The following is a 72,089-nucleotide window of genomic DNA, read 5'->3' as shown; positions in this document are numbered from 1 at the left end:
CCCGATAGACTGTCCCACAGCACAGCACTCAGATGGGTGCTGGATAATTACCACCGCTTCTCACAACTGCCTGCAGCTCCAGAAGGGAGCAAGAGGCATGTAGACCAACTTAGGTCTAACTCAGGAAGAAGGCCCCACCATCCAAGTGGGGATGGTGATGATGAGGATGGTGGTGAGGGTGGCTCATCCTGGCCCAACCCACCATTCCTTGACCCATTTGGCACCGAGATAAAATGGGAGCCTTCATCCAATTTTCCAAACCACTCGTCTGTACAACCCGGTTTGTTTGACTCAACCATGCATTCATACGCAGCACCTGTGGCACGAATAGTGCCTGATACATCTGAGTTCATGGCTCAGCTTCTTGAATCTGCATGCCGAAGTGTAGAAGCTCGAATCCTGCAGCCACTGCCTGCAGATGTCCATCCAGAACTGCTCAAAAAGATGCAGGGACTAACTCTGACCATTAAATGGTCTGGAGAAAATAACTCAAAGATATTTCACAACTGGCTGCACTCCTGGCTAGCCTACATGTCATCGTGTGGGTGGAAGGGTGAAGCTTACAATGAGTTTCATGTCCACACTTTCACAACCACCGTTGAAGGCAAGGTTGTCAGGGGACGACTCCCGGGTCCCCATGACCCTCCCCTATGGCCCACAGCCTCAGGTCTGGCCAGCCCTATCCAGGGCACAATCTACTGTGGGTAAGAAGATGAGAAGGAAGCTAACTTCTCATCTTCCCACAGTGGCCACAATATCAGCAAAACTTCCGGGGATACCCGGAAGTCACATGAAGGGGTAGGAAGCGGGTCCAGAGCATGCAGCGCACGGAGCATGCGCGCGTGCGGGAAGTGCAGCGGGTGGAAGCGGGTCCGGAAGCGGGTCCGGGTCCGGGCTAGTCAGGGTGTGTGCCCTGACAAAGGTGCAAGACCTCCTAATGCACTATATACACATTGGAGTGCAGAACAGGGTAACTCCCCATTCTGGGATCTACTAGAGATCCTTATCTGCACCTTCATCAAGAAGTCTGCAGCAGTAGCGTCCACAAAAGCATTCAAAACACTTTCATACGATTCCATGAAGGGAATCAAACACTTCTATAATCAGCTGTATCATGCAGCTGAGGAGATGATCACGCCTCCTGACCAGGCAACGTTCAATGAACGTTTCCTGAACGCCATCCCTGGAAAAATGCATCAGGAGATGGTTATGTGCCACGAAATTTCCGTGGATTACACAATGAAAGACGAGTTGTGGACCGCCATGCTCTGCCTGGACCATGCATACGATTCTATTAAGGTGATCTCTGCATATCGTAATGACTCACAGGCACCAACGGTGTCGAAAACGACGCAAAAACAAAATACCAATACTGCAGCAGCACCCAAAAAGGCTGCTGATTCCTCGTCTGCCAAGAAAGTGTACAAAAACACATTCGGGGGAACACGTCAACTCAGAAGAGTGGGCAACGCTCGACCTTCCGTGCGAGCTATTCGCCAGCTCCAAAAACAGTAAAGTCAACATTGTCTACAACGATGAAATTGACACCATCCTTGGATAAGGATGGGAAACCACATTGTTATAAATGCGGGAAAGTAGGGTATCAACGTGATTGCCCAAATCATGACAAGCCCAAACCACGCATGTACAACATAGCGGTCGAGTCTGATGAGCGAGACTTACAGGACTCGGAGCCTGTAGAAGAACCGGAAGGTGTTGAAGATCCTGCAGAGGTGCAGGACTATATGGCCGACAATGAGGCTTTCGATGATAAACTTGTGGATGACCTGTACGACCCCAACCTCCTCCCTGAGGTGGAGGAGTACGTAGAGGTGGATGCCAACATGTTCGTTGGTGCTATGACATTCGTGGACCCCACGGACGAAAATTTCTCCATTAAATTAGCGTCTGCTCGGCAAGCGGACAAACTGCCATCTGATGAACAGATAGTGGCTGAGCTTGTCAATGACACAGTAAAATCTTACAAAAGGGACAGCATAGTACCGGTCCCTAAATCTTCATCCAACAAACTGTCAATGCAAAGTGTGATGAGTTCTTCAGTGCCTAACAAGCTTCTGAAGAAAATCCTGCCAATATTCAACACAAAGTTTAGAATCTCGCAAGAGGCGGGTAAATACCCTGAAAACTGCAGTGCCGACTTGAGGCAGATGCTCACTGGCGAGGTTAACATTGCCAGGGTAAACGCTTTTGTCCTATTTGATAGTGGTGCTGAAACAGATGCCCTATCTCCAGATTTTGTCCGAGCAGTGCACATTCCACTGCTCAAGTTGCCAAACCCCTTGGTTCTCCAGATGGGGACCAAAAACAGTCGTTTGTGCATAATGTACAGCACAAATGCTCCCATAACCATTCATGGGGTTACAACTACTCACTACTTTGACGTTGTCAACATTGACCACTATGATGCCATTCTCAGAGCTCCTTGGCTGAATGCCAACGGAGCGTCCCTCAATTTCGAAACCCACACTGTCCACATAAAGACAGGCAACATCAAAACATTTGATGTCCTAATGGAACGGGGTGTTAGAATGTGCGGATTCAGACAACTCCGGAGTGGAATCGGAGACTTAGCATGGAAGGACCTCGGCCTCAGCGACTCAGGCGGAGCGCTGTGCCATTGCTGGTTGTCCTAGGGGTCCCTAATTTCGGATCTAGCAGAGGGAAAGTCTCTTGGGGGGAATTCATGTCGATTTCGGACTGAGGTTACAAGTTACTAGGTACATTGTATATAAGGAGGGGTCCGGAATCAAAAGGAACAAGGGTAGGACAAAAGGAGACAAAGGGAGATGGAAAGAGGAACAACACCGAGGGTCAAGAGTTTGACTCAATGGTGTTTCCCAAAGGAGGAATGAAGGGCCAAGGCCCAAGAAGGAAGGAAGGAGGATGGGAGTCGGGAATGGCTAGCTGACTGAATGGAAAGGAAGCAGCAGCCCAAATAGGAATGAGGGAGAATAGCGGAATTGAAATGGACAATGCAATAGTTGCAAGGTCCGGAGTAAGTCCGGAAAGTCCGAACTCGGAGGTTAAACTCCGGAATATTGGCAAAGGTAATTAAATGGAATGGGCTAACCAATACAATGGGTATAAGCGGAGGTGGGGTCAAAGTCCGAAGTCGGAGCTAAGACCGGAGGTTCCGGAGACGAGACGTGAACGGGATACCGGAGCGGAGGCCCGGAGTTGGGAGCATAGGTTTTGCGTACTCATCTGGAAGGTGTCGAGGTTGGGGTCAGACCCGGAATGTTCCGGAGTCGGACCGAAGGTGGTGTCCAAGCCGGAGGTGGGATAACATCTTGGGAGTCGGCAAGGAGAAGGTGATGGAAGGGAAGTAGGGCTCCGGAAGTCGGAGTTCGGAGTTCCGGGAGCCCGGAGTGGAGGTCGGGATTGCATGGATATGACACGGGGTAAAACTTCCATGGGGGCTGCTGCATGCAGTCACCCCAAACTTCCCCATGCACCGAGATCCGAACTGCCATCTAAACAGACAGCATGATGCAATATGGTGAAGGCTGTAAACCCTTCACCACGCATACTTGCCATGTCCGCTCAAAAAGATGCAGACACCCCTGAGTGGCCCAATCACTGGCCAAGCCCGAGGTCGAAAGACCTCAGGCTTCCTGACTGTTCCCATTTAGAAGGGCTGCCAATGACAGACCCCGAATTCGTGCCACTCAGGAATTGGTGGCATGAACATTTCAAGGACATCATGGCACCAGCCCCTGAGGTCCTACCTCCGTTCAGGGAGGTTAACCACCAGATCAACTTGATTTATCTGAATAAAAAATACATAGAAAGGAGGGCTATGTGCCCTCAAGCCCTCGAACCACAGCTTCGAGAGAAAATCGCTCATTATGAGCGAGCCAAGTGGTGGGAATGCAAAGCAGTCGCGATGGCTGCTCCGCTTCTTTGTCTTGCAAAGAAGGACGGTTCTTTACGAACTGTAATCGATGTGAGAAATCGCAATGCAAACTCAATTCTCGATGTCACACCCATGCCTGACATGCGTTTCATCATGGATAGTATGGCTCGGGTAACTTATCGATCAAAAATCGATATGGCAGATGCGTACAAACAGATTTGTATCAAATTAGACTGTGTACAATACACTGGGATGAGTACCCCATACAGTACTTTCATATTGAACGTGCTGCAACAAGGGGACTGTAACAGCCCTTCCATGTTCCAGCACATTTTGACTTGGATCCTAAGGGACCAAATCGGTTGAGCCATCCATGTATGGTTTGACGACATCTTCACTGGACCTACGACAGTGAAGCAACACAACGAAAAGTTCTTGTGGATATATACTCATCTAAAAGACAGGAAGCTTTATGTAAGCCCAAGAAAATTTGAGCCATTCACCCCCATACTCGACATACTAGGGTGTAAAGTGGACTCAAACGGAATCCATGCAGATTCCGATAAACAAAATAAGGAACTGGCGGATGCCAGAGAACCACACCGAGGTTCTTAGGTTCCTAGGTCTCATAGAGTACCTAGCAAAATTCCTGCCCAATGTCAGTGCATACACTAGACCATTGCAATCCATATGTACCAGCCATATGCCATTCCGCTGGAGCACCCTACACAAAAAGTGTTTCATGCAAATCAAAGTAATCGTGTGCAAGATGCCAATTCTAAAGCCAATAATCTGGGATATACCAGATTCAACTCCTTCGGAAGACCAAGACAAGTTCTGCATCTGGGTCATCACTGACGCCTGCCCAGCTGGCGTCAGGGCCATGCTCGCACAGGGTGAAGAGTGGCAAACCTCTAACCCTGCTGCATTTATGTCAAAGAAATTCACCCTGACTCAACGGGCATATTTCACCTATGAGCTGGAAGCTCTAGGTGTTCTGGAAGCACTCACCAAGTGGCTCGACGAGCTGACTGGTGGGAAAAAATTCACTGTGGTCACTGACCACAAGGCACTTACTTACTTCAAAGAGAAGAACCATACGGCGCCACGTCACATTCGCTGGCAAAATTTCTTTCACGGTTTCAATTGTGACATTGTGTATGTACAGGGCCACACAAACAAAGTGGCTGATGCCCTGTTGCAGTACTATGAATCCTCATCAGACGAGGATGTCCACTATGACGATTATGTATCCGCAGATATATGGATTGATAAAGAGGGCAACAACTTGCCCTTGGCACATGCTGAAGAAGCACGAGAATTGTTACACCTGCACAGGTCAAAACTGCAGTGCATACACCTGGCTGTGTCTCACTCTATTGGAGACACTCAGGAACCATGAGATCTTGAGGCATCCGAGCTCGATCCCCCTGACGATCGTCAAGGGAGGAGGGAGCTTTCCCTCGAAGATGTACTGCTGCCATTGGCAGAACTACGTCCTCATGTAGAGGACAACGCTCTCATCGCAAGTGTGAAAGACAGCTACTCCAGGCACACTGCTTGGAAAGGAATCCTCGCAAAACCCGAGGAGTTTCCTAAGTTCTCAATCGTTGATGGCCTGATTTTTCGTCTGAATGATTCAGGCGAACCATGGCTTGTCCTCCCTGAATCTATTCATAAAGGGGAGAGGATCATGGGCATCATGATCGAGCATGCACACAGAATCCTTGGTCACCTCAGCGTCAAAAAGACGCTCGAGTACATATGCAAACACTACTGGTGGTCTTCAATGTCAAAAGACACCGAGAAATTCTGCACGTCCTGCAGAACGTGCCAGATGACCAAGAAAAGCAAACTCAGATATCCGGGACTGCTGCACCAGCTCCTGGTCCCTGAGAAACCTTGGGAGTCAATTGCCATGGATTTTGTTGGACCATTCCCAACAAGCCTGAGTTATAACTACCTTTGGGTAGTTCTGTGCCATCTAACGTGCCAGGTTCACCTAGTGCCTGTGATGACCCAGGTCAAGACAATTGAGCTGGTGCATTTGTTCCTGCAACATGTCGTGCATTTGCACGGCATGCCAACATCCATCGTGTCAGATCGCGACACGAAGTTTACATCTCAATTTTGGACTGAGTTACACCGACTAATGGGTGTTAAACTCAAGTTAACCACCACGTTCCAATCTCAAGGGGATGGCCAAGCAGAATGAGCGATCCAGACAGTGGTCCAGATCCTTTGGTCATTCATCCGACCTGATCAATGAGATTGGGCCATGCATATACCCATGGTAGAATTCACATTGAACTCAAGTGCAAATAAATCAATGGGATTCACCCCATTTGAGTTGGTATATGGATACCTCCCACAGATGACCATGTCTCTGCTGTCATCCAAATTGCCAGGGGTAAAATCCTTTGCCCAGTGGGCCCTGGACAACATCCAGGCCACCCACGATGCTATTATTAAGAGTCATGTAGAACAGGCTATCCAGGTGAACTGACATCAGTGCCCTGATTCCCCCAAACTGAAGAAGGGGGACTATGCATATCTTTCAACTGTCATATCCATCCCCGGCCATCGACTTCCGATCCCTCCGATCCCTCCGATTACTCCCACTCCTTCTCCACTAACCTCGGAGTTCCGGTATTCCGCAATCCCCTCGGTACCCCTCGATGGTCACCACCCCCTCCTTTCAATTTATTACCTACGCCTCCCTAAGTACGGAGCCCCGAAGGCTCCCGGACAGCTCCGACGTCCGCTAGAGCACTCCCACCTCTGCTGGGCAATACACTTGCTTTCCCTGCAAGCCCACCTTCGGGCCTATCCTTCCTTTCCGTTTCTGGGTTATTGCCTGCCTTTCCGCTAACCCCGTAACCCGACTTGTCGGTAATATTCAATCGGCTAATGTCTAAACCCCATTAGCTCCACTCCGCTCGGCTCCGCCATTTGCAGACCCGCCCTCGCTGTAACTATATATACTACACTTGTACATAGGTTACACTCCAGTAATAAAATCGACTAGAGTTTACCCTCTTCAGTTCTGGTGGCCAGTTAGTAAGTTAGGGCATGGACGTGTTTACTAGGCACAGCGCTCCTGGCATAAGTCGCTGAGGCTGAAGCCCTCCATCACGGAGACACTCTTTCATCTCGACCCGGTCTCTGACATCAACGAAAGATCTGAACCTCCCCAAGGGGAGGGCACACAAGTTGTGCCAACTTATATTGGCCCTTACGAAATACTGGAGGTATTTGAGGACTCATCAAACTACGTCCTCAGGCTTCCCCCAGTGTTGACGCAAAGAAATATCTTTGCAAAGTTCCACATCTCATGGCTCGCACCTCATGAGCCAAATGATTCTGTGTTATTCCCTGGGCATGCCATAGAAGTATTTTATGACTTTGGCAACGACCCAGAACGGGAATACCAGGTAAAGGAAATCATCAACCATCAGTGGGACAATGATAAGTCTTTATGGTTCCATGTCTGATGGGGACTTGGTGACCTTACTTGGGAACCCTTGGTCAATGTAAATGATCTAATTGCATTGGATGACTACCTAACAGTACAAGGGGTAGAGAATGTCGAGGAACTGAACTGTCAACAATGGGATCAGATGCCGGACAATAGATCCAGCAGACCATCACAACTGTGGCGTGAACGTTGCCTACCAGTCCGATACCAGCGGATAAATGCCTTATCATGGCCAACTATAATGCGATGAAAGCGGGATCAAATCCTGCTTCCTACCATCAAATTTGAAATCGCTCAAATGAACGTGACTGAATCCCCCCTCACTGATTCTTCCCTTGACCTTTCCCCCATCAAGGAGGCCCTCATAGACTCCAGCCCAAATTCCCCACCTGTAAGTCCCACCACAGATGCTGCCATGTCGTCGATGGATGATAACTCCACAGTCACTCAGACTGTCACCCCTGAAGCGCCCAGCATGGGTGTTTTAACCCCAAAACAGGACCCTTTGGTCCTGCCCACCTGCATAAGCATGAGTGAGAAATACCCCCACCTGCCGCATTCCACGCAGACAGGGCTCAATCAACTTGAAATGATTATGGAAGTCATGTGGGCCTGTATCAAGAAGAAACTCTGTCATGGCCATGCATTCCGGCCTGCTCCCCGCCCGTCCCAATGCCGCCCGAGCCCATTCCCACTATGCAAGCATGAGCGCGAGCCCCGACCTCAGCCCCATCTTCCCTGAGGACTCCCTGCTCACTCCCCTGCTTGCCCCTAGGCTCCCCTGCACCTGGCCGACTCCCCCACAGCCACACCGACCTTCCCACCCTGAGTCCGCCTCTGGCACCGTGCCCAGCGTGACTCCTCTACCCCGCCCACTCGGCCCCTACAGGGCCGCTACCATTCCCGTGCCCGACTCCGGCCCAACTCCGAGTCCGGCGCCGCTACGATACCATCGCTGCTATCGCGGCCCTACGCGCTTTCCTTTATTTATCTGTTATTGTTTGTTTTGACCCTCGGTCATTGCCGGCCGCTATGCGGCCAACCCCGCTCCTTATTCTTGTTTGCTTCCGGACCCTTCGGCCTCCGGCCCGGGTCCGCTTCCATTCATTTCTTCCTCCTATATATATCCTGTATGATACTTTATTATACCTTAGCTCTAATATCGATGTGACCACGACCCCTAAGTCCTGACCACAACAAGGCAACCCCAGTGAGTCTGAAATGAGGGCCAAGAGACAGCTAGGGGGCACAGCACTCCCTTTAGAGTTGCTGAGGCCAAATGCCCTACCCTCGGGCCTTGTTCGAGGCATCGCGGCCATCGTGGCCAATAGCGGCCCGCATCGGTGACCTTCGGTGCCGACCCCGGACCAGTGTCTAACAAACTCGAGAAATGTAAAGAGACTATGTTCAAAGATGAACGTAGGAATGATGAGCTCAACGAGCTCAGGAATAAGTATGGATGTTGCAGAATGAGGCTGATGACCTGCATTCTGAAAACAAGTCGGATTGAATCCCTCCAAAAGGCCAACAATGAACTCAATGAGGATGTCTTTAGAGTCGTGTGCATGGCAAGGGGACACCCTGCATCTCCCAAACCCGCCCCAATTCAATCTTCTGCTCCCTCGTTGTCACAGCCCACTGTCCCCCAAACCATTGTTATCCCCAGGGTTGGCCCAGTGGATCCTGCGTTGGCCAAGTCTGTGCCGTCGAAAAAAACCACCTCTTCCAAGAGATGGGCTCCCACATCCGACAATGACAAGATGGAAGGTGAATGGGTCGTTGACCCTGATGCCCCCTTCGAGGAATTCGTCGCAAACTGTCCACCCGGTTACCACTACTACAAGTACTATGATGCCAAACTCACTGAAGTGCATGGCAAACCCCTACCCCCACCAACATATTGTCGATCAGTGGCCCTTCCTACCTGCTTCTATGACATTGACCATGTCGATAGAATCAAATTCCCAGACGCAGCTGCACTCCTCCACGACAAAGAACCTAAGTGGTTCGAGTTGGTTCGAAACTACATACACACCAAAGAAGGTGTGAGATTCTATGCTACAATGTACCATCTTGCCTGGTCGTTCAAGATGGGCAAGCCCTCGCAAGAGGACATCAACACCTGTACCGACTGGTACAGGGTGGCTACAAACAACCGTGCCTCATGAATGTGTATGTCGCGCGACAACATTGAGATGGAGGTGAAAAGACTTCCCGACCAGTACCCCCCAGCTCGTATTGCATGGATGTACATCCTCATGTGTCAATGGATAAAACCAATGACCGACGACACTTGTGAGTGTCAGGGCACACCCGCCTGACCCGGGTCCACCTGGACCCACCCAGCCACACCACACCCGCTTCCCGCTGTCCATCCCTCTCCCTCCTCCCTCCTCCCTCTCTTCCCCTTTCTTTTCCCTCTTTCTTCTCCTTTCTTTATTTCATTCTTCTCATCTTCCTCTTCCTGTTTATTTCCTTCTATCTACATGGACCACCTTCCTTTGTATCGATGTACTATTGACCCGTCCAGCCCACACACCCCAGACGGCTTCCCACTGTGCCCAGCACACGCGCATGCAGCGGACGCTCTCAGGATCCCCCATGGGGACACCTGGATGCCTGCAGCTGTCTCCGAGGATGACATGGCACTCGTCATGTGACTCAAGCTGCATGTACATAAATGTACCTGAAGTGGGAACCGAAGAAGTAACCTTCTTCTCACATTCTCCACTTCAGGTAAGTAGTATAGTTTTCCCCTTTAATAATAATAACACATTCTCCACTTCAGTCTAAGTGGCCAGGGACTGCTGTCCCTTCCCGGACCCACCAGCATGCGTGCCCGATTCACACCCCATGAGGGCCCTTCTGCCAGGCGATACATCTGGACCCCCTCTACCCCGGATGCGTCCCTGACAGTGAGTGTCATAAGATTCAACATCAGGAACGAGCACTTATGTACTCAAACCCACCTATGATGTATGCAAGCCCACACCCTGTGGCATATTCAAACACCCCACCTCCACTGCAGTATCCCCCTCCAACGTATGCACACTCATCAGTGTACAAATCCACCCACACACCACCAGTGCATGGGTGTGCTTGTCAGGGGACAACTCCCGGGTCCCCATGACCCTCCCCTATGGCCCACAGCCTCAAGTCTGGCCAGCCCTATCCAGAGCACAATCCTACTGTGGGTCAGAGATGGTATATAAAAGAGAGGCAAGTATATACAACTTGCCTACTGTGGGTCAGAGATGAGAAGGAAGTTAACTTCTCATCTTCCCACAGTGGCCACAACACATCGAAAACTTCCAGAGATATCCGGAAGTCACATGAGACCCGAGACCCGAGGTCCGGGCCATCTGGCCACACTGAGCGTCCGGCACAGGGCGCGCACGGGGAGTGCAACAGCTGGGTGCAGTTGCGGGTGCAGGTGCGAGTGCGGGTGTGGATGCGGGTATGGGCTAGGTCAGGGTGTATGCCCTGACAGTGCTCCCTCCACTTCCCATGGATGCAGCCATCCCACACACCATGCCCATTACTCGCACCGTCGTCAAGATGAGGATTCATCCATGAACGATGCTGACATCAAGACTTGTCACTATGATGACAACTATCTCAGCGACGATGTTGCTGTCAACGCAGCAAGGTCCACGACGACTTGTAGGACTACGTCAAATCGCCCATCCAGCTCTGGCCCATCCGGGTCTGTGCCATGTAAACGGATGAGGAACTGATCCCCTCACATCCCTACCTTCATCAACGACAATGCTATTGTTGATTACTCACTTTCGTCAATGACAAGGCCATCGTTGATTAATAACTTCTTACCTTCATCAACGACAATGCTGTCATTGATTATCTATGTTGTACCATTCCTCTTTTGTCAACGACAATGTCGTTGATTATTCATTTTCCTCTCTGTTGTCGAGATCTGGGTGCATATGTTCCAGGAGAAACTCTAAGTGGGCTTCGCCTACAAACTACTATTATAGCCTCCTGCAATGAGTGTGCCCCCGTTTGCATACATCTTTCATATGTAGAACATTAAAATTTTATTTCTTTAAAATGCTTGCTTTCCCCTTGTGTATATATGCTTGTACCCTGTCTGCGATTTAATATTGCAAGGGAGGAGGATGTGAGGCCCCAGCCCATGTCTATATTCCACCCACAACATCAGTTGATGTTGTGTTGTCTAATAATTATGTCGCAACGCTAATTTAGTGTCATGGAAGCTTCTCTATTTATTTGTGCCAAGAATGCATTAGAATGTATATAAACCCTCGGGGTAGCTGTAAAAGGTGGATCAGCCTTTACTTCTACCCCGTTAATATACAGCCCATCAAAGTGTATACTTAGATGGACCACTTGAGGCCTGAGGCAAACAGGGGAACGGAACGTACCGTCCCCAAAACAAGTAAGATAACCTTTCAGGGAACAACCCCAAGGGTCAAGGGTTGGGACTCTATGGTGCTTCCCAAAAGGGCAAGGCCAAGAGGGGAAGGAGTGGAGGGGGTTGTGGGGAATGACAGCTGACTAATATGGAAAGGAAGCAGCTGTCTAAATAAGGAAGAGGCAACAAGAGGATTAAATGACACCATACAGTAGAGACTGCAGGGTCCGGAGTAAGTTCCGGAGTCAGAAGTCTAAGTCCAGAATATTGGCAAGACATAATAAATGAAATGTAATAAGGAATACAAGGAGATAAGACGGAGGAGGAGGTCAAAGTCCAGAGGCAGAGATGTGACCAGAGTTCCAGAGGTGGAGGTGCAATGGGGTCCTGGTACAGGAGTCCGGAGCCAGAGGTATGGAGCATTGCAAGCTCTGGTCTGGAAGGTATGAGGTTGGTGTCAGGGCCCAGCCTTGGACTCAGAGGCTGACCTCAACCCCCCTCACACTATGCAGGGCATGAGATGAGAAGGGTAAAAGTCTCATCTCCCCACATGGTTGCTATATAAAGGAATGGGTCACATGCCCACAACTATACAGCTCCTAGAGTTGTGTAGTGTGACCCAGAGGGAACATCCAGGTGGCAGTGCCCAGTAAGTGTGGGAACGTTCTGGGCAAGTTGCTTGCCCAGAACTGTGGCTGTGACCCATGGGAACATTCTGGGCAAGCTGCTCACTCAGAAAGTTCCCACGCTATCCCATGTGTGCAGATACACAACACAGAAAGGCAACAACAAGGCAACAATGAAGGAATGGAAGGAAGGGATTGGTTGGGGAGTCTGGGGCACCCTAGGGCAGGGTGCTGACCCTGACAGTTGGGATCGGACCCAGAGTAACCAGGAGTCGGATCAGAGGTAGTGTTGGACATTGTGTTGGAGCCAGAGGTAGGGTGGGCTCTCAACAACCAACAGGGGGAGGAGGAGGAGGATGTGGAGTTCTGGAGGAGCAGATGGAGGTCCAGAAACAGGAGCAGAGGTCCAGAGTTGTATTGATATGACAACAGCCCTTGTTTCCTTTCACCTGTCCCAGCATGAATCTATTTCTATTTTTTTTTCAGTTTGTTTCACAAATATACTTGGGCTATAAAAATATGTATTTAATTGGAATGCAGACATAGGAACATCACCAAGCATGTTGACACCATTTAATGCATGTGTGACATTGTCACATGCAAGAGGCATATGATTAAACCGAGAATTTAAGGACAAGAACTGAGTGGGAGTGGAAATGGTGGAAGGAAAGTAAAGGGAGAGAAGGGACAGGTGAGATGACGTAAAAGAAAGCATGTAAAGAAAAGGAAACAACCCAAAAGGGAAGATGATGACAAATTTTCAGCGTTGCCAATTGCATAATCTTGGGAGTGGTTAGTGACTCTGTGTGCAGAGTAATGACACCTTTACTAAAATGCTTTGGGAAATTGGTCAGTTTCATTGTATTAGAAGCAACAGGATCATCAGAAGTGTCCAAAGTTGAACCGCGACAATTTCCTGATGTTGAGTCGAGTCCCAGCCTGCCATCATAAATGCTTAGCATATCAAAATCTTGGTCCCATGGCCCCGCTCCGGAGTGAGTTGAAGTGAAAACACATGTAGGGTAGGTGATGGATTGAAATTGCCTTGTGTGCACGCCAGAGGAGATGCAATAGAATAGTGTGGCAACAGTCCCGGAAAATGCCAGAACCTCTGGAATTGAAGATGAGCCAGGTAATTTACAAGGATGGAGATTGGGGAAGGAGGAGGGCAATGTGAAAAAACAAGGATGAGGAAGAACAAGGAGAAGAATGGAGGTTACAAAAACAAGGGAACAACCGAAAATAAAGAAACCTAGAAAAACTAGAGTAAGCACTCGGGATCCAACCCACCGAGAGTAACCGGAGGTCACAACACCCCCAGACCGAAATGCTTACCGGAAGTAAGGGACTCCGAGAGAAAACTACGTCAAAAATCGGTTTTCAGGCCAAAAGAAATGAGACTAAAAAAGAAACAAAGAAAACGTCTTCAGCAGAGGATGAGGAATAAGAGGGCCAGAGCCCAGAAGCATGAGCGGACGAATAAACACGTACAGAATCCGTCCGAAGAAATCGACCCAGGTATGCAGCGGCAATAAAACCTGAATCGGCATGACTGTAGCCTCGGAAGACACAGTATGCGTAAGGCTGACAGCGGGTACGGCGCATAAGATGAGGGCATCACCGGGTAATGTGCCATGCGCGAAAAAAGAGCGCTTAGTCCAACCGCACACAAGCCTAATTTAATCTCGTACCTCCATTAAATAACAAACAATAACTTGTGCAGCTAAACTACAATTAAACCGTCAATACAGCATTCTCTGGCCATGTGGTTTCCAGTCACTGCTACTCATCCCCTCGAAGCGAGCTCATTATAATACTAAACGAAGCATTGCATTCAGCGTCAGCATTTAGACGAGCCGAACAAAGTAACCCCGCAACAAAAAGGGCACATGCCTCAATAGTCAATCCTGTCGCCCAGGTAGAAGGATGATGTCCGATTTCCGGATCCAAATAAGCCCACCGTTCGGCCGGGATCTTGCCTTCTTCCCTGGAAATACCAGATTGCAACTTGTAAACGTTGACCTCTTCCGTCCACAAGGTATCGACGAGCACTCCATTCGAATCCACTTCCATGAAGGGCACCTGAGTCGTTTCAACGGTGACGATATCGTCCACAGTGACAACGGGCTCCTTGAATCTGTTAGGTCATGAAAGACAATCAATCAGCTTCCTTGGTAGACCTTGGATTCAGACCTTCTCAGTATCCCCTCCTTCCCCAGAGTCCTTTGTACGTTCCTGAGCTCGAAGACGGCTCTAAGCACCTCAGCAGTAACCCTTACAACAAACTTCTGGCCAAGGGTCTTAAACACTCCATCGCCCCCGTAGATGGTGTAGGAGGCCGGGTGGCGATGGGGGTTGATTTGGTAGGCGTCATCAAAGGCGTTAGAATCGACAGCAGCCTTGGTGAAATCAAAATAGAATCTATCGCCTTTCGCACTGGAAACCATTGCCATCATGTGTCGGATATTGGTGGTTGCAACACGGTAGACACCTGGTGTAACAGGGTCGAAGCCTACATTCGGTTTCATTAGGGCCCAGTTTAAAAGGAATATAATCCTGAGGGGAACCTACGCAGTGCCTCTAGAACATACCCTTCAAGGGTACACAACGAGATCTCATCTCCACCTCTCGCCGCTACCGCAGCGACGTTACTGGCAGCCCCTTCACCTCGGGACGTAGTAGTGCGTTCCGTAGCAGAAGGCTTCCATGCATTCACCTCCTGACGTTGAGGCAGGTAGAAGTTTATGACGTGAGTGAAGACTATCATGCAAGACAAGCACCGGAGCAGGTGATCAGCGAACACACTCATAGCCAGATGAAAACCGCGCAATGTGTCTCCCCTTACCCTGAGATAACTCAATGGCGCTCGAAATGACGGCAATAATGTCATTCGCAAGTTCATCCGTTGGTGATCCAAGAGCGAGGAGTCGCTTGAGGATAGGGTTGGCGCTCTGGTTGCCTTCGCCAAGGACTATGCTCGCTAAGCCACCCAAAACCGAGGAAGACAACTTAAAAAATATGGTGTATCAGCATGACTGGACTACCGATTCGGGAAGGCGCGGAGTGAAGGCTACGTACACCGCCCTTCGCCACCGTCAGGCTAAGTTTCACAAATCGACGCAGGCGATCAACGTTCTCGCGAGCTTCCCTTTGGTTAGGAATCTTCAAAGATGGTTCGGGTTCCAAGAAGATGTACCTAGGAAATGGCACAAATTCGCTATTTGGGGGGGAAGGGCACGATAACAATGTACTGACGAATAGATTTCCTTCAGCATCTGATACATTTGCTGTTCATAGTAAATCCCTCTCGTCTCTTGCGCTGTCTTGACGGGGAGTCCGGCCTTAATTCGAGTCGTCCGTGAATCAGCGCACCAAAACAAAAAATAGGGGCGAACGTGGAAACGCACAACTTGAGCGGCCCAATGCACGGGGATAATCCTAAGCACTTCCTTCACAACATCAACTCTCTTCGGAGCCTTGGAATGCACCGTATACGAATTTTCTCTGATTAACTGACACGCCTTCTCGTAGAACCACTTTCCATTCTTCTCAAGTTCCGAAGCGGGAACGAAGTAATCTTGCACCAAAGCCGTAACACGCGCATAGGCTGCCGCATCGTCGATAACGGTAAGGAAGCTAGGAGTTAGACCTATGTCTTTCACGTTCTTCACGTACTGAGTCACAAGACCCTGGATAACCACCGGCGGGTCCCCTAAAGCCGCCTCGACATCTTTAGGATCCACAACGACACGAAGGATACCTTTCTTGGTGGGCTTATCGAACGTAAATTCCTTCGCCTCCCCCAATTTGGCGAGGATGTGATCCATCGAATATGGTTGTCCCTTGGGCGTGATGAGAGGGAAGTGAGTGTATACCGAGGTGGCATCGTAATGTCGAGGAAGACCCCGGGCTAGAAGTCGGCCAAGAACACCGCCCCAGGCGGCGTTGGTGATATTCCGGTTAGCCTCGGCAAAACCCCACGTTGTCAAGTTGAAAGGTGTAAAGTCAAATGTCAAATAACGATCACCACGAACCAAAGCGACAGCGTCCGCTAGAATCGCTCTGGAGACGGTGTCTGATATCCATAACAACAGCATCGACGATAACGAATGTTTAGTGATACAGGCCACTTTAGGGAAAAGGGAGAGATATCGCGCACATGAAGGACATAACCCCGAGCCATTCCTGACAGGCTTGGCTTCCTCCGCTACAAGGCCAACATACAATTCCAAATTTTCCGTCGTCCCATAAAGCTTACGAGCAGCCTCAGCCACTTCCTTATCCGGATTCCATTCTTCGAACGTTGAATACGCCTCCAGGCCTAAGAACCTTCGGAACTCGTTAAGGGAACAAGTTCCCCACGATCGAGCCTGTTGAATGCCCAGAATCTCGATGACTCGCAACGCACCAGGTACACCTCTAGCTCCGAATATATGAGCAGGGACCGAGGTAGCGCTCAACAACGCATTCGCCAGCAAATCATCCTTGTACTTTTTCGTCTTCGGATCTCTCGGATTCCTTTCAAAGGTTCTGGATCCTGGGAGCGAGAATCCTTTGAAAGACCACTGGTCGAGAAGGTAGTCCACAGGTTTGCTATCGTCGATGAGAGACTCGACTTGTCGGGGCGTAAGGTGATCAAAATTGGGTAATGGAGCAGGCTTGCCGTCCTTATCTCGTAGGCGGCTGTACGTAGCAGCCATGGCTCTCTTTCCAAGAACGTACTCGAAATCCGCGGGAGTAATCTGGAAAAAGAGCAAGGAAAATAATAGACTGCTGGTCGAGCGAATGAGGGTGCGAGCCGAACAAACCTTGTCAAAGTCAACAGGCACACCGGGTTCCTTGGCAAACAAGTACTGGAAAACTCGCTCTGAATTAATCAGTCTCATGAGTATCTCTCGAGTATTTTGACATTCGAATAAATAGAACCCACCATTATACTCCGCATCCTCAGCACTTAAACCAGAATGCCAACGATAAAGCGTATTAAATTCCACCGAACAAGAATTCCCTCGTCCTCTTCCCAAGAGTTGATGATCACTCTCCCTCCTCTCATCGCTGATATCCAACGTCCAGCTGGATCCATCTCGTACAGTGCCCAGAATAGCAGCGAGGTAATCTCCAAGGATGACAAACGCGAAAGTCGCAGAGTTGATGAGGCGTGCAGTATTGAAAATTTCGTAGTCTTGTTTGACAAGCGATTCCTTGTTCAGGTTCTGAATATCCTGGGTCCACGTTTCGCGCTCGTTGATACGAAGCAACATATCGGCAATGTACTGCGGTATATAATCAGAACAAAGATCAAACCCCGGCTACTGAAGAGCACGTACGTTGTGGTTGCGGCTAAACAAGATGATAAGCTGGAGCAAATGGAATGCGAGTAAGTCTCAACGCAGAGATCGAAATTGTCGCAAAAACACGAACCGCGTTCACAGCAGGAGGCAAGTTGATGAGGCGGAATTCAGCATAAACATCAGGAAGGATCCTTCCACGACCGTCTACGTAACGAATCTTATCCTGATGGGCCTGCGTGTTCCCATACAAAATGCCCAGGTCAACGTAAGACGACGTCTCGTTGATATTAAAATCCGTTCGACTCGTCCGGAATACGCTGTGAACGACAAACGTCTGAAAGAAGAGGCGCATGAGGCATAATCTTCCTTTTTGGAAACATTGTTTCGAAAGAGGGGAGGGAACGCACCGCAAAACTGAAAAATAGCCCACTATACCCAGCAGGATGTGGAGTAAACTTGGTAGGATCCCTTTTGATAATTGCATCATATACCAAACCAGGATCAGGTAACTCCGAGTCTGGTAACGGCCGCGAGCCACTGCAACTCCTAGAATACGGCGAGAAGGCTTTGCCCATATCTGGGTCGTAGGCACTATTACCTGATCCATCCGCAGAACGGAACTGATACTTTTGGCCCATGTTCGTGGCAGGTGGATGAGAAAGGTCATAGTAGAGAGTTCGAATGGCCAGATGTTCAACTTTCCCTCCGACTCGTGGGTCCGCACGAGAGAGAAAAGAGAGAATGTATTCGAGCTAAGAAGTGGGACAAGTTTACTACGAGAATCTTTCAAAGCAAGGAGTTGAGACCATAGTACATACCGCGAACTTGCGATCATGGATCCCCTCAGTCGCAAATGGGGAACCTGCCTTGGCAACATCCAACACAGAGGCCTACGTGGACACAAAACATATCATCGACTGAAACTGTTGCGAGAATTGCGCAGAGAATTTGGAAACGTACGGCGATTTCTCCAGGATCGCCTTCGATGGGTAGTCCTCGTTTGATCTGGGCACGAACAGCCTCAATATCACTGGCTATCATTGATGTAGCTTCGGCCTGTTTGAAGTCCTCCGTCGTCTTTGGCAAAGGCCCCCAGGAACGATTGATAGCCTGGACTGTAAGAGATGCATCCTCCAAAAGGTTATCGATAGTCCTTAGGGCAGCATGGAGGGCGGTAGGTTGTCCGTGAGACATTGCTGGTACAGTAGGAATTCCCCCTCAATTGTCCTATGCACAGGCCCAAAACCCAGGGTCCCTTATCCACATCCCCGCGGGTCCTCACTCTACTGACCAATAAACGTTCACCTCTAATCGGTTCCGTCCAGCCCAACATGGGCTGGCGCAAAATGCTGATTTGCAGGACATAACGGCCAAGGGCGAGCCGCAATACACAGAGTACAGTTTAAGAAAGCAGGTAAAATTTAATAGCCAAAGGGGAGTTGGTAGGGCTCCTAGCGGATCGACTCGGTCCGGATCCGGATCAGAATCCGCGGATTATAAATAATATGTTCTAAAATTGTATTCTGTTAGAATGGCCCTGATGAGAGCTTTCTAACAATACCAAATATGTCCATATTGGTGAGAACTGACAGAGATATGGGGAAAATGGCACAAAAGATGGGTGTCAGATGCCAAATTTGGAAATAACAGGCCTGGGTGGTTAGATAGGACTTGTAAAAATTGGGAAAAAATATGGAAACACAGGAGGGGTATCTAGAAAAGTGGGATATATTTAATCCACAGACAATCCACCTATCTGCGGATTAGAGACTGCAGATATGATCCTCTCAAAAGCCAAATCCAGATCTGCAAATTTTCAGATAAATCTGTGGATATCTGAGTGTCATTCAATCTGCTAGGAGCCCTAGGAGTTGGGGAAGGTGGAGGGTAGACAAAGAAGAAAAGCAGCATATGACTGCAAAGTCATTGAACTAGGAACCTAAGAAACACACAAAACCTGAACCTAACAAGGGGAGACTGCCAGTACTGGGGAGAGAGGCTAGCCAGGCAAACAAGTACCCTACCTGCTGACCCTGCACCAGAAGGGCCACTCTCACTCTTAATGGGAATGAGGGCACAACAGGGCTGGGGTCAGACTAGATGACAGTAGACCGCTTAATAGAATTGTCGGCACAAATATATGTCAATACATGTTTTGAGGTTGATCTCTGTGAGGCCCTGGCCCATGTCTATGTTAGATAACACAACATCAATTGATGTTGTGAGTGGAACATAAACATGGGCTGGGGCCTCACAATCTCCAACAACTTTACCCAAGTGAGCTGCTAGGAGCAGTCTAAGCCACCCAAAACACTCCCCTCCCTAAGAAACAATGAAAACAAACATGCACATTTAAACAAAAAAAACTAAAATTAAATCTAACATCTAACTAATTAATAATGAGGTGGTCATGGATCACATCTGATTGGTTCATTCCCAGCCTCTCATTGGTTCCTTGTACCCTATCATGTGTCTGTTAACCAGCAGAACCATTTTCTGAATTCAATTGCCTATTCAATGTGAGATGATTATGTTTACACTACCCATGCTACTACATCCATCACTTTGGTGTGACAGACATGTCCAGGGTGGAGGGGGCCCAGATGTAGTGCCCAGCAGAGGGGCCCTCTCAGGGTGTGAAGTGGGCATGCATGCTGGCGGGCCCAATGTGGGACAGCAGTCCCTGGCCACTTAGACTGAAGTGGAAAAGGTGAGAAGGGGGTTACTGTCAGGGCATGCCGCTCCACTCTGTGCCACACCCTCCCATTGCTCCTCTTTCCCTTTCTCCTTTGTCTTTCCTCTTTCCCTCTCTTCCTTCCTTTCATTCTTTATACAGACAACCTCTCCTCTTACCCATGTAGCATGGACGCATCTGATGCCGAGTACTCCATGTGGGTACTGTGCTGCCGGATATGCCACGCATCCTCATTTGTACTTCTCTCCTCTGACACTTGGGATTGCCTGCGGAGCCATCCACAATAGCCCGGCTCCACCTGGGCTGATGTGGCACCCTCCACATGACCCATTCCTGCCTGTATATAAACCAAGCCGAATGTCAGGGGACGGACCCTGGGTCCCCATGACCCCTCTCTCTATAGCCCACAGCCCTGTGTGTAAACAGCCTATCCTAAGGCATAACCTACTGTGGGTAAGAAAGTGAGAAGAAGGTTAACTTCTCACTTTCCCACAGTGGCCCCAATATGGCGAAAACTTCCGGGTATCCCCGGAAGTCACATGAGGTGGGATCCGGGGTCGGATCATGCGGTGTGCAGAGCGTGCGGCGCAGGAAGTGCGCGGGAAGTGGAGTGGGTCCGGATGCGGGTCCGGGTCCGGGCTAAGTCAGGGTATGTGCCCTGACACCGAAGCAGAACCGAAGAAGTAGCCTTCTTCTCATTACTGCTTCAGGCAAGTACCTTAGTTTAGTTTAGCCTTTCATCCTAATAACAATCATTACTGCTTCAGCTTCAGCCTAAGAAGCCAGACAGGGACATGAGCCCGAGTGAAGGCCTCTTGCCATACATTCCCATCACTCCACTGCCACCTGGGCTGCTAGCGCTGGGGACTATGCCGCTACCGCTGCCTCTCCTGTACCATCCCTGACAGCAGAAGAAGGCTTCAACCTAGTCTCCCCCGCCTCCTCCAGCATGGTGACCGAGGAGCAGTACCAGGACCTGCTGACCAGGTTCCAGGAACTGCAAGCGATCCTTGAGAGCAGAATCCAAAACCCACCACCTGCACCCACACCCGTGCCTGCACCCACACCTGCACCCAAACCCAAAGCACCCAAGGTCGCCGCACCCACCACCTTCACTGGTGCGAGCGAGGACCTCAACTGCTTCAAAGCAGAATGTGGGATCTATTTCCATGTCTGCACAGCAGAGTTCCCTGACACTCTGTCCCAGATCCTCTTCGTCTTGTCATACATGAAAGGAGGAGCTGCAGGAGCATGGGCAACACAGCGCATGATTGCACTGCTGACAGCAGGATCTCCTGCAACCACTATGGATGACTTCATGGTGGAGCTTGATGCCATGTTCCAAGATCCAAACCATGAAGCCACCGCCCAACAGAAGCTCGCCACCCTGTGGCAAGGTACTGACTCCGTGGATAAGATTATCCAGGAGTTCGAGATCCATGGCCCCACCTCGCAGCTGGGTGATGTGGGGCTGGTAGACCACTTTGAACAAGTGATCAACGTGCAGCTCCTGTCAGGGGACGACTCCTGGGTCCCCATGACCCTCCCCTATGGCCCACAGCCTCAGGTCTGGCCAGCCCTATCCAGGGCACAATCCTACTGTGGGTAAGAAGATGTAATAGATATAAAGGCAAGTAAGATACAACTTGCCTACTGTGGGTAAGAAGATGAGAAGGAAGCTAACTTCTCATCTTCCCACAGTGGCCACCATATCAGGAAAACTTCTGGGAATATCCGGAAGTCACATGAAGGCAGGATCCGGGGCCGGATCATGCGGCGCAGGAATGCACGCGGGAAATGTAGTGGGTCCGGGCTAGTCAGGGTGTGTGCCCTGACAGCTCCACAAGAGCATCTATCACCTGCATCCCATGCCAAGGACTTGGGCAGAATGGAAACGAGAAGCCACCCTCCTCAACAACCAGTGGCAGTGCTTCCAGGCGACACAACCCCACCTCCCCCTGTTTAAACCGCCCCCTCCCCCTGCAAGACCGCCACCACCAACCCCCCAGCCCTTCACACGCCTGCCACCTGGACCCCGCCACAATCTGCTGCCCCCCCCCCCCCCATGACCTGGGGCCCGAGCACTACAGGGACTTTCAGGATGTATGTATTTGTCAGGGCCCGGCCTTGGACTCGGAGGCTCCCTGACCTCAACCCCCATCTGGCCTGTCCTCACACTATGCGGGGCATGAGATGTATAGTAAAAGAAAGGGAATATATACACTTGCCTATGCGGGGCATGAGATGAGAAGAAGGGTAAAGGTCTCATCTCCCCGCATGGTTGCTATATAAAGGAATGGGTCACATGCCCACAACTATACAGCTCCTAGAGTTGTGTAGTGTGACCCGGAGGGAACATCCAGGTGGCAGTGCCCAGTAAGCGTGGGAACGTTCTGGGCGAGTTGCTTGCCCAGAACTGTGGCTGTGACCCGTGCATGCGTGTACACAACACACAAAGGCAACAACAAGGCAACAGTCAAAGAATAAAAGGGGTAAAGTAGGTGGGGAGTCCGGGGCACCCTAAGGCAGGGTGCTGAACCCTGACAGTATTCTCAAAGGAGGCCTTTCACGTGCTGCCCCCTCGGAAGCCCTGGGACCATGCTATTGATCTAACCCCAGACGCTGTAATGGGTCTATTGCCTAGACTTGAGACAGAGAGAAGGGGGAGGGTGGTAGTGTGTGCGTGTGTGGTTCGTGGGGCCGGGTTTTGGTCCTGGGGCGCTACCGAGTCTGCAAAAACCTCAAACAAACACTCACCTACGTCTCTCTTGGACGTCAAGGCTGAGTATTATGATGTGAGGGGTCTTAGATGTTGGAGGAACCGTGTGCTATGAGGGTACTCCAACGGAGCTAACCTGAACAGCCACATTCCTGTGTTAGCGTGGGAACATTCTGGGAGAGCAACTCACCCAGAATCCACCATGTGACTACTTAGTCACAAGACCTCCTTTATATTATTTCGGACTAATCCGTGCCAGGCCACGGATATATTCATTCATTTGAATTCATTTCCTTTTCCCTCAGTTCTTCACACATATTAGCTGAGACTGAGTATTTGCTCATAGTCCAGCTCCAAGATCAAATTGTCGCTCATCAACATTAGACGTGAGCAACTAGCTCAGAGGGGGCATTAGGGTTGTGGATGGTGTCTTTGCCACTTGGATGTAACTTCTGCTTGTCCCTTCACGGGTCTATTCAATACTAACTTGTTATGTACAAGCTATATCTAGTTTATATGAGTTGGAAATGGAATGAATGGAGTGGGGGAATGTAAATGGGCCATTGCAAGAGGGCTTGCGGCTCTCTATGCCGACTAAGCTCGTGGGGCCAAACTCTCCTAAAACTTCACTTTCTCTCTAGACTTTGCTCGACTCTCAATCCTTAACTCCGCATGGTGAGTTCTCCGGGATTTCCGCAAGGTCCAGGCTCAGTGTCCACTACTCACTCGTTGTGAGCTAGATCACTGCCCTTATTCCTACTGTTGGAATTCCACTCACTCACACCCTCTCTAGCACGTCCTAGCACCTTAGAGAAAATTGGGGGAGGGGAGAACTTCTTTTCAAAAATCCGGTATGTACAGGATTATAAGAAATAATTATTTTTAGAAAGAATAGATGGGGAATATTGGTACCATATGGCACCTGGGTACCTTATTAGGCGAAATAATAAAAAGGGTAACAGCAGCAATAAAAGAATATCAATCAATAACTGAAATGATGGTGAAATATGAAAATAAAAGAAAATAAGCGATATCTCAACGGATTTAGGGAATTATGAGCCTAAATTGGAAATGTAGCCGGAAATAACTCTCACACAGCCGATAAACATTTTTACCAATTTATTAGACGCCGTGGGAATGAGTGAGGCTGGAATTCTGGGTTGCCGCTTGAGATTCCCACGCCCACACATGCCCGTGCCTAACTTGCCCAACATAGAACTCCGTCAAATCTCCTCCGATTAAGACGTTCTTGATATCGTCGGAATCGTACGAATTAGCACTATTTTTAGATACCAATTCCGTACCGAGTCGTCGCATGAATAAACAGGGTTTTCTAATCATGGAAACGGGTATCCGAGCTGGTGCTGCACGCGATTATCCTGCCTACACCGTTAGGCAACCATAAATGATAAATATCCAATAACTGGGGAACGCCGCCTGAAGTGGCAGATCCCACTACTCTTACAATTGCATGCATGTTCACTCTCAGCGTTGCTATTGGCTGAGATGAAGCCCGAGATTCGTTCTCACTCTGTAAACCCACCACACACTCTGATTTCAGGACCACATAATTTACACTGCAGCATGCAGTGAGTGGAATAGAACTGTATGGGGCGGAGAATGGACCCTGTGCATAGGACAATTGAGTTTGGGAGAAAAAAACGTAGGACCTGCTACGGAGTAGCGGGAATTGGGAACAAAGAAACAATAAAAGAAATATGAATGAATGGGGAAAATGTGACAACAGGTCCAAAATGGGAATTGTGAAGGTTAACTCCGCAACACTTCGCCGCAGCGCCCGCCTATCCTCCCGTCAGCAACCTCCTCGTCTCCAGCTTTCCAACGAGCCCTCATTCATCCCAATTGGTGCAGTACTTCTTGAGATGTGGCCATTGACAGGTGCTGTCAAGACCACATGAGGCTATACACCGTGCTGAGCCATCCGAATATGGGGTTGCCATTCTGGGAAGTGCTCTGGGGGTAAAGGAGGAAGGTATAGCATCACCAACGGGTAGAAAAATGGCTGGGTTGTATGTGTGGTTATGGAGATCTGGAGAGGGGTGATATTGGCGGCATGGTTGGGTGTGGGAATTTGGCTTGGGGCTGTCGGGAATGATGGGGAAAATATGGAAAAATATGGAGTGAGTGTATGGAGTGTTGGATAGTGATAGAATGAGTATCGGGAGCGTCAGCGGATATGTACTGCATGTTGGTGACCAAATTCCACAGAATCCGACTTTTTGCAGTACACAGAGTTGTCCCCACAACAATGCCAAACTCCCTAGAGGCAAAACCTTCCCCCTATCCCGACCATGACAGAAAGAGCTGGATGAGTTCCTATGTGAGAACCTGCGAAACAGGCACATACGCCCATCAAAGTCGCTGATGGGCACCCCTGTATTCTTTGTCAAGAAGAAGGATGGGTCCCTGTGCCTGGTCCAGGATTACTGAAAGCTCAATGAAATAATGGTCAAGAACTTGTACCCCCTCCCACTCATTTCTGACATCCTTGCGCACCTTCGAAATGCAAAGTATTTCTCGGTGCTAGATCTGTGCTGGGGGTTCAACAACATACGGATCAAAGATGGCGATGAGTGGAAAGCAGTGTTTGTGACCAACTGGGGCCTGTTTGAACCCATGGTGATGTTCTTCAGGCTATGCAACTCCCCAGCAACCTTCCAGACCATGATGAATGACATCCTTCAGGACTTCATCGACCGAGAGGTTGTTATCTGCTACATGGACGACATCCTGATCTTCATGTCCACCCTAGAGGAACATCAGAAGGTCATGCAGGAAGTGCTGGAAACGCTGTGGAGGAGGAAGCTCTTCCTCAAACTGGAAAAGTGCAAGTTTGAGCAGTGCCGCATTGAATACCTTGGACTTGTCATCTCCAAGGGTAGTGTTGCCATGGACCCAGTGAAGGTCCAAGGGGTCCTTGACTGGCCAATGCCGATGGAGGTGAAGGAGGTACAATCCTTCCTGGGCTTCATAAACTTCTACCGTCGCTTCATCAAGGACTTCTCTGAGACAGCACAGCCACTCCATGCCCTGACCCGCAAAGCAAAGGCCTGGACATGGGGGGAGAATGAAGAGCACGCCTTCAGTGCCCTCAAGGCCACCATCACCTCCTGTCCCAGCTCCAAACTGATGGTGAGTTCCACCCTATTTCCTTCATGTCCAAGAGCTTCACTGAAGTAGAATGCAACTACGAAATCTACAACAAAGAAATGCTCGCGATAGTCCGAGCACTAGAAGAGTGGCATCACTTTGTAGAAGGGGCTGAGGAGAAGGTTAATATCTACATGGACCACTGCAACCTAGGCTACTTCCACACTGTGCAGAGGCTGAATCGCTGCCAAGCATGGTGGTCACTATTCCTGTCCCGCTTCCACTTCACCCTCATCCACCAACCAGGGAAACTCATGGGGAAACTGGACACCCTCTCCCACCACGCTGACCACCCGAAGGGAAGGGATGACAACGACAGCCTGACCCTCCTACAGCCAGAATGGTTTGAAGCCCATGTGACTGAGGCCGTCACAGTGGAGGGAGAGGAGGCGGCCATCCTGGAAAGAATACGCATGGTGAAAGACCATGATGAGAAGGTAGTGAAAGCGCTGAAGGAGCTGGGAGATGGAACCCTCAGGACAGATGAATGGAGCAGAGATGGAGAGTTGGTCCTCTACTGGGGGAAGGTATATGTCCTGAAGGACCCGCAACTCTGCCACGACCTGGTGTGGCTACACCATGACATGTTGTAGGAGAAATAAGGTCACACTATGGAAACCCATTATGGAAATATGCCAGATAAATCATAAAACCCCATACAACAAGTGGATATGAGAAAATAGAAGAACCTGAATTTTTACGAATTATTACGAATTATTATGACTACATATGATAAAATGGAAGAAATAAAATTAGCAAAAATACTTCAAGCTTAGCATCAACAAGACGGAATTCTCGGGGGAATTTATAGCAAATATTAAACCAATAATTAGGACAATCGACCAAGATTTGACTATAAAAACAATCAGAGAACCTCCATGGAAACTACTTTCCCACGTCCGCACATGTAGCAGAGGATGGAAGTACCATGGAACAAGGATTCCTCAGGAACTAATGCAAAATTCAAAGTCGTGTTTATAATAGAAAATGCAGATGTCCCCCAAACGGACCCAATGAAAGTAATTACAGGGAAAACTACCCATAAACGACGGAGATATGACTAAAACTCCCGGAAAACAAGGACAACATTTAAAAAGCAAGTGCAAAGAACAACCAGTGACGACCGAGACGAGCTTGATAGCCCATTAAAAAGGAAGGGATCTAATCTTAATCCACCCAAATTTTCATAATAAAAGGATCACACATCAATGAGATATCCAATAACGGGAATAGCGACATCAAAAGTCCGGGCTCAGGGAAAAGACGATGTTTACGAAGGATCCATAATTAAAACATACAACGAAATTTACACGGAAATTATGAAAAATAGGGAACTATAGTTATGCAAATTTTCAGCCCAAACGGTCCAGCCGTTGTGAAGTTATACCAATGATGGGAATATAGAAATCCGCATCATGTTTAATGACATGGAGGGTGGCAATGCGAAGGGAACCAGCCGTTGGAACTGAGATCTGCACTTCGGCAGATTGCGAGGACCAATTTCCATCCAAATAAGGAAGAGCCTGGTCAAAACAAAGCACGGAAAGTGCAAAACAACCTTAGATTATGAGGGAAAAATCTGAAATAAATCACGGAAGCCTGTATGAAGGATATAAACACCCGTGCATACCATAAATCCCGAACAATTAAACAGAAACAGCGCCCACATATGAACGACTATGGAAACAATGCATGTGATTACCAAATGTGTGCATGAACTTTTGCTAACTCGACAAATACCAGGAAATAGAACACAAATTTAGTACCATTGGAAAGGTGGGAATAAATGATACCAAGAACGTGAGAAACCATCCAGAAATGAATGAGATACAAGGACATGAAGTTAGAAACCTGAAAACGCATGGGAAGACAGCTTCAAGAGGTCCAGAGCCTAAATAAAATACATAAAAATATGATATCTTCGAGGATGACCTACTATAACAACAAACAATACATATGGAGGATTAGGATATGATAATACAAAGGGGAATCAGGGAAGATGAACGAAATTGTAAGGGGTTGGTGTAGGTTCCAACCCCAGTTCTCCTCAATCCTCAGGTTGTCAATAAAGTTGAGCTGTATGGAGCTTTAATTATCAACAATGGGGAGGAAAAGGAGTTCTGTTCCTTTTCCCAAATTCCCACGTTATTGTATATACATTGTTTATACATGTTTATTATGAGCCACATATAGAATAAAGATAGAAAGTAAGGGTGGGGTTACCACTCCTTACAGAAATCCACGAAAACCACTAAACTATGACAGACCATGGCAGGAATTTTAGGGAACAATATTCTGATGAAGTGGAGAGCTATAATACATTCATTTGAGTAATTCTTGACTACTAGCAACTTTTTCTTTTGGTTTTAAACCTGAATAATTCACTCATTTACCATTTCAAGTCTCATTTTAACTAAATGTCACTGAATAAAAATGGAATAAATCAGCTGAAGGTCTCAGCGCAGCCATACGCATAGTAATGCGAAGTTTGAATTCAGAATCACCAAGTCATAGCAAATTTAATGGTAAATATGAGGAATTTGAAATAGGAAACTGCGACAAATGCAGTGCAGTCAAGTTCTAATTAACCATTAAAATAGCTTAGGCAAGGAAGGACAATAAGGATTCTAGGCGCAGTCTGACCATTCTTCTCATTACTGCTTCAGGCAAGTACCTTACTCTAGCTAGCTTAGTTTAGTTTAGTTTAGCCTTTCATCCTAATAACAATCATTACTGCTTCAGCTTCAGCCTAAGAAGCCAGACAGGGATGCGAGCCCAAGTGAAGGCCTCTCACCATACATTCCCATCACTCCACCACCGCCTGGGCCACTAGTGCTGGGGACTACGCTGCTACCCCCACCTCTCCTGTACTGTCCCTGACAGGTTCCCACTTCAGGTACATTTATGTACATGCAGCTTGAGTCACATGATGGGTGCTGTCATATCCATACAATCCCGACCTCCGCTCCGGGCTCCCGGAACTCCGAACCTGACTTCCAGAGTCCTACTTCCCTTCTGCCACCTCCTCCTTGCTGACTTCCAAGAGGTTATCCCACCTCCGGCTCCAACACCACCTTTGGTCCGACTCCGGAACATTCCGGGTTCGACCTCAACCTCGACACCTTCTAGACAAGCATGCAACACCTATGTTCCTGACTCCGGAACCCCGTTGGCATCTCCGTCTCCGGAACCTCCGGTCTTAGCTCCGACCTCGGACTTTGACCCCACCTCCGCTTATACCCATTGTATTGGTTAGCTCATTCCATTTAATTACGTTTGCCAATATTCCGGAGTTTAACCTCCGAGTTTGGACTTTCCGGACTTACTCCGGACCTTGCAACTATTGCATTGTCCATTTCAATTCCGCTATTCTCCCTCATTCCTATTTGGGCTGCTGCTTCCTTTCTATTCAGTCAGCTAGCCATTCCCGACTCCCATCCTCCTTCCTTCCTTCTTGGGCCTTGGCCCTTCATTCCTCCCTTGGGAAACACCATTGTGTCAAACACTTGACCCTCGGTGTTGTTCCTCTTTCCATCTCCCTTTGTCTCCTTTTGTCCTACCCTTGTTCCTTTTGATTCCGGACCCCTCCTTATATACAATGTACCTAGTAACTTGTAACCTCAGTCCGAAATCGACATGAATTCCCCCAAGAGACTTTCCCTCTGCTAGATCCGAAATTAGGGACCCCTAGGACAACCAGCAATGGCACAGCGCTCCGCCTGAGTCGCTGAGGCCAAGGTCCTTCCATGATAAGTCTCCGATTCCACTCCGGAGTCGTCCGAATCCCCGCGTTCTAACACCAGGGACTGCTGTCCCTTCCCGGACCTGCCAGTATGCACGCCTGGTTTGCACCCTGTGAGGGCCCTTCTGCCGGGCGATACATCCAGACCCCCTCTACCCCGGACGCGTCCCTGACAATTGCTTGGAGAGGACATAGATAGCAGGGGGGGATACTGCCACTTCAGGTGCTGCCTCTATGGTTTCCCTGCTCTCATGGGCTGAGGATGCATTTTTTTCTCCTCTTCTTTGCAATAACTTGGTGAAGTTTTGGCATTGGCGTTGACTCACGCATGCTGCAGTATTTACATGAGCTATTTTCTACAGGCAGCCAGGATGCATCCCTCACTGGTCGCCTTCCTAAAAATCCCCCTGAGGCTCTGTTTCCAGCTCTGTTTCCTCTGTCTCTGGCTCCTCAGTTAGCTGCCTTTTCAGCCCCTCCATCAGCACTTGAAGGTCCTCAGGGTGGAGATGTTGTGCCCAGCAGACTTTGGGGTGTGGGCAGTCTCTTAGGATTGCCCCTGGGTGTTGTCATATCCATCCACAGCCATCGTCCTTCACTACCTCCAGTCCCTCCAGACTACCTCTGCTCCTTCTTCACTAACCTCAGAGCTCCCATATTCTGCAATCACCTCTGCTTCCCTCAATGGTCACCACCCCCTCTTTTCAATATATTACCTACACCTCCCTAAGTATGGAGCCCCAAAGGCTTCCAGACAGCTCTGACATCTGCTAGCGCACTCCCACCTCCACTGGGCAATTCACTCGCTTGCCCTGCAAGCCCACCTTCGGGCCTATCCCTGCTTTCCATTTCTGGGTTATCGCCTACCATTCCGCTAACCCCGTAACCCGACTTGTTGGTAATATTCAATCAGCTAATGTTTAACTCCGTTAGCTCCGCTCCGCTTGGCCCCACCATTTATGGGCCCACCCTCACTGTAACTATATATACTCAACTTGTACATGGGTTACACCTCAGTAATAAAATTGACTAGAGTTGATCCCCCTTAGTTCTCATTGCCAGTAAGTAAATTAGGGCATGGACATGTAACTTGGCACAGCGCTCCTGGCTTGAGTCGCTGAGGCCGAAGCCCTCCGCCATGGAGACAATCCTTCATCTTGATCCGGTCTCTGACAGGTGTTACAGTTGTAGCACTGCTGTTAGATCAGGCAGATTCAGACGACTCCAGAATGGAATCGGAGACTTAGTGTGGAAGGACCTCGGCCTCAGTGACTCATGTGGAGCGCTGTGCCATTGCTGGTTGTCCTGGGGGTCCCTAATTTCAGATCTAGCAGAGGGGAAGTCTCTTAGGGGGGAATCAAGTCGATTTTGGACTGAGGTTACAAGTTACTATCTACATTGTATATAAGGAGGGGTCTGGAATCAAAAGGAGCAAGGGTACTCCGAAAGGAGACAAAGGGAGCTGGAATGAGGAACAACACTGAGGGTCAAGGGTTTGACTCAATGGTGTTTCCCAAAGGAGGAGTGAAGGGCCAAGGCCCAAGGAGGAAGGAAGGAGGATGGGAGTGGGGAATGGCTAGCTGACTGAATAGAAAGGAAGCAGCAACCCAAATAGGAATGAGGGAGAATAGCGGAATTGAATGGAGCAATGCAATAGTTGCAAGGTCCGAAGTAAGTCCGGAAAGTCCGAACTCAGAAGTAAAACTCCAGAATATTGGCAAAGGTAAATAAATGGAATTGGCTAACCAATACAATGGGTATAAGCGGAGGTGGGGTCAAAGTCCAAGGTCGGAGCTTAGACCGGAGGTTCCGGAGATGGAGATGCAAATGGGATCCCGGAGCGGAGGTCCGGAGTCGGGAGCGTAGGTGTTGCATGCTCATCTGGAGGTGTCGAGGTTGAGGTCGGACCCAGAATGTTCTGGAGTCGGACCAGAGGTGGTGTCGGAGCCAGAGATGGGATAACCTCTTGGGAGTCGGCAAGGAGAAGGTGATGGAAGGGAAGTGGGGCTCCAGAGTCAGTTTCGGAGTTCTGGGAGCCCAGAGTGGAGGTTGGGATTGTGTGGATATGACAACCGCCTTGGGTCAGTCCTCCAGCGGTCAAGGTCCATTGGTTGTGGGCCTGTCCCTGTCATGGGGCAGGCTGCTGGAGTAGGAGGTGGAGGCATGGGTGCAGATTGTGGGGGTGCAGGTGTGAGTCATGCATGAGGTGGGGTTATGATCTTGGGGGTCGAGTTGGTGGGAGCATGGGTTTAGGTGGGAACGTGCATGGTTGGGTGGCCTGGTATCGTTGCCACTGGTTGTCTAGAAGCATGGCTTCACACTTCCACTCGGCCCAGGTGGTGGGCATGGGACAGAGGCAGTATATGCTCTCCCAGAGGCGGGTCCCAGTGTCTCGAACTCTTGGATAACCTTATCCACATGTCAGGGCAACCACACCTGACCATACAACCCCAGAACCACCTTCCCTGACCTCCCCCCACTTCCCTCATCCTCCCATCTTCACACACCTTTCGCAACTACAGCCCGCATGCGAACCTGCAGGAAAAATCACGTGGGTCAAGGCGAGCAACTTGCCTTAACCCATGTGACACCTTTTCCACATCGCGGGAACATGCTCAGCTCCTACCCTTAGTCACGTTACAAACTGTATAGTACATTTCCCTTTTATAGCAGCCAAGCAGGGAATAGGGAAACTTACCCTTCTTCTCAACTCAATCCCTGCTTAGGCAAGTTGTAGCTACCTTCCATAATACATGACAACTCAATCCCCGCTTAGTGAGTTTGAGGAGCTTGGGGTAGGATCCAGCACCTGGCTGCCTGGGACACCGCAAGTGTCCAGTTCTGAGGTAGGGCCGCCCCTGGACAGAGGCCGGGCCCTGACACCACAGAGTCGGTCCCCTGGCAGATGGCTGCCAGCTTCTGCCTGGCTGTGGCTTCCCGGTTTGGGTCTTGGAACATGGCATTGAGTCCCATATTGAACTCGTCCATGGTGAGGGTGGGGGAACTGGCTGTCAGCAGCATAATCGTGCATTGGGTTGCCCATGCCCCTGCAGGTCCTCCTTTCATGTAAGACAACACAAAAAGGATCTGGGAGAGGGTGGTGGGGAACTCAGCTGCACAAACATGGAAGTAAATCCCGCACTCGGCCTTAAAATGGTTGAGGTCCTCACTGGCTCCTGAGAAGGGAGTGGGGGGGTGACATTGGGTGGCTTGGGTCTGGGTGTGGGTGCTGGTGCAGGTGCAGGTGGGGGATGGTTGCAGGCCTGGCTCTCCACAATGGCTTGGAGCTTGTCAGGGGATGCATGTGCTCATGCAGGTTGCTCCGATAACCTAGTTGGATTAAAGCCAGGGGAAAGGAGTGTCCCTATCTTAGGGTCAGCTATATACATGTAGAGTCCGGCAATAAGGAAACCAAATGGATTGCCGATAGAATCACATGATCACAGAATGTTCCAGAACAATGCCGGAGATGATCCAGGCCACTGGGGCTTAGGTAAGCAGAGTAGATGGGAATTGCTGGCATACTTCCCACGCGCATATGTGCAGCTGGCATAGGGTCCAGGGTCATTGCTGATCCCTGACAGAGCTCTTGGAAGCGGGCCAGCAGCTCGTCATACTGCTCTTCTGACACCATGGCTGGGGAGGCACTTAGACTGAAGTGGAAAAGGTGAGAAGAAGGTTACTTCTTTGGTTCCCACTTCAGGTACATTTATGTACATGCAGCTTGAGTCACATGATGGGTGCCACATCATCCTTGGAGACAGCTGCAGGCATCTAAGTGTCCCTGCGGGGGATCCTGAAGGGATCCGCTGCAGGCATGCATGCTGGGCACAGTGGGGAGCCATCCGGGGTGTCTGGGCCGGATGGGTCAATAGTACATTGATGCAAGGGAAAGTGGTCCATGTAAATAGAAGGAATAAACAGGAAGAGAATGATGGGAAGAGTGAAATAAAGAAAAGAGAAGAAAGAGAGAAAAGAAAGAAAGAAAGAAAGAGGGAGGAAGGAGGAAGGAGGAAGGAGAAAGATGGGTAGCGGGGCGGCAGGTGTGGTGTGGCTGGGTGGACCTGGGTGGACCCAGGTCAGGTGGGTGTGCCCTGACATTTGGGCATGTTCCATGTTTCTGAAAAGCAGAAAGGTTTAGTGACTGGCTGCTATTATGGAGCTACTATGCCTTGCCATAATTCTGTCTTCTCCTTGGAACCATATTACTACTATTTCAAAATGGTGGTGAGTCATGACAAGCACTGGTATCCATGTCTAACCATCCAGAGGCCATTCAATCTCAAATATGTTGTGCAAGACAGGCTGGAGGTGGGGCAGAGCTCTGAGGGTGACAGGATGTTGAAGGGACTTGGCTTCAGTGACTCGGAACAGAGCGCTGCACCCATTACGTCCTTGTTGTCCCCAATTTGTCAGGGGGGCTGGCGATGGAGGAACAGAGGCCACCAGTGGAAGGGGGCCAGAAGCCCCCCCTCACTACTTAACGATGGAGGCATTAGTGAGGGTCAATCATTCGTCACACAATTTGTTGGGGTTTTATACCAAGGCACCTTTAGACATTGTAGGTGGGATAATCACCCACGTGCAGAGCCGGCTCGGATCGGATACCCACTTCCACAATTAGAAAACCCCTTCCATTCATGTGACAACTCGATACAAATTTGGTACCTAAAAATAGGGCTAATTCCTACGATCCCATCGATACCAAGAACATCCCAATCGGTGCAGAATTGACAGAGTTCTGTGTAGGGCAAGTTTGGCATGGCAGGTCATGAGTATGTGCAGGCATGGGAATCTCAAGTGGCAACCCAGAATTCCAGCCTCACTGGTGTCTAATAAATTGGTAAGAATGATTATCAGCTGTGTGAGAGTTACCTCCGGCTGCACTTCCAATTTCGGCTTTTAATTCTGTCATATCCATCCCTGGCCATCGACTTCCACTCCCTCCAATCCCTCTGGTCTACCTCCGCTCCTTCTCCACTAACCTCGGAGCTCCCATATTCTGCAATCACCTCGGTACCCCTCGATGGTCACCACCCCCTCCTTTCAATTTATTACCTACGCCTCCCTAAGTACGGAGCCCTGAAGGCTTCCGGACAGCTCCGACATCCGCTAGCACACTCCCACCTCTGCTGGGCAATACACTCGCTTGCCCTGCAAGCCCACCTTCAGGCCTATCCCTCCTTTCCGTTTCTGGGTTATCGCCTACCATGGCATTAACCCTGTAACCTGACTTGTCAGTAATATTCAATCGGCTAATGTCTAACCCTGTCAAAAACCCGGATCGTAGGGGGAAATGCATGAGTCCAAATGCAGGCGGGGCTCAACTAGAGGGGGAATCCAAGAGCTCCGGTGGTGGACCGAAGCTTCTCCAGGAAGCCCGGTTCTGCTGGATGGTACAAGAGGCTCTAAGAGGGATGCAGCCTCAGCGACTTGGAGGGAGTGCTGTGCCTCCATTACGTCTCAGTTAGTCCTTGTATTTCTTATGTCTGAGGTATCTTGTAGAACGGAACGGGATTCACTCAGAGGGACTTTGGGTAGCATATTAGTCGAGATTAGAACTGAGGAGTTACAGGTTCTAATCTACGGGTATTTATAAAGGGGAGTGGAAAGGACTTAGTCAAAGTCCGAATGACAATGGGATGACACCGAAAGGTGCTGAATGATACTGAGAGGTACCGAAAGGTCCTGAACGATATCTTTTTAACAGTGAACCGAGGTGTCGGACCATAGAGGGCAGAGTAAGAGGCCAGAAAATGAATGGGAATGAGAAATGGGTAAGGGAGGGTTAACCGACTGAATGGTAAGAAGAAAATAGTCATGCTAAGAGTGGAGGGTGACTAATAAGTGATGACGTGAGTGGGGCCACCGAAGGAAGCAGGTAACTCCGAAAGCGGAGTTGCATATCCGAAGGATGTTGGGTGACTCAAAATAAATGAAATGGGTGGAGAAATGGTTTAAGGGTGTGTCATGGGATGTTGGAGGTCCGTCAGGATATCGGAGCAAATCCGGAGTCTCCGAATGTTCCGACTCGGAACCGAGGTTCCGGGATGGGAGTGGCCAAGGCTCGGTGTGCCACAACCAGACCGGAGCTGAGACAGTCAGGAGGGGAGGTGACTTGGGGAGTGGGGAGGTGTGGTGTAGGGGTTGGTGAAGTTGTTAGGAAGGTGTGATGTGGTGGGAGTGCGCGGGGTTGGGATTCCGGGATATGACAAACCCCGTTAGCCCCACTCCGCTTGGCTCCACCATTTGCAGGCCCACCCTCGTTGTAACTATATATATACTCAACTTGTACATGTTACACCTCAGTAATAAAATCGACTAGAGTTTACCCCCCTTCAGTTCTGGTTGCCAGTTTAGTAAGTTAGGGCATGGACGTGTTACTTGGCACAGCGCTCCTGGCATAAGTCGCTGAGGCCGAAGCCCTCCACCATGGAGACATTCCCTCATCTTGATCTGGTCTCTGACACATTCCATAAATCCATTGAGATATCGCTTATTTTCTTATATTTTCATATTTTTGCCATCATTTCAGATATTGATTGATTTTCTTTTATTGTTACTGTTACCCTTTTTTATTCCACCATGGAGACACCTCCTTCATCTCGCATCTGGTCTCTAACAGTTTGGATTCAAGGGCTTGAGACTTAATATTATAACTGGGGGAACTATTTACTAGAGGGGTATGCACATACATATAGCCGAGATAATTGGATCTGAAGGTAAACAAAGGGAAGAGGAAGTAAATAGAAAAGGCTCCACAGGACAAATATGGAATAGGCGAAAAGCCTGAATTACATCTGAAGTTTGTGGAGTGGGAGGATTAGAAGCCAACTGAATGGTAAGGCCTGGGTGTCAAAAACCCCGAAGGGGGTGTGAGTCCGAATGCAGGTGGGGCTCAACTAGAGGGGTTCCAAGAGCTCTGGTAGTGAACCTGCCAGGGATGCGTCTGGGGTCGAGAGGGCCTGGGGGTAATGTCCGGCACTGAGGCCGTCGCAGGGTGTGGAGCGGGCATGCATACTGGCAGGCCCGATCCGGGACAATGGTCCCTGGCCACTCAGACTGAAGTGGAGAATGTGAGAAGAAGGTTACTTCTTCGGTTCCCACTTCAGGTACATTTATGTACATGCGGCTTGAGTCACATGACGAGTGCCATGTCATCCTCGGAGACAGCTGCAGGCATCCGGGTGTCCCCGTGGGGGATCCCAAGAGCGTCCGCTGCATGCGCACATGCTGGGCACAGCGGGAAGCCATCCGGGGTGTGTGGGCCGGACAGGTCAATAGTACATCGATACAAAGGAAGGTGGTCCGTGTAGATAGAAGGAAATAAACAGGAAGAGGAAGATGAGAAGAATGAAATAAAGAAAGGGGAAGGAAGAGGGAAAAGAAAGGGGAAGAGAGGGAGGAGGGAGGAGGGAGAGGGATGGACAGTGGGGAGCGGGTGTGGTGTGGCCGGGTGGGTCCGGGTGGACCCGGGTCAGGCGGGTGTGCCCTGACAGAACTGAAGCTTCTCCAGGAAGCCCGAGTCTGCTGGGTGGAGCGCTGTGCCTCCATTACATCTCAGTTAGTCCTTTGATCTCATGTGTCTGAGGTATCTTGTAGGAGGGGGTCAGGATTCACTCATAGAGGGACTTGGGGTAAGTTTTAGTCGAGATTAGAACTGAGGTACAATGGGTTCTAATCTACAAGTATATATAGAGGGAGGAGGAGAAGGACTTTAGTCAAAGTCCAAGTGATACCAACAAACACCAAAGGTGCTGAATGATACCAAAAGGTACTGAAAGGTCCTGAACGATATCTTTATTGGGGAACCGAGGTGTCGGGTTGCGGAGGGTGGAGTAGAAGGCCAGAGGATAAATGGGAACGAGAAATGGGTAAGGGGAAGTTAGCTGACTGAATGGAAAGAAGACAACAGTCATACTACAAATGGAAGGTGACTAATTTAAGATGACATGAGTGTCATATCCATACAATCCCGACCTCCACTCCGGGCTCCTGGAACTCCGAACTCCGACTTCCAGAGCCCTACTTCCCTTCCGTCACTTTCTCCTTGCCGACTCCCAAGAGGTTATCCCACCTCCGGCTCGGACACCACCTTCGGTCCGACTCCGGAACATTCCGGGTCCGACCCCAACCTCGACACCTTCCAAGACGAGTATGCAAAACCTATGCTCCCAACTCCAGACCTCCACTCCGGAATCCCGTTCGTGTCTCCGTCTCCAGAACCTCCGGTCTTAGCTCCGACCTCGGACTTTGACCCCACCTCCGCTTATACCCATTGTATTGGTTAGCTCATTCCATTTAATTATGTTTGCCAATATTCCGGAGTTTAACTTCCGAGTTCGGACTTTCCGGACTTATGTCGGACCTTGCAACTATTGCATTGCTCCATTCAATTCCGCTATTCTCCCTCATTCCTATTTGGGCTGCTGCTTCCTTTCTATTCAGTCAGCTAGCCATTCCCCACTCCCATCCTCCTTCCTTCCTCCTTGGGCCTCCTTTGAGAAACACCATTGAGTCAAACCCTTGACCCTTGGTGCTGTTCCTCTTTCCATCCCCCTTTGTCTCCTTTCGTCCTACCCTCGCTCCTTTTGATTCCGGACCCCTCCTTATATACAATGTACATAGTAACTTGTAACCTCAGTCCGAAATCGACTTGAATTCCCCCAAGAGACTTTCCCTCCGCTAGATCCGAAATTAGGGACCCCCAGGACAACCAGCAATGGCACAGTGCTCCACCTGAGTCGCTGAGGCTGAGGTCCTTCCATGCTAAGTCTCCGATTCCACTCCGGAGTCGTCCGAATCCGCAAGTTCTAACAATGAGCAGGATCACCAGAGGATGTGGGTAGCTCTGAAGCTGGAGTTACATATCTGAAGGATGTTGGGTGACTCCACTAAATGAAATGGGAGGTGGAATGGTTTAGAAGTATGGAAAGATGTCAGAGGTCTGTCAGGAGGTCCGAGCAAATCCGGAGGTTCCAAATGTTCCGACTTGGGACCGAGCTTCCGGGATGGGAGTGGCCAAGGGTGTCATATCCATCCCTGGCCATTGACTTCCGATCCCTCCGATCCCTCCAGTCTACTTCCGCTCCTTCTTCACTAACCTCGGAGCTCCCGTATTCCGCAATCCCCTCGGTACCCCTCGATGGTCACCACCCCCTCCTTTCAATTTATTACCTACGCCTCCCTAAGTATGGAGCCCTGAAGGCTTCCGGACAGCTCCAACGTCCGCTAGCGCACTCCCACCTCCGCTGGACAATACACTTGCTTGCCCTGCAAAGCTCACCTTCGGGCCTATCCCTCCTTTCTGTTTCTGGGTTATCGCCTGCCTTTCCATTAACCCCGTAACCCGACTCGTTGGTAATATTCAATCGGCTAATGTCTAACCCCGTTAGTTCCGCTCCGCCGTTTGCGGACCCGCCCTCACTGTAACTATATATACTCAACTTGTACATAGGTTACACTTCAGTAATAAAATCGACTAGAGTTTACCCCCTTCAGTTCTGGTTGCCAGTTTAGTAAGTTAGGGCACGGACGTGTTACTTGGCACAGCGCTCCTGGCACAAGTTGCTGAGGCCGAAGCCCTCCACCATGGAGACACTCCTTCATCTCGACCAGGTCTCTGACAAAGGGCAAGTGTGTCACGACCATGCATTCTGACCCAGATGCCGGCCCTTATTCTGTTTCCTTTTGTTTCATTTTGTCACCTGACCCATTCAGTTTCTTACTATATATATATGTATATTACATTATTATAACTTTAGTCTGAATATCGACTAGGTTTTGTCCCCCCTAACAAGGCAGCCTCAAGCCACTTCGAAATGTGGGCAATGAGACAGTAGGTGGGCACAGCGCTCTCTTGGAGTCGCTGAGGCCGAAGCCCAACCCCGGAGCCTTGTCCCCACCAGTCGTCCCCGTTTGCTGACCCGTACCTAACAAAGTGTGCCGAAGTCCAGGCCAGAGCTGAGACAGTTGGGACAGAAGGTGATGTTGGGAAGTGGGGAGGTATGGTGTAGGGGATGATGAGATTGTTAGGAAGGTGTAATGAGGTGGGAGAGTATGGGGTCAGGATTCTGGGATATGACACTGGGCCTGTCTATGAATGAGCAGGGGACTACAGAGGAAGATAAGGTCCGGAGCCTGGAAGTTGTAGTCTGGAAGATTGGGGTTGTAGAAAATATCAAATGATGAAACAATAAAGAATAACATGACTGGAGGTAGGGTAGGAGTGGGGAGGTACCGGAGGTACATGACTGGAGGTGACAGAGGTGTGGAGACTGGAAGTACGAAGGAGGGTGGATGGACAAGCTGAGGGTTACCAACAACAAGTAGATCTGTATCCTTTGAACAAGAGGTCCAAGGAGGTGGAGGTGTGGTAGGGGAGGTCCGGAGGTGATGTGGGCATGGGTGGGAGGAAGAGCAGGGGAGAGTTGAAGGAGGAGGTAGTACTAGGATCGTTGGCGTCGACCGGAGGTACCAGCCAGAGGTTGGGAGGGCTGGTGGAGGTTATAGGAGTCATCTAGGACTAGGGCGGAGGGAGGTGGAAGATCTGGGATATGACATTGCCTGTCATATCTGTACATACCTGACCCTGATTCGACTCCCAGACCCCTTTCCACCACCTCCAGAGTCCTACCCTATCCCCGTCCACTCTGATCTCCACCTTTGGATCTGACCCCACCTCCCTCTCTGTCAGGGCATGCCACCCCATGCCGCTCTCCACCCTCTCTTTCTCCTTTCCTCCTTTTCTCCTTTTCTCCTTTCTCTTCTCTCTCTCTCCTTTCTATCCTTATACAGATGACCTCTCCCTTTTCCATATTTGTAGCATGGACGCATCCGACATTGAGCACCCTGCTGTCAGGGGACGACTCCCGGGTCCCCATGACCCTCCCCTATGGTCCACAGTCCCAGGTGTAACCAGCCCTGTCCAGGGCACAACCTACTGTGGGTCAGAGATGAGAAGGAAGTTAACTTCTCATCTTCCCACAGTGGCCACAATACATCGAAAACTTCCGGAGATATCCGGAAGTCACATGAGACCCGAGACCCGAGGTCCGGGCCATCCGGCCGCACTGAGCATCCGGCACAGGGCACGCATGGGGAGTGCAACAGCCGGGTGCAGTCACGGGTGCGGGTGCGAGTGCGGGTGTGGATGCGGTATGGGCTAGGTCAGGGTGTATGCCCTGACACCTGCACGGGTACTGTGACGCCGAATGCGCCGTGCACCCTTACTTGTATTTCTCTTCACTTACACCCAGGATAGACCGCGGAGTTGCCTGCGACGACCCGGCTTCATCCGAGGTTGACGTGGCACCTCCACATGACCCTTTTCACATGTATATAAACCTAGCCAAAGCAGGACCAAAGAAGCAGCCTTCTTCTCATTCCCGCTTCAGGCAAGTGTCTCAACCTAGTTTAGCTTTTCACCTTAATAACAATACATTCCCACTTCAGCCTAAGAAGCTGCACAGGGACATCAGCCCAAGAGAGGGTTACCTGCCATACAGTCTCACTGTCCTGCCACCGCCTGGGCTAGCAGTGCTGAGCGTCACGCTGCTGCTCCCACCTCTTCAGAGCTGTCCCTGTGTCAGGGCCCAGCCCTCGTTCCGTGACGGGCCCAGGGGGGTCCTCCTAGTCGCTGGGGTATCTAGTCCCAGTCCGAGATCTTCGAACTCACTGAGGGGGCTAGCCCCAGCCTTCACAGGAAATGAGTTGCTGCGCATTTAGGGAGAAGGTAGTTACACTTGCCTTCACAGGAAATGAGTTGAGAAGAAGGGTAACCTTCTCAACCTCCTGTGAAGCCGCTACAAATGGGAGTCGGGAACTATACAGTTTTCGGCTCTTTGCCGACTTTCCATAATTGGCACCCCCCGTGGGAAGATTCTGGGCGAGCTGCTCACCCATAAAGTTCCCACGGTTGTGGCTGTGATGGTTTCTGGGCGAGTAACTCGCCCAGAACGTTCCCACGGGTCTGCATGCATGCGGGATTGTGGAACAGTGAAGGGAAAAATAGGAGAAAATGGGGGGAGGGTACCTGAGGGTGTGTGGGGTCAGGGGCTGTGCCCTGACACCCTGACACTCTCCTCCTGACTCCCTCCTGACCAATCTCTGCCTAGGTATGACCTCCAACTCCTGTCCCATACCCTGAACTTGGACACTGTTCATACCTCCACTGTCAGGGCAACCACACCTGACCATACAACCCCAGAACCACCTTCCCTAACCTCCCCCCACTTCCCTCATCCTCCCATCTTTCACAACTACAGCCCGCATGCGAACCCGTTGAAGGAGAGAACGAAGGAAGGTCAGTTGGGAGGTTCAAACGAGACCACCACCAAGCTGTTCCCTGGTTCTTTAGTTAGGATGGGGAAGTGTACTAGCGTTATTTATTGTAAATAAAGTACCAATCCGAGTGTTTTGGCTAATTCTATTTTTATGGGTTAGTTTTTAAAGTTCCTGGGAATTGACTTACAGATAAACCGAGCCCTGCGGAGCTGTTTCTTTATTGAAATTTATTAATTTGTCTAGGTGTAATTCTGTGTAGCGTTGTTTAATTTGGATTTAAACTTGAATTTAATCTTCTACTTGGTGAAGTTTCAAAGATTCTATTCAGTTAATGAATTTGGATGGTGTCTGGAGTGTCCCTTGAGTTCGTTTTATTTTTGTCTTTATTTTATCACTTGTTTTAACAGTAGCAAAATAACTGTTTTGTGTTTACACTTTGAAATCTGGAGTGTTAACCAGCTCTCCTGTTGAAATATCTACTTAATATTTCTCTCCTTAATTGCTGCCTTTTACTACAGTGGCAATCTTAACTGTATATCACTTTTTCGCGCTGGAGTGACAACCAGAAATGCTTGAGAAAAATAATACTCTATTTTCTTACTTCTCTAAGGGGGGCGAAAAGTCGCAGAAAGGGTCTCCCTTTGATACTCCTTGGGTCGCCTTCCTTTTTCACGCTCTACCTTCTATTTACAGGATTTATTTACAGTGTATTTTTCTCAAACTGAATAAAAAGTGAAATTTTCACGCTATAGTTCCACTGCGCTTTGCTGCGCTGAACTGCGGCTCTACTGCGGTCAGACTGCGCCTGGAATCCTTATTGTCCTTCCTCGCCTAAGCTATTTTAATGGTTAATTAGAATTTGTCTGCGCCGCATTTGCCGCAGTTCCCTATTTCAAATTCCCCATATTTCCCATTAAGTTCGCTATGACTCGGTCATACTGAATTCAAACCTCGCATTACTATGCGTGCGACTGTGCTGAGACCTTCAGCTGATTTATTCCAATTTTATTTCGTGACATTTAGTTAAAATGAGACTGAAATGATAAATGAGTGAATTATTCAGGTTTAAAAGTGAAAGAAAAAGTTGCTAGTAATCAAGAATTACTCAAACGAATGTGTTATAGCTCTCTACTTCATTAGAACATCGTTCCCTAAAATTCCCGCCATGGTCCGTCGTAGTTTAGTAGTTTTCGTGAATTTCGTTCATATTCCCTGATTCCCCTTTGTATTATCACATCCTAATCCTCCATATGTATTGTTCGTTGTTATAGTAGGTCGTCCTCGAAGATATCATATTTTTATGTATTTTATTTAGGGCTCTAGACCTCTTGAAGCTGTCTTCCCGCGTGGTTTCAGGTTTCTAACTTCATGTCCTTGTATCTCATTCATTTCTGGATGTTTTCTCACGTTCTTGGTATCATAAATTTTCATTTATTCCCACCTTTCCAATGGTACTAAGGTTGTGTCCTATTTCCCTGTATTCGTTGAGTTAGCAAAGTTTCGCGCGCACATTCGGTAATCACGTGCGTCGTTCCCATAGTTGTTCGTATGCGGGAGCCGTTTTCGTTTAGTTGTTCGGGATTTATGATATGCACGGGTGTTTATTTCTTTCATATGGGCTTCTGTGATTTATTTCAGATTTTTCCCTCATGATCTAAGGTTGTTTTGCACTTTTCGTGCTTTGTTTTGACCGGGCTCTTCCTTATTTGGACGGAAATTGGTCTTCGCGATCTGCCGAAGTGCGGATCTCGGTTCCGACGGCCGGTTCCCTGCGCATTGCCACCCTCACGTGTCATTACACATGATGCGGATTCCTATATTCCCGTCATGGGTATAACTTCACAACGGCTGGACCGTTTGGGCTGAGAATTTGCATAACTATAGTTTCCTATTTTTCATAATTTCCGTGTAAATTTCGTTGTATGTTTTAATTATGGATCCTACGCAATCATCGTCTTGTCCCTGAGCTCGGACTTTTGATGTCGCTATTCCCGTTATTGGATTTCTCATTAACGCATGATCCTTTTATTATGAAAATTTGGGAGGATTAAGAGTAGATCCTTTCCTTTCTAATGGGCTATCAAGCTTGTCTCGGTCGTTACTAGTTAATCTTCGCGCTTGCTTTTTAGACATTGTCCTCGTTTTGCAGGAGTTTTAGTCATATCTCCGTCGTTTATGGGTAGTTTCCCCTGTAATTACTCTCATTGGTTCCGTTTGGGTGACATCTACATTTCCTATTATAAACACGACTTTGACTTTTGCATTAGTTCCTGAGGAATCTTTGTTCCGTGGTACTTCCATCCTTGCTACGTGTGCGGACGTGGGAAAGTAGTTTCCGTGGAGGTTCTCTGATTATCTTTATAGTCAAATCTTGGTCGATTGTCCTAATTCTTGGTTTAATATTTGCTATAAATTCCCCCGAGAATTCCGTCTCGTTGATGGTAAGCTTGAAGTATTTTTGTTATTTTTCTTTCTTTCGATTTATCGTGTATAGTCGTAATAATTCGTAAAAATTCGTAAAATTCGTTAAAATTCAGGTCCTTCTATGTTCTCATATCTACTTGTCGTATGAGGTTTTTGTGATTTATCTGGCATATTTCCATAATGGGTTTCCATAGTGTGGCCGTTATTTCTCCTACACCGTGGGAAAAATCACGTGGGTCAAGGCGAGCAACTCGCCTTAACCCATGTGACACCTTTTCCGCATCGCGGGAACATGCTCGGCTTCTACCCATAGTCACGCTATGAACTGTACAGTACATTTCCTTTTATAGCAGCCAAGCGGGGAATAGGGAAACTTACCCTTCTTCTCAACTCAATCCCCGCTTAGTGAGTTTGAGGAGCTTGGGATAGGATCCGGCACCTGGCTGCCTGGGACACCGCGAGTGTCCAGCTTTGAGGTAGGGCCGCCCCCAGACGGAGGCCGGGCCCTGACATCCACTCCAAGATCCCATCCTAGTCCCAACCTTGGACTTTGACTCCACTCTGGCTCAAGTCCATTGCATTGGTGACCTCATTTCACATAAACACCATTGCCAATATTCCTCAGACTTCCAATCCTGTCTCTGTAAGCTCCACTACCTCTGAGCTTCGTGGACCTCCCTCAGCACTTTTGCCACTTGTAGTCTATACTTTGCACTCCTCCCTCACCCTTATTTGGACTACTGCTTCTTTCTATTTTAGCCAGTTAGTCATCCACCCCACTTCCCCTTGTCCTCCTGCCCCTCTGGGCCCTTGCCCTCCTTACCTCCTTTTGGATGCACCATAGAGTCTAACCCTTGACCCTTGGTGTACTTCCCCATCCATATTTCCCTTTGTCTCCATTTGGACACCTTTGTTCCATTTTGGACCCCCTTTGTTTCTCATGCTTCCATCTCCCCTTATATATATAGATGATTGTACATACTTGCTCACTCCTCAGTCAGTAAATGACCTGAGCAACCTGAGCAACCTGAACAACTTGAGTAGCCTATGTCCCCTAGAGACTTTACCCTTGATATTGTCATATCCATACATACCCAATCCTGATTTGACTTCCGGACCCTCCACTTAACCATCCCCAGAGTCCTACCCTATCCCTGTCTGCTCCGATATCCACCTTCAGACAGGACATCACACCTCTCCTCATCACACCTCTCATCACACCTCTCCTCACTCCACTCCTCACATCACACCTCACCTCACACCTCCTCACACCTCACATCACTCCTTCCTCACTCCACACCTCACATCACTCCTCTCCTTGCTCCACTCCTTGCTCCTCTGATCACTCCTCTCCCTCTGTCCCTCTGCTGCCAACCTCCACCAAGTCACAACCTTCTGCCACCATCCTGTACCCTGTATTTGGACACCACTCATGCCTTCCCTCTGAGATTCTGTCATGGTCCCAACCTCGGACTTTGACTCCACCTCAGCTTAAGTCCATTGCATTGGTGACCTCATTCTATGTTGAAGGAGAGAACGAAGGAAGATCAGTTGGGAGGTTCAAACGAGATCACCACCAAGCTGTTCCCTGGTTCTTTAGTTAGGATGGGGAAGTGTACTAGCGTTATTTATTGTAAATAAAGTACCAATCCGAGTGTTTTGGCTAATTCTATTTTTATGGGTTAGTCTAAAGTTTCTGGGAATTGAGTTACAGATAAACCGAGCCCTGTGGAGCTGTTCTTTTATTGAAATTTCTTAATTTGTCTAGGTGTAATTCTGTGTAGCGTTGTTTAATTTGGAATTTAACTTGAATTAAATCTTCTACTTGGTGAAGTTTCAAGGATTCTACTCAGTTAATGGATTTGGATTGTGTCTGGAGTGTCCCTTGAGTTTGTTTTATTTTTGTCTTATTTTATTGCTTGTTTTAACAGTAGCAAAATAACTGTTTTGTGTTTACACTTTGAAATCTGGAGTGTTAACCAGCTCTCCTGTTGAAATATCTACTTAATATTTCTCTCCTTAATTGCTGCCTTTTACTACAGTGGCAATCTTGACTGTATATCACTTTTTCACGCTGGAGTGACAACCAGAAATGATTGAGAAAAATAATACTCTATTTTCTTACTTCTCTGGGGGGGGGGGAAAAGTCGCAGAAAGGGTCTCCCTTTTATACTCCTTGGGTTGCCTTCCTTTTTCATGCTCTACCTTGTATTTCCAGGATTTATTTACAGTGTGCTTTTCTCAAACTGAATAAAAAATGAAATTTTCACACTATAGTTCTGCTGTGCTTTGCTGCGCTGAACTGCAGCTCTACTGCAGTCAGACTGCACCTAGAATCCTTATTGTCCTTCCTTACCTAAGCTATTTTAATGGTTAATTAGAACTTGACTGCACTGCATTTGTCGCAGTTTCCTATTTCAAATTCCTCTTAAATTTGCTATGACTCGGTGATTCTGAATTCAAACTTCGCATTACTATGCATATGGCTGCACTGAGACCTTCAGCTGATTTATTCCATTTTTATTCAGCAACATTTAGTTAAAATGAGACTTGAAATGGTAAATGAGTGAGTTATTCAGGTTTAAAACCGAAAGAAAAAGTTGCTAGTAGTCAAGAATTACTCAAACGAATGTATTATAGCTCTCCACTTCATTAGAATATCGTTCCCTAAAATTCCTGCCATGGTCCGTCATAGTTTAGTGGATTTCATGGATTTTGTTCATCTTCCCTGATTCCCCTTTGTATTATCATATCCTAATCCTCCATATGTATTGTTCGTTGTCATAGTAGGTCGTCCTCAAAGATATCATATTTTTATGTATTTTATTTAGGGCTCTGGACTTCTTTAAGCTGTCTTCCCACGTGTTTTCAGGTTTCTAACTTCATGTCCTTGTATCTCATTCATTTCTGGATGGTTTTTCACGTTCTTGGTATCATAAATTTTCATTTATTCCCACCTTTCCAATGGTACTAAAGTTGTGTTCTATTTCCTGGTATTTGTCGAGTTAGCAAAAGTTTGCGCACGCACATTTGGTAATCACGTGCATCGTTTCCGTAGTCATTCATATGCGGGCACTATTTCTGTTTAATTGTTCGGGATTTATGGTATGCGCAGGTGTTTATATCCTTCGTATGGGCTTCTGTGATTTATTTCAGATTTTTCCCTCACAATCTAAGGTTGTTTTGCACTTTCTGTGCTTTGTTTTGACCGGGCTCTTCCTTATTTGGATGGAAATTGGTCTTCGCGATCTGCTGAAGTGCAGATCTCAGTTCCAACAGCTGGTTCCCTTCGCATTGCCACCCTCACGTGTCATTAAACATGATGTGGATTTCTATATTCCTGGCATTGGTATAACTTCACAACGGCTGGACCGTTTGGGCTGAAAATTTGCATAACTATAGTTCCCTATTTTTCATAATTTCCATGTAAATTTCGTTGTATGTTGTAATTATGGATCCTTCGTAAACATCGTCTTTTCCCTGAGCCCGGACTTTTGATGTTGCTATTCCTGTTATTGGATATCTCATTAATGCATGATCCTTTTATTATGAAAATTTGGGTCGATTAAGATTAGATCCCTTCCTTTCTAATGGGCTATCAAGCTCGTCTCGGTCGTTGCTGGTTGTTCTTCGCACTTGCTTTTTAAACGTTGTCCTTGTTTTCTGGGAGTTTTAGTCATATCTCCGTCGTTTATGGGTAGTTGTCCCTGTAATTACTTTCATTGGGTCCGTTTGGGGGACATCTACATTTCCTATTATAAACACGACTTTAAATTTTGCATTAGTTCCTGAGGAATCCTTGTTCTGTGGTACTTCCATCCTCGGCTACGTGTGCGGACGTGGGAAAGTAGTTTCCATGGAGGTTCTCTGATTGTTTTTATAGTCAAATCTTGGTCGATTGTCCTAATTATTGGTTTAATATTTGCTATAAATTCCCCCAAGAATTCCGTCTTGTTGATGCTAAGCTTGAAGTATTTTTGCTAATTTTATTTCTTCCATTTTATCGTATGTAGTCGTAATAATTCGTACTAATTCATAAAAATTCAGGTTCTTCTATTTTCTCATATCTACTTGTTGTATGGGGTTTTGTGATTTATCTGGCATATTTCCATAATGGGTTTCCATAGTGTGACCGTTATTTCTCCTACACCATTCAGATGCCTTTGTTCCGATTTGGACCCCCCTTTATTTCCTCATGCTTTCACCTCTCTCCATTATATACAGGTGCTTGTACATACTCATTTTAGGCCCTTAGTCTAAAATCGACCTGAAATGCCCCCTAGAGACTTCCTGCTCACTGCCTCTGAAATTAAGGACCAAATGGACAAACAGCAATGGCACAGCACTCTGCATGAGTCGCTGAGGCCAAGGTCCCTCCTTGCTAAGTCTCCGGTTCCCCTCTGGAATCGTCCACTGTTGTGGGGACAACTCCGTGTACCACAAAAAGTCAGATTCTGCAGAATTTGGCCACCAACATACACCACATACCCTCTGACACTCCCAATGCTCATTCTATCACTATCCAACACTCCATAAACTCATTCCCCATTTTTCCTTATTTTCCCCATCATTCCTGACAACCCCAAGCAAAATTCCCACACCCAACCACGCTGCCAATTTCACCCCCTCTCCAGATCTCCATAACCACACATACAACCCAGCCATTTTTCTACCCGATAGTGATGCTATACCTTCCTTCTTAACCCCCGGAGCATTTCCCAGAATGGCAATCCCATACCCGGATGGTTCAGCACGGAGTAGAGTCTCATGTGGTCTTGACAGCACCTGTCAATGGCCACATCTCAAGTACTGCACCAATTGGGATGAATGAGGGTTCGTTGGAAAGCTGGAGACGAGGAGGTTGCTGACAGGAGGATAGGCGGGCGCTGTGGTGAAGTGTTGCGGAGTTAACTTTCACAATTTCCATTTCGGACCCATTATGATATATTCCCCATTCATCCATATTTCTTTTATTGTTTCTTTGTTCCCAATTGGATATTCATCATTTATGGTTGCCTAACGGCCCGTTTACATTCTCCCAGTCCATTCATTTCATTTCCAACTCATATAAACTAGATAACAGCTTATACATAACAAGTTAGTATTGAATAGACCCGTGAAGGGACAAGCAGAAGTTACATCCAAGTGGCAAGGACGCCATCCACGACCCTAACGCCCCCTCTGAGCTAGTTGCTCACGTCTAGGACCCCTCACATCATAATACTCAGCCTTGACGTCCAAGAGAGATGTAGGTGAGTGTTTGTTTGAGGTTTTTGCAGACTCGGTAGCACCCCAGGACCAAAACCCGGCTCCACAAACCACACCTGCACACACTACCACCCTCCCCCTTCTCTCTGTCTCAAGTCTAGGCGATAGACCCATTACACTGCCCTTGCCCAGTTCTAACATCAACCATTGGTGGGATGACAATAAGTCTTTATGGTTCCGTGTCCAATGGTGACTTGGTGACCTTACTTGGGAACCCCTGGCCAATGTAAACAATCTAGTTGCATTGGATGACTACCTAATAGTACAAGGGGTAGATGTCAGGGCACACCTGCCTGACCCAGCCCCACCTGACCCAGTGCCCCACCATCTGCCCCTCCTGACCTCCCCCCTTTCCCCTTTTTACTCTTCTCTCTTCTCTCTTCTCTTCTCTTTCTTCTCTTCTCTTTCTTCTCTTCTCTTTCCTCTTTCTTCTTTTCTTATCACATGGATGACTTCCTTTGTATCAATGTACCATTGACCCGGCTGCAGTGCAACGTGCCCGGACCCAGACACACCGGATGACCTCCGCATACCGGATGCTCCTGGGACCTCTTGCAGAGGTACCCAGACGGATGTGGCTGTGTGCATAGATGATGTGCTTCCCATGTGGCCTTAACCACATGTATATAAACACAGTCTAAGTGGGAACTGAGAAGCAACCTTCTTCTCACACTTCCCACTTTAGGCAAGTAGCTTACACTCCCCCAAGTTGGGCGTGGGAATTTTGCTTGGGGTTGTCAGGAATGATGGGGAAAATAAGGAAAAATAAGGAATGAGTTTATGGAGTGTTGGATAGTGATAGAATGAGCATCAGGAGCGTCAGAGGGTATGTGGTGTATGTTGGTGGCCAAATTCCACAGAATCCGACTTTTTGCGGTACACAGAGTTGTCCCCACAACAGCGTGGGGTCAGGTGGGGTGTGCCCTGACACATCTATGTGCTTTTTTTTTGTTGTAGGGATATATTCTTTGAATATTATATTCTCCTTCACCTATGCCAGGTTCCAGGCATGCTTATAGTAGCTTAAATCTCATGCTACTGTCAGGGCACGGCCCTTGACCCCACTCACCCTCAGACACCCTCACCCTTTCCCTAACCACCCTCTCTCCACATTTCCCCATTCCCCTTATCCTTCCCCCCACTGGTTCACATAATGACGCGCGCGCACGAACCCGTGGGAACGTTCTGGGCGAGCGACTCGCCCAGAAATGTACAGCCACAACCGTGGGAACATTCTGGGCGAGCAGCTCGCCCAGAACTTTCCCACGGGTCACACCCGTTATGGAAAGTCGGCAGCAAGCGGGAACTGTATAGTTCCTAGGGTCCTTTTGTGTCGGCCTCACAGGGGGCTGAGAAGCTTACCCTTCTTCTCAGCTCATTCCCTGTGAAGGCAAGTGTACTTACCCGCTTTTCAATGAATAGCAGCTCATTCCCTGTGAAGGCTGAGGCCAGTCCCCTCAGCGACTTCGAGGAGTTAGCACCTGGGGAGAGTACCCCAGCATCCACACCCGGCCTCGCCCTCCGGCCACTCCCAGCTGGGGTCCGGATCCTGACAGCTACATGGGTGTGGATAATTATAATGATCTTCTAATGTCCATCCAGTCTCATAAAGATCATGAGATCTGTTAGACTTTTGAACTTGTCACCTGATTGTTGACTATTCTGATAGATCATTGTTTTATTCTTTGAATATTATTTCTCCTACACCACTGCCAACCCATCTGGCCCCATCTTCCTTCAGACCTCATCCCATTGGTTGATACCACGTCCTCCCCTCTTCTGATGACATTTCTACACCACCCTGGCCGTCTTGGCTTGTGACTTGGTCGTCTTATGGCATGTCTCTCCTATGCACTCCATTGAGCGATAGTCTTGAGCTCACCTTGCCTGGACCTCCAAACTCCACAACCCAACTCTACCACCTCTACTTACTCTTCCATCACCTCTGGACCTCACTGTCATATCCATACAATCCCAACCTCCGTTCCAGGCTCCTGGAACTCCGAACCTGACTTCCAGAGTCCTGCTTCCCTTCTGCCACCTCCTCCTTGCCGACTTCCAAGAGGTTATCCCACCTCCAGCTCCAACACCACCTTCGGTCCGACTCCGGAACATTCCGGGTCTGACCTCATCCTTGACACCTTCCAGACGAGCATGCAACACCTATGTTCCCGACTCCGGACCTCCACTCCGGAATCCTGTTTGCGTCTCTGTCTCCGGAACCTCTGGTCTTAGCTCCGACCTCGGACTTTGACCCCACCTCCGCTTATACCCATTGTATTGGTTAGCTCATTCCATTGAATTGCGTTTGCCAATATTCCGGAGTTTAACCTCCGAGTTCGGACTTTCCGGACTTACTCCGGACCTTGCAACTATTGCATTGTCCATTTCAATTCCGCTATTCTCCCTCATTCCTATTTGGGCTGCTGCTTCCTTCTATTCAGTCAGCTAGCCATTCCCGACTCCCATCCTCCTTCCTTCCTTCTTGGGCCTTGGCCCTTCATTCCTCCTTTGGGAAACACCATTGAGTCAAACACTTGACCCTCGGTGTTGTTCCTCTTTCCATCTCCCTTTGTCTCCTTTTGTCCTACCCTTGTTCCTTTTGATTCCGGACCCCTCCTTATATACAATGTACCTAATAACTTGTAACCTCAGTCCGAAATCAACTTGAATGCCCCCAAGAGACTTTCCCTCTGCTAGATCCGAAATTAGGGACCCCCAGGACAACCAGCAATGGCACAGCACTCCGCCTGAGTCGCTGAGGCCAAGGTCCTTCCATGCTAAGTCTCCGATTCCACTCCGGAGTCGTCCGAATCCGCCCGGTTCTAACACTCACACCACTGGTTGACACACCCACCCCTACCAACTTCAAAGATGTTTCTTACATCACATTTGTCAAATGGACCTTGTCTACTGTCTAGGACACACTGGTACTCTACCTTTTGCTCTGTTGAGTAACTGGTACCACAGTGCATTACGTCTGGATGTCATATCCATCCCCGGCCATCGACTTCCGGTCCCTCCGATCCCTCCGTTCCAACTCCACTCCTCCCTCACTAACCTCGGAGCCCCCATATTCCGCAATCCTCTCGGCACCCCTTGATGGTCACCACCCCCTCATTTCAATTTATTACCTACGCCTCCCTAAGTACGGAGCCCCGAAGACTTCTGGACAGCTCCGACGTCCGCTAGCGCACCCCCGCCTCCGCTGGGCAATACACTCGCCTGCCCTGCAGAGCCCACCTTCGGGCCTATCCCTCCTTTCCGTTTCTGGGTTATCGCCTGCCTTTCCGCTAACCCCGTGAACCGACTCGTCGGTAATATTCAGTCGGCTAATGTTTAAACCCCGTTAGCTCCGCTCCGTTCAGCTCTGCCAATTGCGGACCCGTCTCCACTGTAACCATATATATATCCCACTTGTACATAGGTTACACCCCAGTAGTAAAATCAACTAGAGTTACCCCCCTAGGTTCTAATTGCCAGTCAGTAAGTTAGGGCACGGACGTGTCACTAGGCACAGTGCTCTTGGCAGAAGTCGCTGAGGCCGAAGCCCTCCGCTACGGAGACATTCCTTCGTCTCGAATCTGGTCTCTGACACTGGACACCCCAGTTTGACCACCTCACACTCCAACCCCAACTCTACCTCACCTCGTTGCCTTCAGTCAGTGTTCCACCACTAGGATAACTGTCTCACCTATGTGCTCTGTTGAGCCTAGATCATGAGCAGTACTTCCAAAACACTGGACACCCCACTGCAACTTCCCCATACTCTTTCCATCGCCTCCGGACCTAGTTCCACTGGTTGACCCGTTCCCTCCATCCTCTCTCTTCAAGTTAGGAACCCATCTGTTGACGTTTCCACATCTCCCCATTGGAGAAGTTTGTGCTCAAGTATCTGGCTAATGTCTGCTCACCCTGAGACTCCATTGAGTAATGCATCTGAGTAAACGTTGTCAAGTATGAGAACACTTCCTTTCCTCTTATCCTTGCCTTCCCCTGTCACCTCTGGACTTTGCTCCAATGGTTGATACTCTTTCTGTCTACCTCTTACCCTGAGGAAGACTCCTACCCCATTGGTAACCTTGTGTGCTTCACCAAAGCTTGCTACTGGTTAAAATTTAACCTTTGCACATGGTATGCACACATCTCTACTCCACTTACTCTCTCTGCCTTCAGGCTCACCTCTGAGAGTCCTTGGACGACCTGTAACATGGTCATCACACTTCCACACCTCCTTGGAAGTATTCCAGAACCTCTGGTTACTCCACACTCCTCTCTTCCACCTTTCTTATGATGTTCAGCTTCCACTTCCGGATGATCCGACTCTAGCCTGTTGTGTCGATTAGACGCTGGGACGTCTAATCCTAAGAAGGGGATATGAACTCCGCTTCTATCTACCTCAGTGCTATACACCGGTCTCCTCCAGGAGTATTTCCATGTCGTCCCTACAGACAACCCTAGCTGCTCTAGTTCCCTGAGCTAGCTCCGCCTCTGATGCCGAAAACACTGCACCCCAACATCATACCCAACCTCCTTTTCGTCACCCTGTGCCTCACACACCCTCGGACCTTCATCATTTCCAACAATCGTGACTCCATCAATGCATAAGACCCATTCAGGTGGGCAACCATACTCTTCCTCCTGACATCAACTACCCCCAATTCTGTATCTCATGATACACTCTCTCCCACCTTCGACAAACCTTACCTGGCTGGTACCCCGAGTTTCTGCTCCGGACCTCCAGACCCCCCATACCATGCCAAGGTACTCCTTCTCAAGCCTTCAGCTTGCCCCCCAAACAACTCCGATCCCCATATGCCTGTGGAACTCCACCCCTTGTGTTGTGAAAACCTTGAGTTCCTCCCCAAGTCAACTCCGAAAGGGATCCCGAGTTTGTTCTCCAACCTCCCCTCCTTCTGAGAGAGCTCCAGTCCAGCATGTTCTTCGGAACCCCCACATACCTCGCCCCACCCCACCATTTCCTTCTGTGACTGAGTTGTACCATGCACAGCACAATCCCATCCTTGAGATTGTTGTCACAATTGGGAACTCCTTCAGTCCATTCCTTTGGATACTTTGGAGCCAACTTTGGTCCTCCTTGTATCATCACATGGACCTTTGGTCCCTCCCACACACTTTGTGAGTCACCCATCCAGCCTCCTTTGTGTCACCCCTGGAGTCCTCCATTCCTTGAGGACCTCCCAACCCACCAAAGCTTGGTCTTGGAACAGACCTTGCTCCGGAGTTTCTGCCACAACCTCCAGACTTGCCACTCATAGGAAGTTATGGTTAGGAAGGTTGAAGTTTTCTTTCTCAGACAAGGGATGAGTCGCATCTACTTGGCTCCGCTTCCCTTCCTTCTCTGAGCTTACCCTCTTGCTCTAACTCCATTCCTACTTCCAACTGAGTTCCCTCCATGTCCGGATCCGACTCTGCTTCTCCAAGTCTTCAACATTGCCTTCAGTTCCTTGTCAAGTTCTTCCAGACTTTGACTCCACCTGCCTCCGGGCCCTTCCGGACCTCTCTTCTCCTCCATCTCTCATTGGTTGAACACCCTCCCCAATCTTTCTGAGTTGATTGATGAAAGCTTGCTAAACACCTGGCAGCCTTCATCTCACTCCTGTGTTCTCCCACTCCCTCTGTCACTATTGTAGTCAGAATATTCAGCCTCCGATTCTAAGGCCTTCAAGGGTTCAGGCCTAAGAAGGGGATACTGTCATATCCATACAATCCTGACCTCCGCTCCAGGCTCCCGGAACTCCAAAACTGACTCTGGAGCCCTACTTCCAAGAGGTTATCCCACCTCTGGCTCCGACACCACCTTCGGTCCGACTCCAGACCATTCCGGGTCCAACCTCACCCTCAACACCTTCCAGATGAGTATGCAACTATGCTCCTGACTCCAGACCTCTGCTCCGGAATCCCATTTGCATCTCCATCTTGGAACTCCGGTCTTAGCTCTGACCTTGGACTTTGACCCCATCTCTGCTTATACCCATTGTATTGGTTAGCCGATTCCATTTATTTACCTTTGCCAATATTCCGGAGTTTGGCCTCCGAGTTCGGACTTTCCAGACTTACTCCGGACCTTGCAACTATTGCATTGTCCCTTTTCAATTCCACTATTCTCCCTCATTCCTATTTGGGCTGCTGCTTCCTTTCTATTCAGTCAGCTAGCCATTCCCAACTCCCATCCTCCTTCCTTCCTCCTCAGGCCTTGGCCCTTCACTCCTCCTTTGAGAAACACCATTGAGTCAAACCCTTGACCCTTGGTGTCATTCCTCTTTCCAGCTCCCTTTGTCTCCTTTCATCCTACCCTTGTTCCTTTTGATTCTGGACCCCTCCTATATACAATGTACTTAGTAACTTGTAACCTCAGTCCGAAATCAACTTGATTTCCCCCCAAGAGACTTCCCCTCTGCTAGATCCAAAATTAGGGACCCCTAGGACAACCAGCAATGGCACAGCACTCCACATGAGTTGCTGAGGCCAAGGTCCTTCCACGCTAAGTCTCTGATTCCATTCCGGAGTCGTCCAAATCTGCCTGATCTAACAGCTCCCCACAAGAACATGAAGTTTTAGCAGACGTTACCAGCACCCTGAGTGGTGAACACGAAGCCAAAGAGGCTCAAGACATAGTGCAGGGACAGAGTTCCCATTAGTTTGATTTCTAGTGAGATTTACGAGTTTTTCATTTTTATCACATTGCACCTGGACCATTTCTCCCCCCCCTTCCTCTTCATCCAAACCTCTCCCCTGAGCATTCCCAACTCTGTGGCCCCCTCTCTTTCTCGTTAGGGTGGTAGATCCCTTGCCCCCTTACAGCATCTGGGGTAGAAGGGGTCCGGGTATAGTGTCCAGCCAGGGTGCAAAGTGGGCATGCATGCTGGCAGGCCCAATGTGGGACAGCAGTCCCTGGCCACTTAGACTGAAGTGGAAAAGGTGAGAAGAAGGTCACTTCTTCAGTTCCCACTTCAGGTGCATTTATATACAGTCACATGACAGGTGCCACATCATCCTCACACACAGCCACTGCCATCCAGGTGTCTCCATGGGGGATGCCGAGAGTGTCCACTGCAGGTGTGCATGCTGGGTAACTGTTAGAACGTGCGGATTCGGATGACTCCGGAATGGAATCGGAGACTTAGCATGGAAGGACCTCGGCCTCAGTGACTCAGGCAGAGCGCTGTGCCATTGCTGGTTGTCCTGGGGGTCCCTAATTTTGGATCTAGCAGAGGGAAAGTCTCTTGGGGGGAATTCAAGTCGATTTCAGACTGAGGTTACAAGTTACTAGGTACATTGTATATAAGGAGGGGTCCGGAATCAAAAGGAACGGGGGTGGGACAAGAGGAGACAAAGGGAGATGGAAAGAGGAACAACACCGAGGGTCAAGTGTTTGACTCAATGGTGTTTCCCAAAGGAGGAATGAAGGGCCAAGGCCCAAGAAGGAAGGAAGGAGGATGGGAGTCGGGAATGGCTAGCTGACTGAATAGAAAGGAAGCAGCAGCCCAAATAGGAATGAGGGAGAATAGCGGAATTGAAATGGACAATGCAATAGTTGCAAGGTCCGGAGTAAGTCCGGAAAGTCCGAACTTGGAGGTTAAACTCCGGAATATTGGCAAAGGTAATTAAATGGAATGAGCTAACCAATACAATGGGTATAAGCGGAGGTGGGGTCAAAGTCCGAGGTCGGAGCTAAGACCGGAGGTTCCGGAGACGAGATGTGAACGGGATGCCGGAGCGGAGGTCCGGAGTCGGGAGCATAGGTTTTGCGTACTTGTCTGGAAGGTGTCAAGGTTGGGGTCGGACCCGGAATGTTCCGGAGTCGGACCGAAGGTGGTGTCTGAGCCGGAGGTGGGATAACCTCTTGGGAGTCGGCAAGGAGAAAGTGATGGAAGGGAAGTAGGGCTCCAGAAGTCGGAGTTCAGAGTTCCAGGAGCCCGGAGTGGAGGTCGGGATTGTATGGATATGACAGTAACAGTGGGAGGCCATCTGAGGTGCCTGGGCTGGACAGGTCAAAAGTACATCAATACAAGGGAAAGTGGTCCATGTAAATAGAGAGAGTAAGCAGAGAGGAGGAGGGAGAGGGATGGGTACCAGGATACCAGGTGGAGCAGGGCCTGGCCTCGTACTCAGAGGCTCCCTGACCTCAACCCCCATCTAACCTGTCCTCACACTATGCAGGGCATGAGATGAGAAGAAGGGTAACAGTCTTATCTCCCCACATGGTTGCTATATAAAGGAATGGGTCACATGCCCACAACTATACAGCTCCTAGAGTTGTGTAGTGTGACCCAGAGGGAACATCCAGGTGGCAGTGCCCAGAGTGTGGGAAGATTCTGGGTAAGTTGCTTGCCCAGAATGTTCCATGGTTGTGGCTGTGTGGGTTTCTGGGCAAGCTGCTCACTCAGAAAGTTCCCACACTATCCCATGCCTGTGGATACACAACACACAGAAGCAACAACAGGGCAATAATGAAGGAATGGGAGGAAGGGAGTGGTTGAGGAGTCTGGGGCACCCTAGGGCAGGGTGCTGAACCCTGACACTCCTCCTACTCTTTATCCCTAATGTACAAGGGCAAGAGCCCACTTTTGATGTATTTATCACAAAAGTTCCATGAAAATGAGCATACTTGTCATGCCCTCCTACAATGCAGCCTTCTTCTCACAAGTTTCCACTTCAGTCTAAGTGGCCAGGGGTGTACATCCCTCATCAGGCTGGTGCTATGCATGCCCACCCCCAGTCAGGTCCCTAATGCTGGGCATTACACCAGGCCTCCCACCCCAGACCCATCCCTGACATTGAAGTCTTGATGAGAGACAACCTATAATTGGACATCTGCCCCTTCTTTGTATATACTTTATTCTCCTTTTTTTACACAACACCACAACCCAGAGGACTACATGCTAACCTGACACCACCCACCCACCCCCTCTTCATTCCTGTCCTGATGACCCCTTTATGTAAACTCAATGTAGATTACAATAGGGGTAGCTGCACTGTTGCATCATCATGCAACCATGGGGTAACAAAATAGACAACTACTACACCATACTCTAGGACCATCTTTTAGGGAGATCCTAGTAGGCCATCTGAGACTAGTGTCCCCCCTGTGAGCCTGTGTGACCTAAGGATGGATTTTGGTGATCTCATACTCAAGTTCACCATCAATCTCAATCAGCAGTGGTGGCAGCTGATCCCAGTTAGGAATCACTTGGGTACTGTGGGCTCAAGTTGGGAGACATGAAAGACTGGTTGCACAGCCTCCATAGTGTCAAGGAGGCAGAGGGTGTGCAAGTGAGAGCCTGGCTGTGCAATGATGTCAAATGGCCCAAGGTTCCTTTCAGCTTCACTGATAGCCACTGTTAGAACCGGGTGAGAGCAGACAATTCCAGAGGGGAACTGGAGACTTAGCAAGGAGGGACCTTGGCCTCAGCAACTCAAGAGGAGTGCTGTGCCATTGCTGTTTGTCCATTTGGTCCTTGATTTCAGAAGCAGTGAGCAGGAAGTCTCTAGGGGGCATTTCTGGTTGATTTTAGACTGAGGGCCCAAAACGAGTATGTACAAGTGCCTGTATATAGTGGAGAGATGAAAGCACAAGAAAATCAAAGGGGGTCCAAATCAGAACAAAGGCATCTGAATGGAGACAAAGGGATGATGGTGTCAGGGTTCACATGTTGATTCATGATAAAAGAGTCCCAAAAACCTAGTCGTTGATACAGCTGAGGTTCTACCCTTCAGCAAACATAGGATTTATATACACACATATGACATAAGCAAGCACATGCAAGAGAGAGATCACCAGAAGCTAAGTTGGCTAACGGTAGACAACAAAACAGGATAGGAACAAGGGGGTGTCCAGATATGGGGGCGGTGGTGACAAGCAGGAATGTGATGACATACGATATGATAGGGGATATGCGGCTACATGTGGACATGGCTACATACAATATTGAATAGGGGTATCAGGTGACCACTTACATATTGTCCCCTGACAGATGGAAGTGGAGCAGTACTGGGTTAGACTCTGTGGTACTGTCAGAGACCAGATTCGAGACGAAGGAATGTCTCCGTAACGGAGGGCTTTGGCCTCAGCGACTTCTGCCAAGAGCGCTGTGCCTAGTGACACGTCTGTGCCCTAACTTACTGACTGGCAATTAGAACCTAGGGGGGGTAACTCTAGTTGATTTTTCTACTGGGGCGTAACCTATGTACAAGTGGGATATATATATGGTTACAGCAGAGACGGTTCCGCAATTGGCGGAGCCGAACGGAGCGGAGCTAACGGGGTTTAACCATTAGCCGACTGAATATTACCGACAAGTCGGTTCGCAGGGTTAGCGGAAAGGCAGGCGATAACCCAGAAACGGAAAGGAGGGATAAGCCCGAAGGTGGGCTCTGCAGGGCAGGCGATTGTATTGCCCAGCGGAGGCGGGGGTGCGCTAGCGGACGTCGGAGCTGTCCGGAAGTCTTCGGGGCTCTGTACTTAGGGAGGCGTAGGTAATAAATTGAAATGAGGGGGTGGTGACCATCGAGGGGTACCGAGAGGATTGCGGAATAACGGGGGCTCCGAGGTTAGTGAGGGAGGAGCGGAGTTGGAACGGAGGGATCGGAGGGACCGGAAGTCGATGGCCAGGAATGGATATGACAGTATCCCCTTCTTAGGCCTGAACCCTTGAAGGCCCAGAATTAGTAAGACGAGGGGAGCTGCACTTACAGGAAGAAAAACAAATGAGGAAATGGAAATGAAAACGGAAGTGAGGAGCGGAGGGGAAAGGAGAAATGGGAGAGGAGTCGGGGTTCCTAAGGAGCTTCGGGTCCAGGCTTTGCTGGATACCGAGAGTGGAACGCTTCGACGAGGTCGGAGGCATGATTGAGTTCGCTGGCAAGGAGCCATTGTGTCTCCTCGTCGGTCCCTTCATAGCCTAGCCACTTGACCAAGTAGAGCAACTTGTTGCGTCTACGTCGGTCGATCTTGGAGTCGAGTATCTCCTTGATCTCGAACTCCATCTCGCCTTCGATTTCTACGGGAGGCGGAGGTGGCTGGTGGCGGTTCGGAATGGTGTTCGGGACGGATGGTTTGATCTGCGAGACATGGAATACCGGGTGAATGGCTCGCATGTTTTCCGGCAGGCGGAGAGTGAGGGAGTGGGTTCCAACGCGGGCAATGATCTCGAATGGGCCAAGGTTTTTCTCGGAGAGCTTTTTGGAAGGTCGGGTGGAACGGAAGTACTTGGCCTTTATGTAGACCGAGGTTCCTACTTCGAAAGCTGGGGCAGGGCTCCGACGAGAGTCTGCCGGGCCCTGATAACAGATCTGAGCGAGATGCATTTCCTCACGAAGGAAGTGGTGGAGGGAGTCGAGATCGACGGAGTACTTTTGGGTGCATACTGATGTTAGGTTTCGCTCCGGGTGAACGGTGATGTTCGGATGGTAGCCCTTGTTGGCGAAGAACGGGGAGACGCCCGTGGTGGCATTTGGAGCGTTGTTGTATGCGAACTCTGCGAGAGGCAGGAGTTCGGACCAATTGTCCTGCTGGTAGTTACCGTAAATGCGCAGGTACTGCTCGAGCATCTGGTTCATCCGTTCGGTCTGACCGTCTCCTTCCGGGTGATAACCGGAGGTGAAGTGGAGGCGGATGTCGAGGGCCTTACCAAGTGAACGGAAGAAATGAGAGACAAACTCCGGACCCCTGTCGGAGGTGACGTGGGATGGAACTCCGTGCTTGGAGAATACATGGAGGAGGAACAGCTTGGCCAGTTCCGGAGAGGTGATGGTATCGTGGGTAGGGATAAAAATGCACTGTTTGGACAGGCGGTCCACGACAACCAAGATGGAAGTGAATCCAGAAGAGGAGGGTAGCTGTTCGATGAAATCCATGGAGATGGAGTTCCAAGGACGTTCGGGGATGGGGAGTTGTTTGAGTAAGCTGTAAGGCTTATGACGGGGAACCTTGGCACGGGCACACGAAGTGCAGGAGGATACGTAACTCTTGACGAAGTTATGGATGCCTGGCCAGGTATACTCACAACGCACTAGATCCAGAGTCCGGTTTTGCCCGAAGTGTCCGGAAAGTTGGTGGTCGTGTTTGTCTCGCAAAACGCGAAGACGGAGATCGTTAGAATCTGGCACGTAAATGCGATTGTCCAGCCTTAAGAGGCCTTCGGCATCAACGGACCAGCGGGAGTTGGGGAGGTTGGGGGAAGCGAGATGAGAAGAGATTGAGGTGTCGGAGGAGAGGGAGGTTAGGATGTCTCGATGAAGAGCCTCTGTGTCAACGAGTATGGCTGCTCGGATTACTGTGGCAGCTAGGAACGTAGCTCATAAGGACGCAGTGAGCTGCTCCGAAGTGAAGACTGGTCGGAAGTTCTGCGGGTTGACGCGAGCGTAGTCCATATCCCCTTCTTTGGGATAGACGTCCCAGCGTCTTGTCAACGCATCTGGTTTAACTCCGAGTCTTCCAGGACGGAATCGGACTGTCATGTGGAATTGGGAGAGGAACTCTGACCAGCAGGCTTGCCGCTGGGTCAAGAGTTTGGTGGTGGAGAAATACTCGAGGTTCTTGTGGTCGGTGATGACATCGATTGGGGTTCCTGAACCTTCGAGGTAATGACGCCATGATCGGAACGCGTCATGAATGGCGAGGAGTTCCTTGTCATGGGTGTCATAATTGAGCTCCGGCACCGAGAGTGTTCTAGAGCGGAAAGCGACGGGGCGAATCTCTCCGTCATCACAGCGAATGGAAAGGATTCCGGAGATCACGTAATCGGAGGCGTCGGTTTCTACAATGAGGGGGGCGTCGGGTAGCCAATGTGTGAGGATAGGAGCGGAGGTGAAGGCTTCTTTCAAGGTGTTGAAAGCAGAGCGGCAATCGTCAGAGAATAGCCAGGGGGCTCCTTTACGTGTGAGGCACGTCAAGGGGACCACAATGTCGGAGTATTGGTGAATGAAACGCTGATAGAAGTTAGCGAAGCCAAGGAAGGATTGGACATCCTTGACTTTACGGGGCTCGGGCCAATCTTGGACGGCTTTGACTTTCTCGATGGACATGGTGAGTCCGGAAGGAGAGAGGCAGTAACCGAGATATTCCGTAGTGTCCGTATGGAACTCGCATTTCTTCGGATTGGCGTATAGGCCGTGTTTGCGGAGTCTCCTAAGAACTTCTCGGACATGCTCCTGATGCGAAGCCATGTCTTCTGAGTAGGTAAGGATGTCGTCTAGGTAGACTACCACAGAAACGTCCAAGAGGTCGGCAAAGATCATGTTGACGAATCGCTGGAAAGCCGCAGGTGCATTCGTGAGACCGAATGGCATGACAAGCCACTCATAGGAACCATAGCGCGTGCAGAAGGAAGTCTTCCATTCGTCGCCTGCTGCAATGCGAACCAGGTGGTAAGCATGCCGGAGGTCGAGTCTGGTATAGACCGTGGCACAGCTAGGTGCGTCAAGGAGGTCGGAGATGCGGGGAAGTGGGTAGCGATCCTTTTTGGTGATCTTGTTCAGCCCTCGGAAGTCGACGCAAAGACGGAGGGATCCGTCCTTCTTGCGGACGAAGAGGACCAGTGCCGCGTGAGCGGAAGTAGTGGGATGAATGAAACCGGAGGCCAGGTGTTCATCTAAGAACGCCCGGAGGGCCTCGAGTTCCGAAGGAGAGAGAGAGTACATGGTACCCAAGGGTGGGGAGGTGCCTTCCTCAAGGTCGATCTTTAGGTCGTGCTCACGGTGCGGTGCCAGCGTCGAGGCTTTGCTCTTACTGAACACATCCGCGAACTCGTGATACTCCTTCGGAACGGCCGAGAGGTCGACGGAATCAGGCGGCTTTCCTCGGAAGGGATGGTTAGGCTGAAGGATACCGATCCTTCAAGTCGGCAAGCCTTCGCGAATGCGGAATGGCTGACGAACTCGATAGATGGCAATGGAGGAGTAACAGCCTGTGACCGAGGTGCTGGCGAAACATCAGATGGTTGGATGTCGGACGACGGCAGTGGTGCCGGAGACGACGGGGGAGAGCTCGGAGTGACTGTCTTGGTAGGTTCGGAAGTTCGGAACGTAATACTGCTTGAGACCCAGTCAATCAACGGATTGTAGCGGGTAAGCCAGTTGTGTCCTAGGACTAGGGAACATGATCCATCCAGCGATGTGACAAAGAAAGTCGTGGGGGTGATGTTTCCGGAAGCGAAGTGGAGGGGAATATCAACGGCACGGGTTATGATCGAGTTGGTGCTACCGTCGAATAGGCGTAGTTGTAGGGGTTTGATCTGGTATGTCTTCAAGGCCAGCTTTTTTACGAAGGTGTCGTCGATGAAGCAGTCTGAAGACCCAGAATCTACGAGTGCGGGTACGTTCTCATAGGAGCGGAAAAGTTTATTTTGTGTCCTACTATTGGACGGAGGAGAAACAGGAGGAGAAAGAGAAGAGAAGTGGAGAGAGGTGGATCGATCTACGGAAGTAGTCGAAGGGGGTGGAGGAGAGAGTGGTACATCAGCAACACTATCTACAATGGGTAGAACATTGCCCGAAGGGTCAACATTGAAAGGAGAAAATAGACCATTTGAAAGAGAAAAGGAAACGGGAATGTGGAGGGAGGATAAGTCGGAAATGGAAGACGCGTTTAAACACACTTCTTTGAGCGCATGGAAGGAAGGATCGCAACCCCCGGTCCGTGCGGAGTCCACGGGGGTGCAGACTAATTTTTTGCTTCTGTGGAAGCGGATCCTTGTTCCTCGGTCTGGGCCGAACGGGCCTTAGACGCGCGAGAAGAAGACTTGGGACAGTCCTTGACCATGTGGCCAGACTGACCGCAGAACATACAAAGTTTCTCGTCGAGACGACGCTTACGCTCTTGTGGCGTGAGCTTGCCGTTGTCTCCGAGTTTAGAAGAGAGGTCCGGTTTAACGGAGCTGGCCTCGGACTTCTTATTGTCCTTCGGAGGCCTACTACCGGAAGCGGAGTTAAAAGAGGAGGAGGAAGGGACGGGGTCGGAACGAGAAGCGGCAGTGGACTTGTCGAAAACGTTAGAGGAAGAGGGTTTCGCGTGACGTGTAACTTCCGATTTACGCTCCCAATAGCGCGCATCGAGAGTTTGGGAAAGGGTGCGAAGCTCAGAGAGAGTAGAGGGTTTACCTACTCTGGCAATATCATCCTTGATACGTTCCGGCAATCCGTTGTAGAAGAAACGACAAAGCATGGCTTCTCCATAACCGTGAAGTTGAGAGGCGTGTCGATTGAACTCGACGACGTATTTGTTGATGTGGTGCCCGTCCTTCATGTCCAGTGTCATCAGTTGAACCTCGGCATCGCCCACAGGATCGTGAGGGCCGAAGTTAGTTTGAAGTTCATTGACGAACTCTTGATAGTCGTTCATCCATCGCGGACGAAGCGTGGAATTCTGGTCGAATAACAGGTCCGGCTCGAACCAATCGAGGGCCATTCCCTTGAGGTAGGACTGCACAAATATGACTTTAGCGCGGTCGCTAGCGAAAGCGAGGGGACGGTCCTGGAAATTGAGCTCGCATTGGACCAAGAATACTCGGAGTTCTCGGGGATCCTTTCCGTCGAACTGCTCGGGTTCGCGGACCTTGGTCCGGAGAGCAGAAGATGGTCGTCGTCGTCGTCGTTCGGTGTGATGAGCCAGACTGGCAATGGCTTGGGCCAATTGTGTAATGGCCACGTTGGAGGTGGGTTCGGCATCGTCGGTGGTTGGGACAGTGGGGATGGGAGGATCAGCAGGAGGAGGGTCGACGAAGTCGGGGACCTCGGAACCGAGTCCAAAGAAGTGGACGGGATCTATGGGTTGTTCCGTGGTGTCTCCGAAGTCGGAGTCTGCAACTGGTGATCGATTCCTAACGGGGCGCATGGTCGGAGTCGATGGGAGAGGGGTTTCAAGGTTAGAAAAGCTTCGAAACTCAACTGGGTTTCTCGCCAATCGACTAGGACCAGGCTGAGAGGGTTCTGGGGAAGGTGAAGCGGAGTTGGGAACTAATGTGCGTAGTTGCGAACGAGTGCGAAGGACTTTTGGTGCCATACAAGATGTGTACTAGTCAGGGAGTAGAAAAATACTGTCAGAGACCAGATTCGAGACGAAGGAATGTCTCCGTAATGGAGGGCTTCGGCCTCAGCGACTTCTGCCAAGAGCGCTGTGCCTAGTGACACGTCCGTGCCCTAACTTACTGACTGGCAATTAGAACCTAGGGGGGGTAACTCTAGTTGATTTTTCTACTGGGGCGTAACCTATGTACAAGTGGGATATATATATGGTTACAGCGGAGACAGTTCCGCAATTGGCGGAGCCGAACGGAGCGGAGCTAACGGGGTTTAACCATTAGCCGACTGAATATTACCGACGAGTCGGTTTGCGGGGTTAGCGGAAAGGCAGGCAATAACCCAGAAACGGAAAGGAGGGATAAGCCTGAAGGTGGGCTCTGCAGGGCAGGCGATTGTATTGCTCAGCGGAGGCGGGGGTGCGCTAGCGGACGTCGGAGCTGTCCGGAAGTCTTCGGGGCTCCGTACTTAGGGAGGCGTAGGTAATAAATTGAAATGAGGGGGTGGTGACCATCAAGGGGTACCGAGAGGATTGCGGAATAACAGGGGCTCCGAGGTTAGTGAGGGAGGAGCGGAGTTGGAACGGAGGGATCGGAGGGACCGGAAGTCGATGGCCGGGAATGGATATGACAGGTACATCTGAAAGGAGATAGGGAGGGCGAAGCCCAGAGGGGCAGGAGGATGAGGTGAAGTGGGGATGATGACTAACTGGCTAAAATGGAAGGAAGCAGTAGTCCAAATAAGGATGAGGGGAATCATGAAAGATACATTACAAGCAGTGAAAGTGCCAAGTATGGTCTGTGAAGCTTGGAGGTTGCAGAGCTTACAGAGGTTGCAGAGGCAGGGTTGAAAGTCCAAGGAATATTGGCAATGATGTTTATGTGGAATGAGGTCACCAATGCAATGGACTTAAGCCGAGGTGGGGTCAAAGTCCAAGGTTGGGACCATGATGGAGTCTTTTGGAGCAAGGTATGGGTGGTGTCTGAGTATGAGGTACAGGATGGCAGCGGAAGGTCATAACTTGGCAGAGGTTTGGTGGAAGAGGGGAGGAGGGAGGAGAGTGATGAGAGGAGAGGAGTGGGAGGAGGAATGGTGTCAGGTCTGAAGGTGGATATCGGAGTGGATGGAGGTAGGTAGGTGTCAGGGCACACCCACCTGACCTGGCCCCACCCGGCCCCACTTCACCCAGTACCCTGCCACCCAGTCTCCTCCTACCTCCTCCCCCCTTCCTCTTTCTTTCTTTCTCCATTTCACTTCCTCTTCACTTATTTCACTTTCTCTTTATTTTCTCTTTATTCTACATAGACGACCTTTCCCTGTATCAATGTACCATTGACCCACCCACAGTGTGCTCATGACATGCCCAGCCCAGGCGCCTCAGGTGACCCCCTGCTATGTCCAGCTCGTGCATTCACAGCGGACGCCCTCGGGATCCCCCACGGGGACACCCAGGTGACTATGGCTGTATGCAAGGATGACATGGCACCTGTCATGTGACCCAAGCTGCATGTATATAAACATACCTGAAGTGGGAACTGAAGAAGTAGCCTTCTTCTCACCCTTTTCCACTTCAGGTAAGTAGCATAGCATTCCCCTTTTAATAATAATAACACCCTTTTCCACTTCAGTCTAAGTGGCCAGGGACTGTCTCCTGAGCCAGGCCCACCAGTACACACACCCACTCCACACCCCACAAGACTTCTAGTGTCAGGTGTCTCACTTGGGCCTCCTCTACCCTGGACGCATCCCTGACAGTAGGAGAGGGACAGAAGGGGAGGAGGTGACATGGGGAGTGAGGGGGGGGTGTGATGTTCAGTCTGAAGGTGGATATCGGAGCAGACAGAGGTAGGGTAGGACTCCAGAGGTGGTGAAGCAGAGGGTCCAGGAGTCGGGTCAGGATCAGGTATGTACAGATATGACAGCCACCCACTGAACTGCATGGTGATAATATTCATGACAATGCAAGAATAAACTAGCTCCTTCAAATGCTAAAGCAATCACTCAAAGAACAATCCTGTTCCTTGAACGAAGGTCATGTTCCAGACCATCCATCCCTTCATTCCAATAATCACCCTCAAGCTCAAGCTCAAGCTCATCACTACTGCCATCTGATACAGGGCTGCTTGTCTGGCTTTCAGACATATGCTTTAGTTCATCCAGCATCTTCCAAATTGCCACTGACAGTTGTTTTTTAAGCTTATCCTCAAGGGAGCAAGCAACTTCATAAGATATTCCCATACTGGGAAGGGCCCATGGGAATATTCGACCATGTGAGCCTGGGAGGCTGAACTGGATATCTGTTGAGTTCAGGAGGGTTGCCAGCATGTTGCAGCACCAGCAACATTTTTTAGCCACTCCAATTGTCCTCGACTTATTGGAAGTGCTCTTCAAAAGAAAGGTTAGCAGCATGCCACCACCAAAGATGTAGGACACTGACAACTTACAAGAAATATCTCCGGAAGTTGGGTATTTTGAATGTTATTAGCTTGGCCATTGTACTGCACTATGGCACCCATCAGCGATGCCTCGCAGTGGATTGTGCCATGAAACTCCTTGGACTTTCGAAGCTTCCTAACAGATTGCCAGTACCATGTATGCATCCTCGAGTTGCCGCCTCTGTATTGATCTTCCCAATCTTTAAGGGTTTTGTTGAATATATCCGTGAAGATTGGCACTGCATCTTCCATTGCTTTCGGCTCGACAGGAGGAGCGGTGATCACGAGATGGAGACAAAGCCTCGGGGTACGTCGAATACGTTTACTGGAAAATAAGAAATCTGTTGCAGTGATCCATGCTACAGCGTTACCAAGGTATCGCATGGTAAGAGCAACCAGATCCTCTTCTGTCTCAGCGGTGAGCTCTAAATTGTCGCCATGTTTGTCATCGGAGTCTTCTGTGTTTCCAGCATCGGAGCGAGCTGATGAAGAGGTTGTGCTTTTAGATTGTGGGGACAACGGAGACATTAAAAATATTATACCTTTCCGACGGTTTAACACCAAGATAGCGTTGACAGACCTCAGTCCAAGCAAATATTTGAACCCCTCTGATTCAACCAGTGTTTGGAGCAATTTTAGAGCAATCGCGCCCCTGGTGGTGTTACCTGCCACTTCCGGTTTGAAATAATCCTTGCACAATGACAGGCACGATAGAAATGCTTCCATCCAAGCTGGAGCCATGTCCTTCGTCCACGGTGCGAAACATTTCCCGTTGAACTGTCGACATTGGATGCCCACCGTCTGGAATAGGCGGATAAGGCGTTCTGGTATTTCACACTCGGTCTTCACAAAATGATCCCCGTCGCTAGGTTTCCATCCTTGGAGAATCTGATCTAAGGTAGTGTCTTGAAAGATGAACTTATCGGATCGGAGTCGATGGGAGATGATCGGTGCGCATCGTCGAACGATAAATTCAGTGATACGTCGAACGGCAAGGGCTTGTTCGGATCTACCTCGCCGTGCGGTACGGATATTATTGAATAATGACATGACGTCTGCTGCATGCTGACTCAGAGTGATATCGTCTGGGGGACGGTCGCTAAATGCAATGGTAATCATGGATCAGGGCGACGCGTAGAAAGGGGAGCCGATCACCTGCTCAAGAGTTCGTCGCGTTGGACGTCGTCTAGATTTTTAGGTTCAATCTCGGTAACACCAAATGCAACACAGTTATCTGATGTGAGATTCTGGGTGACAACAAAATCGTTTGAGAGCCCACTCTCAGGGGTATCTGGATATTCGTAATCGTCTCTATCAATCGTCGCAAGGATATTCACGGAATTCGCCGTCGTTCGCGTGGCGACTGCAATCGGTCGAATGTTCGGCCCCATTTTGCCTTTCCTCTCGTCCGCACCACGGGTGAGGAGCGTGGCAATATGCATCGCAACGTTGAACTCGATTGACGAGGGGCCTTTGGTAGGAGAGCCAGCTTGAGGATCAAGAATTGACAGGATCGTGGTAAGGGCACGGATTCTCAGGTCAATGTCGTGGATGTCGTGGGAGGCCGCGGTAGCTTGATGGCTTGCGCTTTGCGCTTGGCGAGCTATCGAACTCAGCATAGTCTCACTAGAAGTGGTAGACAGTATATGATTTCGTGGAGAGACAGTGAGGTCAGCAACCGAGGTTGTGACTGCCACGGTTTTGTGGCTGTGCCAACTATCCCAAAAATGGCGGGATGTTTTCCTCTGCACACAATGAACATAAGTCCCTAACAAACATGGAATGGTGTCCGTAGTGACCCATATTAATGCACCTTAGGTTTTTTTTTTGAATGTGCTTCATTGTTCAGATAGGGAGGGAATCACTTGAAAAAACACTAAAGACGGTGTTAATTTGAAAATCAAAACCTACCAATACCTAGGCAGGGTCAACTTTAATTCAGCTGCAGGGACTTGAGACTATGAGATGAAAGAGAATTTTGCTTCAAAGATTTGGGTAGGCCCTTTTCGCACCAGAAATGCATTCACAGTCCACAGAGGAGGTTGGGATAAGTGTTAATACAAAGGTCAACTAGCATGGGTTCACAGTGGAATCAAGTTAGAAGGAAAGGCTGTTCTCTCAATCAGAAAAGGGCATCAACAGTCAATTAGTCAAGAATCCGACTGGGCCAACTGTATTCGGAATTCCGAATTTATTAATGTATTAATTATTGTTTAATGTTTTCATTTCACGGGACTAATCACGGGGCTATGATCAGACCCAACCCAGCTCATGCTGAGGTTTCCTCCACTCGATCATATCCTGCCGCTCCTGTCCTAGCACTGCCCACTCCCCTTTGCCGCTCCTACCAATCACGAGTTGCCGCGCAACCTGACTTCTCAATGAGTCTAGGTTTTTGCCTCAGCTGTATGCTGGGTGTTCTGGCGCGGATGCGCGGAACAGACCACACCAGCGGAGGTACGTACTGAAACTCCCTCACCGCGAGAGTGCTCACAGTTAGTCCAGCCCACGCTTATAAAGAGCGCCTGCACCTTTACTTTTCCCCCTCTCTATCACCTGGACTCATGCCGCTCTCGTAACTTGGCTTGCTTGTTTTTGCACTTCCCACCACCTCCCCTCTCTCCACCTTCTCATCTTTCCATTTCCACTCCCAATCGAATTCACAAACTGTCCGATTCACCAACTCTTTTCTCTGTCAATTCTCTTGACTTGCGCCGTACTGTCTGTTTTCCTTTGTCTTTGTTTTTTTTTTTTTTTTTTTGTCTGCATCTATGTTCCGCTTTTCCTTTTTTCTTTCTGTATTTTGTTATGCTTGTTATGCCTGCTACTCTGTATATGGACAAACGGGTCAACGGGTCACGCGTGGCTTGCTGCGCTTTGCCTAATATCAATTAGTCAAGAATCCGACTGGGCCAACTGTATTCTGAATTCCGAATTTATTAATGTATTAATTGTTGTTTAATGTCTCCATTTCACGAGACTAATCATGGGATAGCAACCTGCCATCAGCTGATCTCAGGTTCCCGCTTCCGCTTGCCACCACCACCACCACCACCACTGCTGCCCATAACAGTAACCTAACACCAACCTAAGCAGAGCCTGTCGCCTTCAACTTCAGATTAGTTTTGCCACACCCCCATCGCCTCTGTTGTCCTAACCTCCTTTCGTGTTGTGTTTCTTGGCTGCCCCTCACTGACAAAGCGTGTCGATCGCACTAACCTAGCCTTTTTCCCATCTCTTGCGCTATAGTTGTTGCCCTAGGACCCTTGCCACTTTTGTCCCCCTATCCCCTACCTCGTTTCACTCCTATTCTATCCATCTACTATGTCCGACTCCGGAGCCCAGACTTCAAACACAGCTATTAATGAATCCGACTTTATTTTGCCGGGGGTTGAATCCGTCGACGTCCAATCTAATCTCTCTCAAAACCAGCAAACCCTCCCATCGTCACCGCTCCAATGCTGCGAATTACTTGTCCGCAACCTCCCAGCCACAACGCCGGATTCCGCTGAGAGTCATCTAAAAAAGGTCGTCGCTGACCTACTTTCTTGTCATACTGATCTCATAAAAGTCGCAGTCTATCGTTCCTCTACGCATGGGAAATCTGTTGACTACGCCTATCTCCGACCCGATGCGTCGGTAGTCAA

The 72,089-nt window shown here is 49.4% G+C and overlaps 3 protein-coding genes across 3 annotated transcripts in view; 1 reads left to right on the top strand and 2 right to left on the bottom strand.

Annotated features, from left to right (window-relative positions):
- Positions 1-14,156: 14,156 nt before the first annotated feature.
- EI90DRAFT_3020102 (heme peroxidase) lies at positions 14,157-18,859 on the bottom strand (the record flags this gene model as incomplete). The annotated part of the gene is made up of 15 exons (XM_039057472.1): positions 14,157-14,190; positions 14,335-14,511; positions 14,568-14,886; positions 14,946-15,134; positions 15,220-15,382; positions 15,453-15,570; positions 15,630-15,715; positions 15,782-17,116; positions 17,183-17,241; positions 17,305-17,647; positions 17,702-17,731; positions 17,796-17,999; positions 18,073-18,417; positions 18,484-18,555; positions 18,626-18,859. 15 exons carry the CDS (start codon positions 18,857-18,859, stop codon positions 14,157-14,159), a joined length of 3,708 nt encoding a protein of 1,235 aa, XP_038910853.1.
- A 49,149-nt stretch (positions 18,860-68,008) lies between these two features.
- On the bottom strand, positions 68,009-68,547 carry EI90DRAFT_3078029 (uncharacterized protein; the record flags this gene model as incomplete). The annotated part of the gene is made up of 1 exon (XM_039061756.1): positions 68,009-68,547. Exon 1 carries the CDS (start codon positions 68,414-68,416, stop codon positions 68,009-68,011), a length of 408 nt encoding a protein of 135 aa, XP_038910852.1. The 5' UTR covers positions 68,417-68,547.
- A 3,196-nt stretch (positions 68,548-71,743) lies between these two features.
- Positions 71,744-72,089, top strand: part of EI90DRAFT_3157767 (uncharacterized protein) — a gene marked incomplete at its 3' end in the record, with an annotated part of 1,598 nt that continues 1,252 nt past the window's right edge. The window contains exon 1 of the mRNA XM_039066136.1: positions 71,744-72,089. This exon is cut by the window's right edge and continues 1,252 nt beyond it. Within this exon, the coding sequence (XP_038910851.1) occupies positions 71,767-72,089 (323 nt within the window). The 5' untranslated portion in view covers positions 71,744-71,766.

The sequence above is a fragment of the Cantharellus anzutake genome (genome assembly GCF_015039405.1).
Source record: "Cantharellus anzutake strain C23 chromosome Unknown EI90scaffold_72, whole genome shotgun sequence".
NCBI classification, from domain to species: domain Eukaryota; kingdom Fungi; phylum Basidiomycota; class Agaricomycetes; order Cantharellales; family Hydnaceae; genus Cantharellus; species Cantharellus anzutake.
The sequence above is the reverse complement of the archived record's forward strand: the minus strand, read 5'-3'. Positions and strand labels throughout refer to the sequence as shown.